Genomic DNA, 72089 nt, shown 5'->3' with positions numbered 1-72089 from the left:
ATGTGAAGAGGGAAAACAACAGCAACAAAATTTCTTTGGATAAGATATGGGTCGAATGAAATTATTGGACAAAATTTTGTCTTTTCATTAGCATTCCTATATGTAGTAAGTACAATAGCAGAAAAAAGCTAGATAGCAAATATATTTTGAGTTCAGAAGGCTTGTATTTCATAAAATTGCTTTTAAGGGTCATTTTACTTGCAAATATTTTTGGAAGGCATTTAGTAGCCACTTACTCACAAGGAAGTTCCTCGCTCTCTCATCTCAACCAACCAGAAGAGACCTGAGGACCAGTAAATAAACAAACTGGTACCTGCACAACTGAAGCTGTTGACTTAAGATTTCAAGGCCAAAGCCATACATGATCTTTAGGAGAGGCGCTCCACTTTTGATCAGAGACTCTTTTCTCCTACTTAGCATACCGTTCTTACAAACAAACAAGCAAACAAACAAATAAACAGACCCAGGCAAACAAATAGCTTTATTTCCTAATATAGGGGCAATTAGAAACATCAAAGGAGAATAGACTAGGTAGAAGAAGAAAGATTTGTTTTGGTTACTTTTGGACTCAACTCGTATTTCAACTGCTGCCTATAGACTTCCTAAATCTCCAGTGTTGGAGTGAATCACCTCATCCCCTGGGCTTCCAGAATGCTTTTTAAAAATAAATTGACGTCATGGTCAGGGTTGATATTAGAAATACTTTACAGCTGGAGCAGATGCTGGCCCAATACAGAAGCTAGAGCTGGGAACACAGCTGTGCTGCACATTAACCCATTAGTTGCTGGATCCTGAGGCATTACAGGGCGTCCCAACACCTTGGCAGCTGCGATGACTAGGAAGCACTCATGGAATAATGGCGGTGGTCATTGGCCATCAGTTTTACTTCAACAACCAATGAGGATGTATGAGTTCAGGGCCTATTTTTTATTCATCTTAACATCCCCAGCTGGCAGAGAACAGGACAAGATATTAGTAACTCAAACAAGTAGTCTTTGCGTTTAATGTGTTTTTTAACACCAAACTGAGAAACGATATTAGTGTATATTTTACTTAACGTTCTGTCCGTATAATTTCCCTAAAGTAGGAGATAATGAATGTTTACAACATAAATAGAGTGGAGAGAAGAGGACGTTGCAGCCAGAGGACTTGGCTTGGCCAAGCAAACTTTGGATTACAAATTCGATTTACCAGGAATTGCTCTTGTGGTTAAACAGAGATGCCAAAGTGGAAGTGAGCTGATAAAAGTAAAAACAAAACAAAACAAAACATTATTTTAACAGATGTGGTGTCTTGTCAGAAATTAAATAAAACAAGGACATTTTGGAATGTTTGGGTTTTATTCTTTGTTCTTCGGATAATGCTTTATTTTTTTTTACTCAAAATGTAGTTTTCATTTACCTCGTTTTCCTGCCTGTTTTATTTAGCAGAAATGGATGAAATCATGTGGAAGAAATTAAGAATTGAGTAAGAAAAAAATTCCAATTACAAAAAAGCCTATAGAATACCAAAAGTTATCAGTGTATTTTTACCTATAAATTATGATCAGTACAGATAATAGCCTCCAAATAATAACAGGCCACAGCTAATATCATACAACAAGGATTATATTGCATAATTTTGCCAGAAGCTGAATTATACCGTGAGACATGTCTTAGATACTTAGAGTTGAAGGTGAGATGGATGTACTGAATATTTACATTTTAATTATAAACATGGTAGATAAGATTCTTTTCACTGTATATTAAGTTAATGAACATGGTGAGCAGAACTTGAACAAATCATCAGTTTCACCCCAATTCATTATAAAATGTAGGCTCATTAACGTGGATTTCTATTCCACTTTACTTAAAGGAAGGGCAAACAAAGCTTACTTCTACTGTCAGCCCAACTTGCTTCTCCACCATGTAAATGGTCATCTCTGCATCTCACACTACAGTGAGCCTGCAGTTTGGCCTTTTATTGTTTTCATTCCTAATCAATTCAGACCTGATCACCATTTAGGAAATTATGAAAGTTTTCTTACTTTTCCTTTTTCTCTTCCTCCTTCCTTTTCTCCCCTCCTCCCTTGCTCTTTTCCTTCCTTTCTCCCACTTTCCCTCCCTCCCTCCCTCCCTCCCTTCCATCTTTTCTTTTTCTTTTTTTCTATAGTCTTTTGAGTCATAATTGACACACAATGAATTGCACATACTTAATGTATACAATTTGATTATTTGACACATATATACCCCCATGGAATGATCAGCAAAATCAAGATAGTGAACAAATTCATCACTTACAGAGTTGTTTTGTATTCCTCTGTAATCCTTTCCTCACACCCCTCCCCAAGATTCATCCCCAAGCAACCACTGATCTGTTATAAAAGTTGTCTTATTTTGAGAGCTTACTGTTGTCGATTGTGATTTTTATAAATAAATTGATAGTCAATTTTAACATGCACAGTGTGCAGAAGGATTGGCTTCATGCAGTAAGCAGACCTGCCTGAGTGCACTTCAACCAAATGCGTGTAAGCTAAACAAGGTCCTGTGGGGGCAGAGCCCCAGAAAGTAGTTTCCAGGCTCTCAGCCTCACATAGACAGGTGCTGGCTCAGGTAGTAAATGGCCAACTGTGATTGCATGGCCATCAGCTGTGGCTAGTTGGCCGTCAGCTGTAACCAGTGAGCCATTGGCCACAATATAACTGCTGTGGCTACGAGGAGGAGAAGGAAGAGAGAAAGAATGGGGGCTAGCAAGAAGATGGCGGCTGGGCTGGCAAGCATGGATGGCGGTTTGCAGACAGTGTGGATCCAGCCTCCATTGAGAGTATAGTGCCGCCAGAGAGAATATAGTGGTATGACTCCCCTACCTATGGCTCCGTGGGTGTTCCTTTTTGGCCTCACCATATCCTGCGTTCTTGTATGGGGAGCGGGAGCAGAGACCCCGCCGGACGCCCTGCACGACAGGTCCAAATAAAATGAAATAAATATGCTCCTTTCATAAAAGCAGTGGCCATTTTACAACTGCAGACAAAATGAATGGTTTATATTAAATGTTTTAAAGTAACTACTCAGAAACACAGATTCTGACACTTGATATTTTTCCTGGGTAAATGGGTTATTCAGAAAGCCAAACTTTCCAGCCTTACATTAAGACATGGATTTGTATATCAAGGCATAATGGATAGAAAAACTACAGTAAATACTGACCCTCTGAAATCTGGGTCTAAAATTTATTGTTATTAAATATTAAAGAATTCCTATTGGGTGGTATAAACTACCCTTTATTGTTAAATATTATTTTTTTTCTCTCTCTTCTTCTGCATACTCTTATTTTCATGCAAAGGTGAAAAGTGAATACTTTATAATGTGTATTATAGTCACTGCATTAAATGTTGCATGCTTTCTGGTGAAAAGACAAAGTGTCGACTGGCCTGTTTCTGTCCTAGTGAGGAATACTATTTGTGTGTGTCTCTGTGTGCATGTGTTTGTGAAGAAATATAATTAGAATAGAATTCCAGTGCTGGCAGTCTTCTGTTTCTATATCTGTAAAATAAGAATAATAGTTACAGAGGTGTATTAAGGATGAAGGGCATGTGTAGAAGAAACCTGGTGTGTGATATATAGTACTCAAAGAACATTAGTTATTAAAGAAAAACATTTATATTTTAACGCTATTTCAATCAAAATGTACATGTCTTCCATCCCTTACCTACTTGCCCTTTAGAAAATGGTTATCGATTTTTTTGGACTCTGGAAGCTATAGCTGTATCTGGTCAAGAAAACCTCCTGGATTGGCAGGGTATTGAGTTAGCTACTTGGAAACAGCCATGAGAGGGTCACTTGTGATTAGAACTGACATCTAAGATTTTTTAAAATGAGTTCCTTCCCAGCCTGCTCATGTACTCCACTTTATTGTTTATAGAATTGCAAAGCCTGTTACTTAAAATAGCACAGACACTCCATTTACTTTCTGCTGACAATTAATGCAATTAAGAATAATTAAAAGTTCAGGCACTATTAATTCCTTCATAAAGTGTCCTCGAAGCTGACACAGCTACAAGGATTTAAAAATATGCTAATCCCACATGGTGTGGAGACCTGTGCCCTGTCCTTGAATTGTTTCTTTCTGTTCTATGAGGAAATAAGTACAGGAATTGAAAGTGCCAGCAGAGGCCTGTGCATGATTTAGTATCTAACAAAAGTATTGCTCTGGTGAGAGTTGGGAGAGGAAAGAAACCCCGGGTCCTTCGCTTCAGCAATTCACAAAGCAGTGGTTTAAGATGGAATCTTTGTGCAGAAGCAGGTGACAATTTGTGTGGTTTAATATGTAGAGATCTGGGCTGTCCCCAAAGACCTGTCATAAAATCTGGTTTTATAATAAGAATTCCATTTGCTAGGATCATAGACTTAAAGATCAGAGTTTAAGATTCTATTATCATATTTCTGAAAAGAGAGGTGGGGACTAACATTTATTGAACAACTATTATCTGCTTAACTTTTACATTTATAATTACAATTTCGCAAATTGCTGACATGATGCCCTAAAAGAGTTTAATTACCAAGAAGGCCACTTAGCAGTATGGTGAGCAAATGTTAGCAGAGAACAGAAATGTGTGTGTGTGTGTGTGTGTGTGTGTGTGTGTGTGGTCTTTAAATAATTCAATATCTAAATTAGAGTGGATTTCTGGTTTCGCCCTTTCTGTAATTCCTCAGATGCTCTGTTTGTGTGGCCACTTTGAGGTCTCATGGAGAGCATAACGTTGGCTATATTCCTGCTGCTAGTGAGCAGTCCATGGCCCAGTAGGGAAGGTGAGGATGAAGGGAAAGCTGTGGATCTAATCTGATGCTTATGCAGAGGGAGTTGAACTTCTCCCCACTGATCTTCACCAGTCTTTCATTCTGTAAAGCTTCCCATCATGCTTCACTCTGTGATGCTCTCATTTCCTGGATGTTTTAGGGAGTGAGTTCTGCATGGAAATGTACTGAGCTATCAGAATGGCAAAGGACGCCATGTATTCTAGGTTAGCTATTTTAGTTCAACTATTATACATTTCCCATTTTCTCTTGAGAATGTTTTCTTGATGCTTCAGGCAGAATTTTAAGATGAATAGAGAAAACAAACAAATCCTCAAGAATTCCTAAACAAAGATTTCTGCTAGAATGATTTAAAAATATTTTCAACTTTCTTCTCATTTATTTTATGAATTTAGGCTTCCTAGCTAGGTCAGAATATTCTTTTAAATGTTTAAGATAACTAGGTTGCAAAAGGCATAACAGCTTTTTTTAAAACAGCTTTCTCCTGAAAGTAATTTGGTCGCGGTACTGATATTTGTGTTAGTGCATCCTGACCTCATTCCCATCTGGAAATGAGGAAACAAGCACTCTTTAGGGTACAGGACTTTTGGTCACAGACTCTTGAGCTCTGAAGTCATATATAACTTCTAAACTGGAGAAACTAAAACTGCACTGAGCTGACGTGGAATTTTCTCTCATTAAAATGCTAATAGGCTTTAATGACACAGAGTAACTTAAGAAGGAAAAACCTTAAAGAGTTCAAAATTAAAATAACGTGATTGATTTTTTAAACATTCTAATAAACAATAAAATCTCCAAAATTGTTTTTGCTTTAAGTTCTTGAACTCAGACACTATTTGCTTTACTTCCATTTCCTTTTCCTACTTCCAGTCCTTTTATTCCTTTTGGAGCTATCATGTATAAAATGTGTTAACACATTTACTATGTAGATAGGAAGTAAAATAAAATACTTGTGTTCTCATTTAATCCTCACAATATTCCTGTGAAGTATGAGAGAGCTTTCCTTCTCATTTTACTGTTTTACTGGATGAAGAATTTTAAGCATAGTATTCTGATTTACCTCCACAAATGAGGCAAAAAAAAATTACATCGTCATATCTAAATTTGTCATTTACCTGTGTCGTGCGGGGCATCGGGCGGCTCCCGCTCCCCACACCAGAACGCAGGATATGGTGAGGCCAAAAAGGAACACCCATGGAGCCATAGATAAGGGAGCCATACCACTATATTCTCACTGGCCGCTGGGCCAGAGACACAGGAAGCAGGAGCCACACTGTTTGCAACCCTCACTGCATCGCTTGCTATCTCAGCCACCATCTCCTTGCTAGCCCCCATTTTTTTGCTAGCGTAGCCACAGCAGTTACATTAGTGGACGATGGCTCACTGGCTACAGCTGACGGCCAACTAGCCACAGCTGATGGCCATGCAATCACAGTTGATGGCCATTTACTACCTGAGCCAGCACCTTTCTATGTGAGGCCGAGAGCCTGGAAACTGCTTTCTGGGGCTCTGTCCCCACAACCTGTCACCTGTCAGACCGTCCATTTGGCATTAGGTAGTGAACGTAGTGTGGCCAGTTGTAATGAGGGCACAGTGGCAGGTGGTGACTCGTTGACTGAGCTCTGATGGAGGGAGTATGAGAGAATGGTGAGGTGCCGAGTCTAGGGGAAGGCATTTAGGAAGTGGATGTGCCTACTCCACGTTCTTTTCCACTTTTTCCAACAGGCTGATGATTAAAACAAGGCCTTTGGAAATACTGGAGCCGCAGTACAGAAGGAGCCTTCGTTGCCAAGGAAAAAATCTGCCCATGAACCAGGCGCCTGCAGTGGATGATTATAAAAGCTAGAAATACACTTCCTATTGTGTTTGGGCTATTGTACTAGTTTACATTTATTTGCTAAAGCAGCTAGTATTATATTAATGCAAGCTTATTTTCTTTGTTTCCTTCCCCAAATTCCATAACATACTCTGTTAGGGGCACTTAACTCTCTTCATGTTGATGTAACTTAGAAGATACAGGTTTCTATTTGCTTTTATAGTACAGATTGCTCTTATTATTGTCCTTCCACTAACCTTTTCATAGTTTTTGACACAAACTCAGTAGACAGATTATGAAATAATACTAATTTATGATACCACTATCTTAAAATAAAAGATATGAGAAGCTTGCTATTTCTTAATAATTTTCTTGAAAGGTTGGTGATACCCTTTTCAGTGTATATCATTTAAAATGCAAAATGAAGATTCAGGCTAAGACATATATATTGTAAAAATACTGTATATGTATGTAGTTAGTCTACTACTTGGTCATTTAGAGAAAAATATGGTGATTTTCAACAATTCCCAGCTGTGAAATAAACAGCATGTATCAGTAAGGAAAACTGGGGTTTTTATCCCTTAAGTGGCACTAGTTGTATGACTGTGACCAGGTCATTTACTTTCAATAAAACTTTCAAATATATAGTAACAATTGATAACATTCACTGAGTGTTGTCTCTGTACCCACAAATGGCTTAGGTGCTCTCCAAGTATTCATTTAATCTTCACTACAATACTATGAGATAAAACTACTTTTGCCCTATTTTACAAGAGGGAAACAGAAGAGCAATATATTCGAGTTGTTTGATGAAAGTTACTCAGCTAATTGGCAGCAAATTTGACATTTGCACTGTCAGCCTGGCTACAGAGTAAACATTAGTAATCAGTTTACTAGTGTTTTCTCACACTAGAGTGTCCCAATCACTGGGGGAGCTATAAAAACACAAATGGTTGGGCCCCACTCCAGAGGTATTTGTTTTTTTAAAATTAATTTTTATGAAATTTATTGGGGTGACATTGGTTAGTAAAATCATATGTTTCAAGTGTACAATTCTGTAATCCATCATTTATGTCATAGGTCTGGAGTAGTGCCTGGGAATTTGCACTTCTAACCAGTTCCCCAGGGATGGTGATGCTACTGGCCCAGGGACCACATCGTGAGAAGCACTGTGGAATATTCTACTGCCTTCCTTCTTCAGAATTTTGGTCATCTATGATTTCTTTTACAAGAGTGCTCATTCAAAAATAGTTAAATCACATTATAAGAAAATGTTTTCAGTACTAAGATTTCATATTTCAAAAACATAGTTTAAGCTCTACCAAAATGAATTTTTCTTGTCTTTTTCTTTAGATTCTTGAAACACTTTAAATGAAAGAAGAATTCTCTTATTTGAGTCAAAAGGTACAGTAATGGTGTGATAAGTTATTTTCTCCACTGCCTGTTTACTGTTATTTGAATCACACTTGAACTTTTAATGTTCATCTTTGGAAACATTTTAATTTCAGTTTATGGTGGGTTTTTAATACTTGCCACCTTTTTCTATTTTTGTAAAGTTTTCTTCAGAAAACAAGTAATTTTTTCACCAACAGCTTATTCCATACAGCTAGTTTACAAGAATTTCTATGTATAGTTTTTGAATTACATTTTGAATATTGTGTTTAATTTTCCTTGGGTGTTCATTATAAAATCAGAGATATAGTTTTAGATAGTGTGAAGCAAGGAGATAGAAAATAGAGATATAAAGTGATACCACAAAAGTGTGAGAAAAAGTAGAAATATAAATTAAGAGTCTATAAGGTATAGAGGAAAATATTTTTAAAAAATACAAATTTATTATAAATTTAAGAATTCTTTCTGTCATAAATGTATATATCATATATATCTATATACTATACACACATATACAGTGATTTAGGACACAATGTGCTTTCATGTCTTCAAGCTGTCATAAATTTTAAAACATTTTCTATTGAGTCTTTTTCATTAATTCCATTATAAATTTTAGTTTATTTTCAACTGAGAAAGTTTGATACTCATAGCCTTAGATTATAAATAAAATAAATAACTCTGAATAGAAATTGATGACATAGGGATAATACGCATGTTGATTTTTCTGATGTTAAGGGTTTCTGGCCTTAGGGTCCAGGAAGAATGTCTTCCTCATGATTATTTGCCTTCTAAAGCATCTGGGGTTTGGAATCATGAGCAGGGAGAGAGTCTGAAATAGGAGAAGGATGTGGGTTGGATGGTCAAGAGAAAAGAATTAAAAAGTAAAATAAGTGAAGAGAACATGTCCTAATTAAAACCACTTTTCTGTCTTTTAGAAGCCCCAAAATGCACATAGATGAAAGCAGGGCTGCTTGTTTTATTAGTTGCCTAACCAGTCAATACCATCCTGGAAGCAACAACTGTGTAAACACAAGCCTGCAGCAAATGCTTTGTAGAGACACCTGCACTCTGATCTAAACTGAACCGCACTGACATTTCAAACATTCTCATGAGAAGTTTTCTACTTTCTCAGGATACAACATTCCACATAACCCGTAGATTACTGGAATATGTTCAGCAACATTTTCCTATTCCAGTAGGTGCAATACAGATTTTCAAATCGTAGCTGGAAAACACGATCATCCTTGGTTGTGAAGATATAAAGCTCAGATAACAATGCTGTTACTATTTTAAAAGAACACGTAAGAATTGCAATCTGTTCCTGATAATTACTATTTCATGTCTTCCTGATTTGTATTAATATTTCCTTATTTCTTTAGTGTTTTTCCAAGTTAGAATGATGACTAACAAAGTTGTATTTTGTTATAAAGTTCATCTTCTTGTGGACTCTCATATCAGAATCTTATAAAATAGTCAGGTCTTTGCATAAAGCCAGACCAAAATGTCCTTTTAATAATTAGTCCAAACTTTTAAATAGAGTTTTTCCTTTGAATAAAACATAGGAATTATCTATTTGTTACTGCCAAAAAGCTTAGCCTGATTGGAACTATGAGTTAAAATTTATTTAGCTTTAAAAATAATAAGAGCTAACAATTAACGAGCACTTTGTCTTAGCTAAGTATCATGGTAGGGTTTTTTTCATTGCTTTATTTAATGTTTACCAACAGCAACGTGAGGTAAGTATTGTCACGATTTTATGAGGACACTACAAGTTAGAAAAAAATAAGCAACCAACTTTATTCAAATCCTCAAACTACCAGGTGTCTGAACTAAAACTTGAACCCACTTCTAACTGAATTGCAGCAAGAGTTTGAAGAATATTTTCTACTCATTGTTATTCTCAATAGCTACACACCAACAGTTGAATTGATGGCCTATTTATTGAATTTGGCCTTTTTTGCATAAGATGAATTGTGTGGTAATTGTCTCTCTAGTAATAAAAAACACACACCCACTAATTAAAATAAAATCCACATATGAGGTCAGATAATTAAGTTCGTGAACTCATCCTAGAAAAAGTGCTACATACCTCATTGCTGAATATCACTACAGTCACCTTCGAAGTACTCCCCTTGGGAAGCTATGCACGGATGCCAGCACCTAGTCTACCCTTCAAAGCAATTTTGGAACTCTTTCTGGAATGGCCATCAGAGCTGTGATTGGATTACCGTTGATATCCTGAATGTCATCAAAACGTCTTCCTTTCAGTATTTCCTTTATCTTCAGGTGAAGAAAAAAGTCATTAGGGACCAGATCAGGTAAGTAGGGAGGGTGTTCCAATACAGTTATTTGTTTACCGGCTTAAAACTCCCTCACAGACAGTGCTGTGTGAACTGGCACGTTGTCGTAATGCAAGAGCCATAAATTGTTGGCGAAAAGTTCAGGTTGTCTTAACTTATTTATGCAGCCTTTTCAGCACTTCCAAATAGTAAACTTGGTTAACTGTTTGTCCAGGTGATACAAATTCATAATGAATAATCCCTCTGATATCAACAAAAGGTTAGCAACATCATTGAAACAAGTTCGCAAACCTAATTGTCAGACCTTATATATCCACAAATGAAATAATAAGGAGGAATTAGTCAGTAAAGGAAGAAGCATAAGACAGAGCAGAAAAAAGTTTTATCCTATTTAATTCTCTTCACAAACAAATGCTTTTATTATTAACATCACGGGTGGACAAGTTTTATAGGAGAGACATGAAGCTCATAAACTTTGGGGGAGCTCTTTAAGAAAAAGACAAAGATATCTTACTTTTACAAAGTCTTACAGAAATAAAAGAACTTATGAACACATTATGGGGTCCTCCTCCTTAGGGCCCCAAAAGTAGTCCATTTGTGATGAGTCCTAAATCTTAAGCTTCATTATCCACATTATGCTTGCCTCAGGTATTTGTCCTGATATTATAGATGAGGAAACTTAAGGCAGTAAGTGATGAAATCAGTATTCAAATACAGGTCTCTCTGATTCTAAAATCAACTTTTCTAACAACTCTGTCATACATTTTAAGCACTTCCCTAGGAAAACTGCAAAACCAGAAGTTATATGAGAATATAATATGGTAGTGGCCATATTTTACTTATATCTATGTTCACCTCAGCACAGCTCAAATAATTGAAGTGGTATACGTGTGTTAAACGCAATACATTTCTAAAACTATGTGTCACAAAATATAACATATTTTATCTAATAATTAGTGAAAAGCAGAAAAAAAGGGCTTAGGGTAAAGGATGCATTGGGGAAGAAACAAGGATTCAGGGAGGCTTTGGAGAGAGGAATCCTGCTAGATAACAAGCCCTCCCACAGAGCATGTTGTATAAACCCCTGTGAATTCACAGTGTCTGTGAATTCATAGAAACCTAGAAACACTTTCTTCTGTCTTTAACAATTCATTGGTAATTCTTCCAGGAAGAATAGCTGAAAAAGTATCTACACATCTTTCTTTGGGAAGCTAGTTATGATCAGAAATAAGACAGATCACGGATCATGTTGTGTAAACACACTTGACTGTTACTAGCCTACCTTAAAAAGACTAGATAAAAATCACCTCACATTTATACATGTGTATGGTTAGTGATACACCTTTTACACAAGGAGATTTCAGGAAGTTCCTTTAGACCTCAATTCAGTGTAATTTTCACTTCTTCCATTCAGTCCCCAGTTCTCTTTACCTGTTTGCTGATGACAGAAATTCTTTTAAATAGTTGGAAAAATTTTCATCCCACTGATTGAGAGAAAGAATCAAAATGTAAATGCTAGATCATGAAATATCTTACCTGAAAGTCATTTACCCTAACCAGAAATAGTTGGTTCTTTCCAGATTTAATCAACCCAGTAGAATGCTGCAAGGAAAAGGACCAAAGTTGGCTGACCCTTAAGTTTGAGGCAAGACCAGGGCTCAGAAATGATGAATGTTATATAAACAAATCTCTCATTCCATGATTCACAACAGTACCTGGTGTTTTTCATGTTAACTTACATATGTGTATACACAAACAAGCTATATAGAGAGATATTTTCGGCAAACATGATAATAATAGATATGAGTTATTAGGTGGAAATGGTTTTGAGTCTCATGAACATGGCTAGGGTGCTTCCAGTTCCTTATGGAGTCTCCCCTCCCCCCCCTTTTAAAGCGGTCAACCATGTTTAGAGGAAAATGTATCCTGAGAAGACATATTTGAAAAACATCAATTTTCAGATTCAATACAACTGATAAATCCAATGTGAGATGAATGTAAATGAATCCATACTTACACACATGCCAATAAATTTATAGAACACCAAGATAAAGAGAATATCTAAAAACAAAACAAAACAAAATGCCAGAGAGAAAAAGAGAATGTACAAAGGAATAGCAATTAGAATGACGAATGATTTATCAATAGCAATTCTGGAAGTTACATGACAAAAGAATATCTTCAAAGAGCTGACAGAAAATAATTGTCAACCTAGATTTTCAGCAAAAATATCCTTCATGATTAAGAACAAAATCAAGATATTTTCAGGAAAAAAATGAGTTTACTACCAATAGATTCTCATTTTCAAGAATCCTAAAACATATAGGAAGAAAAGATTGAGTTTAGATGTAAAAAGGAATAGTGAATAAAGATAACTATGATCTACTGATAAAACAATAATGATTTTATATTCTATATATATATAATTAATATCCTGTTTCCAACAAATTTTTCTGTCCCATCGAAACTTTGAACCCGTTGATCATGATACTTTTCACTGACTTCTTCTCCTTACTTCCACAGCTTACACATTACAAATATGACTATGTATCTACGCTCCTCTCTTGACTTCATTGACTTCTTTACATTTTCATGGCAAAACCAGTATATAATTTAAATCTAACTCACCAGGATTTTAATACCTATTTTCTCTGCAGCTGAATTGTAAGAGAAAAACAATCATCCTGATTAATTTTGCTTTCATTTTTATTTTTTTATAAAGATTAATTAAAAAAATATTGGGGAATATTGGGGAACAGTGTGTTTTTCCATCAGCTCAAGTCGTTGTCCTTCAGTCTAGTTATGGAGGGCGCAGCTCAGCTCCAAGTCCAGTTGCCATTTTCAATCTTAGTTGCAGGGGGCACAGCCCACCATTCCATGCGGGAATTGAACTGGCAACCTTGTTGTTAAGAGTGTGCGCTCTACGCAACTGAGCCATCTGGCTGCCCTAATTTTGTTTTTAAATTAATGACTACTAAACATAAGCAAGACTTAGAAATTACCTGACAATCACATTTCTATCTATATTTTACTCTCTCTACCACTGTCTTAGCTGACTATTGCTTACTTTTCTCTACCTCTTCACATCTTCATTATTTCCTCACTAGCCTCTTTTTCTGTTGTTGACATTGCTTCCTATTTCACTAGGAAAATCAAAGAGTTTTAAAGAAAATTTTGTATACATCTGTCATCCACAAACTGCCTTCTCACTTATTACAGTGATGAACTATCCATGCTCCTATCTGAAACCACCGTCTTCTCTTGTGTGCGAGATCCCATCTTCTCTCATCTACACAGGGACATCGACTAAATCTTCTTTCTCTCCTACATGATCAATTTTTCTCTTCCTAACTGTACTGTCCCGGTTGCATAGAACCAGACTCTTTCTCCCACCAAACAGAAAAGAAAACAACAAACACAAATCTGGAGTTCATTTCCTCTACCAGCTACCCGTTCATTTCTTTGCTTCCATTCACAGCTAGTTTCTCTAAAGAGATTCTATATTTCTATTTCCAGTGCACACATTTTCTTTGTTTTGAAAACAGAAAAATGTACATATTATAAGTGTATAACTTGATTCTTTTTTACAAATTGAACAAACTCATCAAAATGCACCCCGGACATAACATTATCAGCACCTTAGAGGCCTCCTTTATTCTCCCCTCCAGAAACAACTCCCCAAAACTATCAAATTTCCTGAATTTTAACACCATAGATTGGTTATGTTTGTTTTTGTTTTTATAAATGGAGTTATAGATCATGTACTCCTTTGTATCTGCCTTCTCTTCCTTAAAATTACATTTGTGTGTGTGTGTGTGTGTGCGTGTGTGTATACTTTCTCTTTTAAATATGCTCCAGTTAGGCCTCTGTCTCCAGCACTCCACCATACTATTCTCGAGTCACAAACAACGTCATATTCCTCAAATCACTAGTCAAATATCATCTTACTTGACCCACTTGATTTCTCTTTTTTATTTTATACATATTCTTCATTTCACTGCTAGAACACTTTAGTGTGTGGTTTTCTACTTTTCTTACTTATCAGTCTTTCTCTGTCTCTTTGGCTGGTTCCTTCTTTTCTCAGTTTTCTCTTAATGTTGAACTGTTCCAGGGATTAATTCTAGGTCCTCTTTTTTTTTTCTCTACATCACTCACTTCTTGGTTGATTCATTGTTCTGAATAACATTAGAATGTCATAAGTCCCAAATTTCTACCTCAGGCCCAGATCTGTTCCTGGAAACCCATTGATATGCAATGATGTACTCAACAGCTCTTCTTGGATGCCAAAACCCAAGAGCTACAAAATTGAGTTCTGGATTTCATTCTTTCTATTTTTATTTTTTTACCTTTTCCAAAATTTTTAGTTGTAGTAGAAATCACATAACAAATTTTACCACCTTTATTTATATCTTTACAAATCTTTAAGCATACTGTTCAGTAGTGTTATGTATATTCACAGTTATCTGGAACTTTTTCAACCTACAAAACTGAAGCTCTGTACCCATTGAACAACAGCTCTCCGTTTCTCCCTCCATCCCCAGCCCCTGGTAACAACATTTTACTTTCTGTTTTTATGAGTTTGACTACTTTAGATGCCTCAGATAAATGCAATAATGGAGTATTTGTCTCTTTGTGACTCGCCTATTTCACTTTGCTTAATTCAAGATTAGCAAAGTGAATTCACCCATGTGTAGCATGTGACAGTATTTTCCCTGATCCACCTAAAGTCTTTTCCATCTCATTTGTTTGCAACTTCATTCTTCCAGGTGCTTAAAGAATTATCCTCGAATCTCCCCTTCTCTGACAGCACATCCAACTTATCAGCAAATCTGTTCACTCTGTTTTTAAAACATATGGTGTAACACAGACTATTTCTTATCATCCCCTCTCCTGCCATGTAGGAGTCAGCATCATTCAGTGCTTGGCTTACTGCAATAGCCTGCTTTCTCATCTCCTTCCTTCTACCCTGGACTTCATTCCCAGTGTATTCTCAGTACACTTAAAGAAACACGTCCATGTGACATCTCCAGGAAAAAAGAGGTAGATTAATGTGAGATTCCTCCATGTAATCGCAAAGTTCATCTTATTACAAAACAGTATTCCATTATGTGAATATAGCCAATTTGTTAGTCAATTCTATTATCAATATGTATGATTATTATTTTCAGATTTTGATTGTTATGAGTAATGCTGCTAAAAAATTCTTGAACATTTTTTGGACACATACATATTCATTTCTCATAGACATATAATTACAAATGAATCTGCTAAATATTAGGTCACAGAGTATTTATGTTCAATTTTAGTACATAATGCCAAAACCTTTTCAAAGTGGCTTTACAAATTTACATTTACACCAGAATGTGTGAAAGTTCCAACACTCTCTTGCCAGGACTGGGTATTGTCAAACATTTTTATTTTAGCCATCCAGAGTGTTCATGTTCATTTTTATATTTTCATGTTTATTAGTCATATAATATCTACTCTTATAGAGTACCTATTCAAATATTTTACCCATTGTTTTATTATGTTGTCTGTCTTTCTCTTACTGATTTGGAGGATCTTTTTTGATAAACACTTTTTTATTTTACTTTTTTATAATAAACATGATTTTATGTTAATTTCAGGTGTACAGCACAGGGATACTTATAGAATTTATGAAGTGTTTCCCCAATTAGTCTAGTACCCACCTGGCAATATTAATATTTATTACAATATTATTGACAATATTCTATGAGCTGTACTTTACATCCCTGTGACTATTTTATAACTACCCATTTGAACTTCTTAATCTCTGTACCCTTTTCACTCAGCCTTCCAAAACTCCTTTCATCTGGCAACCATCAGTTTGTTCTCTGTATGTCTGAGTCTGTTTCTATTTTGTTTGTACATTTATTTTGTTCTTTAAATTTCACATATAAGTGAGATCATACGATATTTTTTTCCCCTCTGTCTGACTTCTTTTACTTAGCATAAAACTGCCACGTTCATCCATGTTGTTGCAAATGGCCAAGTAATATTCCATTGTAAAAATGTACCACGTCTTTTGTATTCAATTGTCTATTGATGGGCCCTACATCTTCCATATCATGGCTGTTGTAAATAATGCTGCAGTGAACATAAGAGTGCATATATCTTTCCGAATTAGTGTTTCAGATTTCTTTGGATCAATAACCAGCAGTGTGATTGCTGCATCATAAGGTAGTTCTGTTGTTAATTTTTTGAGGAAACTCCGTATTGTTTTCCATAGTAGCTGTAATAGTTTGCATTCCCACCAATAGTGTACGAGGGTTCCCTTTTCTCCACATCATCGTGAACACTTGCTGTTTGTTGATTTATTGATGATAGCCTTTCTGACAGGTGTGAGATGACATTTCACTGTGGTTTTAATTTGCATTTCCTTGATCAGTGATGTTGATCATCTTTTCATATGTCTATTGGCCATTTGTATGACCTCTTTGGAGAAATATCTATTCAGTTCCTCTGCTTATTTTTTAATTGGATTGTTTGTTTTTTTGTTGTTGAGTTGTATGAGTTCTTCATAAATTTTACATATTAATCCCTAATCAGATGTATTATTGCCAAGTATCTTCTTCAATTCAGTAGGTTGTCTTTTCATTTCATTGATGATTTCCTTTGCTGTGCAAAACCTTGTTAGTTTGATGTAGTTCCATTTGTTTGTTTTTTTCTTCTGTTTCCCTTAATGGAGGCAACATATAAGAAAAATTATTACTAAGAGTAATGTCAGAGAGTTTACCGCCTATGTTTTTTTCTGGGTTTTATGGTTTGGGGTCTTAAATTTAAGTCTTTAATCTATTTGGAATTTATTCTAGCATATGGAGTAAGAGGTGGACCAGTTTCATTGTTTTACATGTAGGTATGTGTCTAGTTTTCCCAACACCATTTATTGAAAAGACTGTCTTTATCCCACTGTATATTTTTGCTTCCTTTGCCATAGATTAAATGACCATATAGACATGGATTTCTTTCTGGGCTCTCTATTCTGTTCCATTGACCTATGTGTCAACTTTTATGCCAGTACCATGCTGTTTTGATTACTATCACCTTGCAGTATAATTTGATGTCAGGTAGCATGATACCTTCAACTTTGTTCTTCTTTCTCAAGATTTTCATGGCAAGATTTTCATGGTCATTTATGGTCCCATATAAATTTTAGGATTATTTGTTCTAGTTCTGTGAAAAAAAAATGCCATTGATATTTTGATAGGGTTTGCATTGAACCTATAGATTGCTTTGGGTAGTATGGACATTTTAATGATGTTAATTTGTCCTATCCATCAGCATGGCATATGCTTCCATTCATTTATGTCTTCTTCTATTTCTTCCTTCAATGTCTTATAATTTTCTGACTATAGGTCTTTTACCTCCTTGGTTAAATTGATTCCTAGGTATTTCATTTTATTTTTTGGATGCAGTTATAAATAGTATTGTTTTCTTAATTTCTGTTTGTGATAGTTCATTATTGGTGTATAAAAAGGCAACTGATTTTTGAATATTAATTTTGTATCCTGCTACTTTACTGAATTCATTTTTCAGTTCTAATAGGTATTTTTTTTCTGATGGACTTTTTAGGGTTTTCTCTGTATAGTGTCATGTCATCTGTGAATAATGAGTTTTACTTCTTTCTTTTCAATTTGGATGCCTTTTATTTCTTTTTCTTGTCTTTTCACTGTGGCTAGGACTTCCAATACTATGTTGAATAAAAGTGGTGAAAGTGGACATCTTTGTTTTCCTTCTGGTCTTAAGGAAAATATTTTTAGCTTTTCACTTTTGAGTATCACGGTAGCTATGAGTTTACCATATATGGCCTTTATGTTGAGGTATTTTCTCTCTAGTTCCATCTTGTTGAGAGTTTTTATCATAAATGGATACTGGATTTTCTCAAAAGCTTTTTCTGCATCCATCACCATATATTTGATCCCCCTTACCCTCATCTCCCACCCCCCACATCTATTGATATGATCATATAATTTTTATCCTTCATTTTGTTTATGTGGTGTATCACATTAATTGATTTGAGAATATTGAAACAACTTTGCATCCCAGGAATAAATCTCACTTGATCATGGTGTATGATATTTCTAATGTACTGCTGAATTTGTTTTACTAATATTTTGTTAAGGATTCTTGTATCTGTTTCATCAGCAATATCTAATTTTCTTTTTTGTAATGTCTTTGGTTTTGGAATAATAGTAATGCTGCCGTTGTAAAATGGGTTTGGGAGCCGTCCCTCATTTTGAATTTTTTGGAATAGTTTGAGAAGGACAGGTACTAATTCTTCTTGAATGCTTTGTGAAATTCACCTGTGATGCCATCCATTTCAGAACTTTTGTTTATTGGGAGTTTTTGATGACTGATTTGACTGTGTTAATAGTAATCAGTCTGTTCAGATTTTCCGTTTCTTCTTGATTCAGTCTTGGAGACTGTATGTTTTTAGGAGTTTATCCATTTCTTCCAGGTTGTTCATTTTGTTGGCGTATAATTGTTTGTAGTATTTTCTTATAATACTTTGTATTTCTGTGGTATCGTTTGTCACTTCTCTTCTCATATCCGATTTTATTTATTTGGGTCCTCTCTTTTTTCTCGATCAGTCTGGTTAAAAGTTATCAATTTTGTTCATTTTTTTCAACGAACTTGTTTTTGGTTTCACTGATCTTTTGTATTGTGTTTTTAGACTCTATTTTGTTTAGGTCTACTCTGGTTTTTATTATTTCTTGCCTTCTACTACTTTGGTCTTTGTTTGCTGTTCTTTTTTAGTTCCCTTAAGAGTAAGATTAGATTATTTCAGATTTTTCTTGTTTTTGCTATAGAGCTGTATTGCTATTAAATTCCATCTTAGGACTGCTTTTGCTGTGTCCCATAGAATTTTTTTTTTCTTCATTTTCATTTGTCTGAAGGTATCTTTTGATTTCTTCCTTCATCTCATGTTAACACATTTGTTATTTAGTAGAATGTTATTTAGCCTCTATGTGTTTGTATGTATTTCAATCTTTTCCTTGTCATTGACTGCTAGTTTCACACCACTGTGGTTGGAGAAGATGCTTGATATGATTTCAATCTTCTTAAATTTATTGAGACTTATTTTATGTCCTAACATGTCCTATCTCAGAAAATGTTCCATGAGCACTTGAGAAGAATGTATATTCTGCTGATTTGGGGTGAAATACTTAAAAATATCAATTAAATCCATCTAGTCTAGTGTGTCCTTTAAGATCACTGTCTCCTTGTTGATTTGCTGTCTGGAAAATCTGTCCTTTGGTGTCAATGTTGTGTTAATGTCTCCTTGTATGACTGACTGTATTACTATCGATCACTCCCTTTTTGTTGGTCAATATTTGCTTTATATATTTAGATGTTCTTATATTGGGAGCATAAATATTTACAAGGGTGATGTCCTCTTGTTGGACTGATCCCTTCATCATTATGTAATGTCTTTCTTTGTCTCATTATTATAGACTCTTTTTTAATGTCTATTCTGTCTGATACCAGTATTGCTACCCCAGTTTCTTTGTTTGTTTCCATTTACATGAAATGCTTTTTTCCATCCCTTTACTTTCAGTCTATGTGTGTCTTTCAATCTGAAGTTGGTCTCTTGTAGACAGCATATGGATGGGTCTTGTTTTCTCATCCATTCAGCTATCATATTTCTTTTGATTGGAGCATTTAACCCATTTACTTTTAAAGTAATTATTGCTAGGTACATAGTGGTTGCCATTTTATTCTTCATACTTATGTTCTTTCCCCCTCCACCCACCCCAATTCTTCTTCTTCAAGAAGTCCCTTGAACGTTTCTTGTAGTACTGGCTTGTTGGAGATGAATTCCTATAGCTTTTTCTTGTCTGGGAAGTTCTTTTTCTTTCATTCTATTTTAAATGATAGAATACTCTTGATTGTACATCCTTACTTTTCATAACTGAATATTTCATGCCAATCACTTCTGGCCTGCAAAGTTTCTGTTGATAAATCAGCCGACAATCTTAGGGGAGCTCCCTGGTAAGTAACTAGCTGCCTTTGTGTTTATGCTTTTAGGAATCTCTCTTTTTTACCTTCGCCATTTTAATTATGATGTGTCTTGGTGTGTGTCTTTGGGTTTCTCTTGTTTGGGACTCTATAGGCTTCTTGGACTTGTATGTCTATTTCCTTCACCAGGTTAGGGAAGTAATCCATCATTATTTCTCCAAGTAGGTTTTCAATTCCTTGCTCTCTCTCTTCTCTTTCTGGTACCTCTATAGTGTGAATGTTGGTACACTTGATGTAGTCCCAGAGATCCCTTAATGTATTTATTTTTTGCTTTGTTTTGTTGCTGTTCTGATTGGGTATTTTCTTCTACTTTAGCTTCCAAATCACTGATTTGATTCTCTGCTTTATTTAATCTCCTATTGACTTCTTCTAATGTATTATTCATTTCAGTTATTATATTCTTCATTTCTGACTGGTTCTTCTTTATGGTTTCCATGCCCTTTTTTGTGTTCACTATCTCTTTGCTGAAGTTCTCACTAAGTTCCTCAAGCATCCTTATAGCTAGTGTTTTGAACTCTGTATCTGGTAGTTTGCTTGCTTCCATTCCATTTAGTTCTTTGTCTGGAGGTTTCTCCTTTCTTTTATTTGGGACATGTTTCTTCATTTTGGCTGCCAATCTTTGTTTGTTTTTATGTATTAGGTAGATCTGCTATGTCTCCCAGTCTTAGCCCAGTGGCCTTGTAGTAGGTGCCCTGTTAGGCCCAAAAGTACAGTCTTCCTGATCACCTGGGCTGGGTGCTCCAGGAGTAGCCCTGTGTGGCTTATGTATGCTCTCCTGCTGTTGTTGAGACTTGATTGCTGTTGGCATGTCAATGGGTAGAATTAACCTTCAGGATGATTGGTTGTGAGGATTGGCCTTGCCCACAGCATATGTGCTGCTGTGTGGGAGCTGACCCCTTGGTGTGGGGTTTGCCCAAGTCGGCTCGTGTGCCTGTCGAGATTACCCTTTTTGTGTGCCACTTGTGTAGCTAATTGGGTGATGCTCTGTTGTGGTCTGAAGCTTGTCTCCTAGTGTGTTGATTCTGGGTTTTTTTGAGTAGGGCTTCCACTCAGACCAAGGTCAACCTCAGCTTATGGCTGGCCCAGGGCTACCTGATAGGAGCTACAAAGTGGTCCATGGTCGGTTGTTATTTACCTGGACCTAGAGGTATATGGGAGAATTCAAGCTGAGAACCAAGGCCAGCTTCCACTAGTGCTGGGCCTAGGGCAGCTCAGCAAAAGGCCCAGGGCTCCCAAGGCCTGCTGTGCCTGCCTGCTGCCTGTGAGTCTCAACCTCTAAAGGAGCCTGGGGTGGTATGTGAGATGGCTGAGGCTGCGTCCCAGGGAGTCACAAGGGTGGGACATGTAGTATTCAATAGGTTAATGAAGATTCAGGTTTGGTGCCAGTGCCGATACTGGAGCCACTCTGAAAATTGCCCAGAACACACTGAAAACAGCTCCACCTGCCTTAGGTCTACAGACCCACAAGAGTTTTCCAAGAAAGACTGCAGCGCAGGTCGGGGCTGGTTGCCTGCCACCAAAAATGCCTTTGGTCACACAGGAGCTGAAGCCAGCTATTTGCTGCTGAGAGAGACTTCTGTGGTGCCAGGGGTAAGGCAGAGTTCCAGGAAGTCACTAGAGTGGAACTAGCAGATTTCGCTAGGCCAATGCAGATATAGATTTGGCCGTGTGGGTGGAGGACTCAACACAGGAAAAATGGTATTTGCCTGTTGGAAAGATGGCTGCATAGGAGGAGAGCTTAATACAGGGACAACGGTGGCTCTTCCTCCAGCCCTCACCCCAAAGCTACACAACTCAGTCTCTCCCTATATGTCTCTGGTGCCTTCTGTGTTGCCATCCCTCAGGCAGAGCCAAGGGTGAGTGCCTGGAAAAAAGTGAATCTGTGTGGGCCCTTTAAGGGGACACTTGTGTTTCTAGCAGTTTTCCATCTCACCCGGGCAGATGGAATCCCTGTTGATGTTCATAGACAGATGGTGTGGGAACTCTTCTTTCCCCCACTGGAACCCTTGGCTAGGGAGCACAGTGTGGGCCTGGAGCACTTTGCTCCTCAGAGGATCCGCCACAGCTGAGATATCCCCCTTCCGATGCTCAACCACCACATGTGGGTATAGGGAGAAACTGTTTGGCATCTCTGCCCCTTCTACCAGTCTTGACATGGCTTCTTTATATCCTTAGTTATTGGAGTTATTTACAGCTAGTCTTCAGATTGTTCTCCAGATTGATTGTTTATAATTTAGTTGTTTTTATGTGGTTGGGGAGGAGACGAGCACAGGGCTTTCCTCCTCTGCCAGAACTCTCAGACACTCTTGTAGGATCTTAATAGATTCTGAAAAAGAGCTCTTGTCATATATAAGTATTAAAAATATCTTATTCTACTCTAAAGCTCAACGCTTTATACTCAGTGGTAGCTTTGATAAATGTTTTAAGGAAGTACAATTAATCAATTTTTTCCTAATAAATTTGTATTTATTAATCTTTTTATTGGTGCTCTGTTTAAAGAAATCTTTCCCTATCCAGTGGTCATAAAGCTTTTCCCCCAAAAGTTTTTATATTTACAGACCCCTTGGGTTCCATTTTTATGGATTCCATTTGAAGTAGGAATCAGGATTCTTTTTATTTATTTATTAAATTTATTGCGGTGACATTGGTTAGTAAAATTATATAGGTTTCAAGTATATATTTCTATAATATATCCTCTATATATTGCATTGTGTGTTCACCATCCAGAGTCAGTTCTCCTTTCATCACCATATATATTTGTTTTTTTCATGCCAATAATCACTCCTTTCTCCAGTGTGCTGTAATAGAACCTGTCTCATAATTCAAGTAATATAAATTTGCGGTTCTGTTTCTGAACTCTGTTTTATTCCACTGGTTACTTTTTCAATCTTTTTGCAAATATAAAGCTTTCTTAATTTATTAGCTCATAATAAGTCTTTACCTCCAGAAGTATAAGTCTTCAATATGCTCTTCATCTTCAAGTCTGTCTTGGCTATTTTGATTCTTTCAATTTTCTTATATAATTTAGAAGCTTTTTGTCAATTTAAACAGACAGATACACACACACACACACACACACACACACACACACACACACACACAGCCCTGATGGTATTTGGCTTGGAATTTTGGTAAATATCCTATGTACACTTGAAAAGAATATGTATTTCAGTATTTACAGTGTATATAAGCCAACTAGGTCAATTTGGTTAATTTTATTTAAATCTTTTGTAATTACTTGTTCTATCAGGTACTATGAAATGTGATTGTAGTTTAGGTTATTTTTCCTTATAATTTTGTTAGTTTTGCTTCAAGTGTTTTAATGCTATGATACTAGGTATATACAAACTTAGGATTTTATACATTTTTCTTGAATTGATTCTTATGATTTTAAAACACCCTCCCTAATCTCCAATGATACTCTTTGTCTTAAAGACGTTTTTGATATTTTATAGGCTGTTTCTTGTTAGTGTATACATGGCATAGTATATATTTTTATATCCTTTATTTTCATCATTTCTGTGATTTTATAATTAAGATATATTTCTTACAAGCCAAGTATGTATTTTTCCCCCCCACTGGTCTTAGAATCATAGACTTTTGGGGAGAGGCAACTTCTCTGTTGATATTTTATATAATGTCTAATCTATTTGGATTTAAATCTACTACCTTATATTTGTTTTTGTTGTTCCATTTGTTGTTTTGTTTTTTTTTTAATCCTCCTTATTTCATTTTAGGTAAAGCATGTTTAAAAAAATTATCTCATTTTTCCCCTTCACTAGCTTGTTAGTCATAAAATCCTGTACTCTTTTGTAGTAATTTTTCTAGAACTACATTGTTTAGTACAGTAACTACTAGCTGTATGTGGCTATTTAAATTTTCAAAAGTTAAAAATTCAGTTCTTCCATCACCCTAGCAGCATTTCATGTGCTCAATAGTCCCACGTGGCTAATGGCTGTAGTGTAGGACAGCACAGATTATGGAACATGACTGTTATGCAGAAAGTTCTATTCAACAGTGCTGCAGTAAGCATACCAACATGCATTCTCGGCTTATTACAGCTTACCTTAAATTTAGTAGTATTTCTATTTCCTGGGCAATTCAAGAATATTAAAAACTTTTAACTTTATTGAACCCCTTCTTGCCTTTTGAGATGCTGCTTCATAAAATTAAATTAGTTCAATATTGTATCCCTTTGTGGCATTTTTATTATAATTTTAAAGGTTCAATGCTTATTTAGAATCTCTCAAATATTTGTCCTTTCTTACATGATTGTGCTTTTTTCTGGGAATTTTTTTTTTTCTACCTGAAGACTTTCCATTAATATTTCTTTTATAGGAGGACTGCTGGTGATGACCATTTTTAGTTTATTTTTTCCTGGCAATATCTATATGTGACATTTATTTCTGAGTGTTGGTGAGGTACAAATCCTAATTAGCAATTATTTTCTTACAGCACTTGATGTTGCTACATTGTGGTTTCTTTTTTTTTTCTGTAGAAAAGTTGGTTGTCATTGTTGTTTTATTTTTGTTGTTGTTGTGTTGTTTGTTTTGGGGAGTATCTGTTTTTACAATTCTTTTCCTTTCTCTTTAGTTTTCAACACTTCTACTATAATACCCCTAGGTGGTATGTCTTTGTAGATATTTTTCTTGGTGTGTGCAGATATCTTGAATCTCTGGCATGATATCTATTTTCTCATTTGGGAAATTCTCATCCACATTTATTTTCAAATATAGTTCTGCCCCATTTTCTCTTTCCTGTCCTTTTGTGACTTAATATAATCATATTTGTCATTTGTCATTTTTGTTTTCTTATTTAAATTTCCATCCTCTTCCTTTCTGTGCTTTATTCTACATATTTTCTACTGATCTATCTCTAACATGACTTATCTGATATTAAGTCCATTCATGTAAAATTCATGTAAAAATATAATACTCTTTTCCTGTCAGTTTCATAATTTCAATTTATTACTTTTAGTAGTAGTCTATGTTTTGATGAAATTATTATTTCCTCAGTTTTTTGAAAATGTATCATAGTTTTTAAAAGTCTGGTAATTCCAATATATGGATCATTTGGAGTCTGTTTGTAATGGCAATTTTTTTTCTCTTGATTTTCAGTTATTGTATATACTTTCTTGGCACAACTAGTAATTTTTGATCAAATGTTGGACACTGTGTATGAGAAACTACAGAAGCCCTGATTTTCCTCTTCATCAAAAGAGGATTTAATTTTCTTCTTGAAGGCTGGCAGATTCTACACAGATCATTTTGATCTCACTGAGTATCCTTCCTTTCTTTCTAGTATGCTTGGTTGATTTCAAATATCTTGGGGCATTTTAGGCTTTATTAGGCCCTGAGCATTTTCTAATTTGCGTTTAATCCTAGGGAATACCTATCACTTCTATGTTGTAGCTCTTCTTGGTCTCCATTGAAATACTCCACAGCAATCAGGTTTGTTTCACCTCATTGAGTCATATTCTCTGCTTGACTACTCATATCTTTGCTCAGTTCTTCAAGCTCCCAGCTTCAGCACTCAATTTATTTCCTGGAAATTTACACTGAACATAAGAGGAATCAGCAAATGTCTTGACAGGAAATTGTACATAAAATTTAGAGTTCACTATGCTTAAGTTTTCTTCACTTCTCAAAGACTGACCTCCTAGAAAATGCCAAATCCTGCTTTTGCCTCCTAAGAACAATACGACTTTGTGAGCTCTTGCTAGCACACAGTGCTGGGCCTCTGTTTCCCACACTGCAAATCAACAAATCCCCCAGGGAAAAGGAGTGGCATGTGTGGAGCTCATTTCACAGAGTATCTTTCCTTTCTTTCTAGTATTCTTGTTCTTGATTGATTTCAAATATCTTCAGATAGCTGCATTATATATTTTGCCTAGATTTTATAGTTGTTGTTGGCAAGAGGGTTAGTCTCATAAAGCTATTCTACCATATATAAGAGTGTCATGTAAGATTGGTGTTATTTCTTGAATGACTGATAAAATTTATGAGTGAATGCTTTTTGAGGAAGATTTTAATTAAGTCTATTTTGGGGAGAATGTTTTAATTAATTTAATTTATTTAACAGATATAGGACTTTTCATATAGTCTATCTTTTCTTGAAGCTCTTTTTGTAAATGGTATTTTCTGGTAACTTATCCATTTTTGTGGAAATACTTAAATTTGTTGGCATAAATTTCCATATCAGTAATCTATTAATGCATAACAAATGGCCTGAAATCCTAGTGGACCTGTTACATTAAAAGAACAACAAATTCTTGTCATACTTATTGGTCTGCAATTTGGGCTAGACTCATTAAGCCAGCTTGTTTCTATACATGTCAATAGCTGGAGTGGATCTATTGGGCTTGAGGATTAAGTTTCATGAAGACTCATTCAAATTGGTACTTGCTGGGAGCTCAACCAGAACCGCAGGCGAAGGAACCCTGGTTTCTCTCTGTGCAGTCCTCTAAGTCTACTTAGACTTACCCTGACATAGTGGTTGGATTACATGTTATGACTTTGTTAAATTAACATCTGTTAAGTGAAACATAGGGTGCTGGATAATGAGCTATGCGTTCACCAAAAGACTACAGGAGAAATTGAAATAGAGAAATTGTTATTCATAAGTCCTAGAGGAAGTACATGGAACACCATGAGGGGCCACATTGGGAGGTCAAGGCATGTTGCGGGCAGAAAGTCAGGACCTGGGACACTGTCATCATTAGGACCTGCAGATAGAATGCCTTGGAGTTCCTGGGCTAAGGCCAGATCGGTCTATTCAAACTGAAAGAGTGGGGTTTTGGTAAACTACCAGGGTATCTTATCTGACAGATGCACAAGGAAAAGGCCTGGGAACAGAGGTGAGGTGGGGAGACTGTTGATCACAAGGGCTATTAGGGAAGTTATAACGAAAAGTTACATTTGCTTGTGACCCTGCAGCCTGTCATCTAGGGCATGCGTTTACCTGTGGGAGTGACTGTCAGCTTAAGGCCCCTGCAGGTCGCTGGGCCTAACAAAGTGGATAACAAGGCAGCAATATCATGGAGTAGCTTAGTGAAACTCTCACCTTTACAACAGCTATCTCAAGAGAAGAAGCCAGAAACTTTTGATCTTCTGTGACCTAGTCTTAGAAGTCACATAAAATCATATTTTCTGTAGTCACAAATCCACCCACACTCCAGGGAGAGAACACAAACCATACCCCTGAATGTGAAGAATGTCAGAATTATATTGGAAAAAAGGGCATGTGGAATGAAGATATTTGAGCCATTTATAGAAAATATAATCTTCCCCTTCACCCTCTTATTAGTTTTTTAATTAAATGAGGGTTTCTCTCTTAAAATTTCTGACATTAGTAATTTGTACCATCTAAACATATTTTTTGCCCCATCTTCTCAGAGGTTTACCAATTTCACTAGATTTTTAAAGAAACATCTTTTAAATTTTTAAAATCTTTCTACATTGAATGTTCCCCATTAATTTCTATATTTTTTTATTTCTACAAAGTTTATTGGAGTGACAATTGTTAGTAAAGTTACAGATTTCAGATGTACAATTCTGTGATACATTATATATCATATTTTGTGCTCGCCACCCAGAGTCAGTTCTCTTTCCATCACCACATATTTGATCCCCCTTACCCTCATCTACCACCCTCCTCCCCCCTTACCACTAAACTATTGTCTGTGTCTATGAGTTTTGTTTTTTCATTTGTTTGTCTTGTTTTTTTTTTTGTTTTCAGTTTTATATACCACATACCAATGAAATCATATGGTTCTCTACTTTTTCTGTCTGATTTATTTCACTGAGCATAATAATCTCAAGATCTATCCATGTTGTCTCAAATGGTACTATTTCATCTTTTCTTATAGCAGAACAGTATTCCATTGTGTATATATACCACATCTTCATTATCCAATCTTGTTTCGAAGGACGCTGATTTTTTCCATGTCTTGGCCACCATAAGTAAAGCTGCAATGAACATCGGAGCACATAAATAGTTACAGATAAATGTTTTCAGATTTTTTTGGTAGATACCCAGGAGACGGATTGCTGGGTCATATGGTAATTCTGTTCTTAATTTTTTGAGGAATCTCTACACTGCCTTCCATAGCAGCTGCACCAATCTGCATTCCCACGAACAGTGTATGAGGGTTCCTTTCTCTCCACAGCCTCTCCAACACTTGTTATTACTTGTCTTGTTGATGATAGCCATTCTAACTGGTGTGAGGTGATATCTCATTGTGGTTTCTATTTGCATTTCTCTGATGATTAATGATGTTGAACATTTTTTAATATGTCTATTGACCATTTATATGTCCACTTTGAAGAAATGTCTATTCAGGTCCTCTGCTCATTTTTTAAATGGATTGTTTTTTTCTTTTGTTGTTGAGTTGTATGAGTTCCTTGTATATTTTGGATATTAGCCCCTTATCGGAAGTGTTGTTTGCAAAAATCTTCTCCCATTAAGTCGGTTGTCTCTTTATTTTGTCGATGATTTCCTTTGCTGTGCAGAAGCTTTTATTTTGATATAATCCCATTCATTTATTTTAGCTTTTATTTCCCTTGCCTTTGAAATCAAATTTATAAAATCCTCTTTGAACTCAAGGTCCCTAAGTTTAGTACCTATGTTTTCTTCTATGCAGATTATTGTTTCAGGTCTTCTGTTTAGATCTTTTATCCATTTTGAGTTAATTTTAGTACACGGTGACAGACAGTAGTCTACTTTCATTCTTTTGCATGTGGCTTTCCAATTCTCCCAGCACCATTTATTGAAGAGACTGTCTTTTTTCCATTGTATGTTTATGGCTTCTTTGTTGAAAATTATCTGTTCATACATATATTTTGGTTTATTTCTAGGTTCTCAGTTCTATTCCACTGGTCTGTGTGTCTGTTTTTCTGCTAGTACCATACTGTTTTGATTATTATTGCCCTGTAGTACAAGCTGAAGTCAGGGAGTGTGATACCTCCAGCATTGTTCTTTTTTCTTAGGATTGCTTTGGCTATTTGGGGTTTTCTGTGGTTCCATACAAATCTGATGATTTTTTGTTCTGTTTCTTTAAGAAATGCCATTGGGATTTTGATGGGGTTACATTAAATCTGTATATTGCTTTAGATAATATGGCCATTTTAACTATGTTTATTCTTCCAATCCATGAGCATGGAATGTCTTTCCATTTCTTTGAGTCTTCTTCAATTTCTTTGAAAAATGTCGTATAGATTTTAGTGTATAAGTCTTTCACATCCTTGTTTAAGTTTATTTGTAGGTATTTTATTCTTTTTGTTGCAATTGTAAAAGGAACTTTTTTATTATTATTTCTTTTTCTGATATTTCATTGTTGGTATTTAGGAATGCAGTGGACTTTTGTATGTTGATTTTGTAGCCAGCAACTAGATTGTATTCGTTGATTGTTTCTAATAGCTTTCTGGTGGAGACTTTAGGGTTTTCTATATATAGCATCATGTCATCTGCAAAAAAATGACAATTTAACTTCTTTATTCCCAATTTGGATGCCTTTTATTTCTTTCTCTTCTTGTCTGATTGCTCTGGCTAGGACATCCAACAATATGTTGAAAAGCAAAGGTGATAAGGCACAGCCCTTTTGTGTTGCTGACTATAGAGCAAAGGGCTTCAGTTTTTCAGCATTAATTATACTAGCTGAGGGTTTGTCATATATGGCCTTTATTATGTTAAGGCATTTTCCTTCTTTACCTATTTTATTAAATGTTTTAATCATCAATGGATGTTGTATATTGTCACACTCTTTTACTGCATCTATTGATATAATTATAAGGTCTTTGTCCTTAATTTTTTTATGTGGTGTATCACATTGGTGGATTTGTGTATGCTGAACAATAGTTGTGCCCCTGGGATGAACCCCACTTGATCGTGATGAATAATTTTTTTAATGCATTGTTGCATTCGATTTGCTAGAATTTTGTTTAAGATTTTTGCATCTGTATTCATCAGAGATGTTGGTTTCTAATTTTCTCTTTTTGTGTTATCCTTACCAGGTTTTGGTGTCAGGGTAATGTTGGCCTCATAAAATGAGTTAGGGAGTATTGTCTCTTCTTCAATTTTTTGAAAGAGTTTGAGTAGAATTGGTATTAGATCCTCTTTGAATGTTTGGTAGAATTCACTAGTGAAGCTATCAGGTCCTGGACTTTTGCTTTTGGGAAGGTTTTGGATGACTGATTCAATTTCCTAACTGGTCTGTTAGATTTTCCAATTCTTCGTGATTCAGCCTAGGAAGGCTGTGTGTTTCTAAGAACACGTCCATTTCTTCTCGGTTATTGAATTTGGTGGCATATAATCCTTTATAGTATTCTTGGATGAGCCTTTGTATTTCTGTGGTGTCTGTGATAACATACTCTTTTTCGTTTCTGATTTTATTTGTGTTTTTTCTGTTTTTATCTTAGTGAATATAGCCAAGGGTTTGTCAATTTTATTAATCTTTTCAAAGAACCAGCTCTTTGTTGCATTAATTTTTTTCTATTGTCTTTTTGTTCTCTATTTCATTTAGTTCTACTCTGATTTTTATTCCTTCTGCTGACTTTGGGTTTCATTTGTTCTTTTTCTAGTTCTTTAAAGTGTATTGTGAGGTTATCTTTCTGAGATTTTTCTTCTTTCTTGAGATAGGCCTGTAACGATGTATACATTTTCCTCTTAAAACTGCTTTTACTACATCTCCAACATTTTGGTAGGATGTATTTTCATTCTCATTTGTTTCTATGTACCTTTTGATCTCTTCTCTTATGTCATCTTTTTTTTTAAAATTTATTGGGGGACAATTGTTAGTAAAATTACATGGATTTCAGGTGTACAATTCTGTATTACATCATCTATAAATCCCATTGTTTGTTCACCACCCAGAGTCAGTTCTCCTTCCATCACCATATATTTGATCCCCCTTACCCTCATCTCCCACCCCCCACCCCCCTTACCCTCTGGTAACCACTAAAATATTGTCTGTGTCTATGAGTTTCTGTTTCTCATTTGTTTGTCTTGTTCTTTTGTTGTTTTTGGTTTATATACCACATATCAGTGAAATCACATGGTTCTCTGCTTTTTCTGTCTGACTTATTTCGCTCAGCATTACACTATCAAGATCCATCCATGTTGTCACAAATGTTCCTATATCATCTTTTCTTACCGCCGAATGGTATTCCATTGTGTATATATACCACAACTTCTTTATCCATTCATCTATCGGACATTTTGGTTGTTTCCATGTCTTGGCCACCGTAAACAAAGCTGCAATGAACATTGGAGCACACGTGTCTTTATCTCTAAATGTTTTCAGATTTTTTGGGTAGATACCCAGGAGAGGGATTGCTGGGTCATATGGCAATTCTATTCGTAATTCTTTGAGGAACCTCCACACTGCCTTCCATAACGGCTGCACCAGTCTGCATTCCCACCAACAGTGTATGAGGGTTCCTTTTTCTCCACAGCCTCTCCAACATTTGTTACTATTTGTCTTGTTGATGATAGCCATTCTGACTGGGGTGAGGTGATATCTCATTGTGGTTTTTATATGCCTTTCTCTGATGATTAGTGATGTTGAGCATTTTTTCATATGTCTATTTGCCATTTGTATGTCCTCTTTGGAGAATGTCTCTTCAGGTCCTCTGCCCATTTTTCAATTGGGTTGTTTGTTTTGTTGTTGTTGAGTTGCATGAGTACCTTGTATATTCTGGATATTAGCCCCTTATCGGAGGCACTGTTTGCAAAAATCTTCTCCCATTCAGTTGGTGGCCTCTTTATTTTGTTGATGGTTTCTTTTGCTGTGCAGAAGCTTTTAAGTTTCATATAGTCCCATTCGTTTATTTTTGCTTTTACTTCCATTGCCTTTGGAGTCAAATTCATAAAATGCTCTTTGAACCCAAGGTCCATAAGTTTAGTACCTATGTTTTCTTCTATGCAGTTTATAGTGTCAGGTCTTATGCTTAAGTCTTTGATCCATTTTGAATTAACTTTGGTACATGGTTACAAATAGCAGTCCAGTTTCATTCTTTTGCACGTGGTTATCCAATTCTCCCAGCACCATTTATTGAAGAGGGTGTCTTTCCTCCATTGTATGTTTTCAGCTTCTTTGTCAAAATTATCTGTCCATATTTATGTGGTTTTATTTCTGGGTTCTCAATTCTATTCCATTGGTCTATGTGTCTGTTTTTCTGCCAATACCATGCTGTTTTGATTATTGTAGCCTTGTAGTACAAGCCAAAGTCAGGAAGTGTGATACCTCCATTATTGTTCTTTTTTCTTAAGTTTGCTTTGGCTATTCAGGGTCCTTTGTGGTTCCAAACAAATCTGATGATTTTTTGTTCTATTTCTTTAAAATATGCCATTGGGATTTTGATGGGGATTGCATTGAATCTGTATATTGCTTTGGGTAATATGGCCATTTTAACTATGTTGATTCTTCCAATCCATGAGCACGGAATGTCTTTCCATTTCTTTGTGTCTTCTTCAATTTCTTTCAAAAATGTCTTATAGTTTTCAGCATATAGGTCTTTCACATCCTTGGTTAAGTTTATTCCTAGGTATTTTATTCTTTTTGATGCAATTGCAAAAGGAATTGTTTTTTGTATTTCTTTTTCTGAGATTTCATTGTTAGTATGTAGGAAACCAATGGACTTTTGTACGTTGATTTTGTAGCCAGCAAGTTCACTGTATTCATTGATTGTTTCTAATAGCTTTTTGGTGGAGTCTTTAGGGTTTTCTATATATAGCATCATGTCATCTGCAAAGAGTGATAATTTAACTTCTTCATTCCCAATATGGATGCCTTTTATTTCTTTGTCTTTCCTGATTGCTCTGGCAAGGACTTCCAACACTATGTTGAAAAGCAGAGGTGATAGGGGACAGCCCTGTCGTGTTTCTGAACGTAGAGCAAAGGGCTTCAGTTTTTCACCATTAATTGTGAGATTAGCAGAGGGCTTGTCATATATGGCCTTTATTATGTTAAGGTATTTTCTTCTATACCTATTTTATTGTTTTAATCATAAATGGATGTTGTATCTTGTCAAATGCTTTTTCTGCATCAATTGATATAATCATATGATTTTTGTCCTTTATTTTGTTTATGTGATGTATCACATTGATGGATTTGCGGATGTTGAACCATCCTTGTGCCCCGGGGATGAACCCCACTTGGTCGTGATGAATAATCTTTTTAATGCATTGTTGTATTCGATTTGCTAGAATTTTATTTAGGATTTTTGTATCGGTATTCATCAGAGATATTGGTCTGTAGTTTTCTTTTTTTGTGTTGTCCTTACCAGTTTTTGGTATCAGGGTAATGTTGGTCTCATAAAATGAGTTAGGGAGTACTGTCTCTTCTTCAATTTTTTGGAAGAGTTTGAGCAGGATTGGTATTAGATCCTCTTTGAAGGTTTGGTAGAATTCATTAGTGAAGCCATCTGGTCCCGGACTTTTGCTTTTGGGAAGGTTTTGGATGACTGATTCAATTTCGTTACTGGTGATCGGTCTGTTTAGATTTTCCAGTTCTTCATGGTTCAGCCTTGGAAGTCTATATGTTTCTATGAATTTGTCCATTTCTTCTAGGTTATTGAATTTGGTGGAATATAGTCCTTCATATTATTCTTGGATGGTCCTTTATATTTCTGTGGTGTCTGTGATAACGTTCCCCTTTTTTGTTTCTGATTTTGTTAATTAGTGTCCTCTCTCTTTTTATCTTAGTGAGTCTAGCCAAGGGTTTGTCAATTTTGTTAATCTTTTCAAAGAACCAGCTCTTTGTCACATTAATTTTTTCTATTGTCTTTTTGTTCTCTATTTCATTTAGTTCTTCTCTGATTTTTGTTATTTCCTTTCTTCTGCTGACTTTGGGTTTCACTTGTTCTTCTTTTTCTAGTTCTTTAAGGTGTAACATGAGACTATTTATTTGGAGTTTTCTTGTTTCTTGGGATAGGCCTGTAATGAGATAAATTTCCTTCTTAAAACTGCTGTCGCTGCATCCCAAAAATTTTGGTAGGATGTATTTTAATTGTGATTTGTTTCTATGTATCTTTTTATCTCTTCTCTAACTTCTTCTTTGACCCAGTCGTTCTTTAAAAGTATGTTGTTTAATCTCCATGTATTTGTGTTTTTTCCCCGCTTTCTTTTTGCAGTTGATATCCAATTTCAAAGCCTTGTGATCAGAGAATATGCTTGGTATGATTTCAATCTTCTTAAATTTGCTGAGGCTAGTTTTATGTCCCAATATATGATCCATCCTCGAGAATGTTCCATGTACACTAGAAAAGAATGTATAGTCTGATGCTCTAGGATGAAGTGCTTTATAAATGTCAATTATCTCCATTTCATCTAATGTGTCATTTAGGGCTAATATTTCTTTATTTTCTGTTTGGATGATCCATCCATAGCTGTCAATGGTGTATTTAGGTCCCCTACTATAATTGTGTTTCAGTCAATTTCTCCCTTTAGTTCTGTTAGTAGTTGCTTGGTATATGTCAGTGCTCACTGATTGGGGGCATAAATATTGGTGACTGTTATGACTTCTTGTTGTATAACCCCTTCTATCATTATGAAATGTCCATATTTGTCTTTTGTTACCTTTTTTATGCTGAAGCCTGTTTCATTTGATACTAGTGTGCTACACCTGCTTTTCTCTGAATACCTTTTGCTTGGAATGTCAATGTCCACGCTTTCACTTTAAGTCTGTATTTGTCCTCGTAGCTGCGATGTGTCTCTTGAAGGCAGCTTATGGCTGGGTTTAGTTTTTTGATCCAATTTGCTACCCTGTGCCTTTTTATTGGTGAGTTCAGTCCATTTACATTTAGGGAGAATATTTATATATGAGCATTCCTGTCATCCTATCTTTGGTTTTCTGGTAGGACTGTGTCTCCATTGTTTCTTTGCCTTTTTCTTGCTGTCTATTATTTCAGTGTGGTGGTAGTCTATGCTTTTTCCTTCTATTTCTTCTTTTTGTATGTTATATATTTCAGTTCTGGATTTTTTTTTTTTTTTTGAGTGGTTACCCTTACATTTATGTAAAAGAAAGTTTCATGTTTAGAGTGTTCCGTTTTCTTCAGCATGCTTACTTTCTCCATTCCTTTGTGACAGTTCAGACATTTACTCTCTCCCCTTTTATGTTTTTGTTGTCACAAATTATCCCTATTTATGCTGTGAGTTGATTTTTTGCACTGCAGTAGTAAGTTGTCTTTTCTCTCTCTCTCTCTCTCTCTCTCTCTCTCTCTCTCTCTCTCTCTCTTTAAGTGATTTCTTTTTCTTCTTTACTCTATGTGTTATGTTAAGTGTATAGTGTCCTATTTGGTGTAGAGGTTGCCATTTCCTCTTTCTCTCTGTCTGTCTGTAAGACTATTTGTGTTTTGTATTCTTTTGTTTTTTTGTTTCAGGTCAAATAGCCTCCTTCAGTATTTCTTGCAGTGTAGATCATGTGTTAGAAAATCATCTCAGCTTCTGTATATCTGGAAATGTCTTTATTCCTCCTTCATATCTGAAGGATATCATTGCTGGATATATTATTGTTGGCTAATAATTTCTCTCTTTCAATAGTTTGAATATTTGATTCCACTCCCTTCTGGCTTGTAGAGTTTTTGCTGAATAATCTGATGATAATCTAATGGGCTTTTCTTTGTAGGTTACCATCTTCTTTTCCCTGGTTGCCTTGAGAATTCTTTCTTTGTAATTAATTTTCAACAGCTTCTGCAATGTGCCTTGGAGAAGGCCTGTTGGGATTGAGGTGTTCTATTTGTTTCTTGGATTCAAAGATCCAGTTCTTTCCGCAAGTTTGGGAAGTTCTCACTAACTATTTGTTTGAATATACTCTCTGTTTTCTTTTCCCTTTCTTCTGCTTCTGGTATGCCCATTGTTCTTATATTGCTCTTCTGATGGAGTCAGAAAGTTCTTGTAGAGTTCTTTCATTTCTTTTAAGTCTCAAATCTCTCTCTTTTTCCAACTGTGTCATTTCCAGATTACTATATTCGATGTCACTGATTCTTTCCTCCATCTTGTCAGCTCTATTACCTAAGCTGGCTATTTCATTCTTCGTTTCTTTTATTGAGTTCTTAATCTTCAGAAATTCTATTTGGTTCTTTTTAAGATTTCAATATATTTGGTAAATGTTGATTTTGTTCTTTGATTGTGTTTCTGAGTTCATTAAACTGCCTGTCTATGTTTTCTTGCCTCTCATTGAGTTTTTTTTTTTTTTTGTGAACTGCAGTCTTGAATTCTCTGTCATTTAAGTCACATATTTCTATGTCTTTAAGTTAATTTTCTGGAGACGTTTCATTTTCTTTTTGAGCTGCCTTGTTACCTTGGTTATTCATGGCAATTAATAAATTATTATTTTTTTCCTAGGCATCTACAGGAATGGTCTCTGCAACAGGTTGATAGGAAGAGGTCTTCTTTTGCTTTCCAGTAAGTGTTGGTAAAATGTTTTATTTTCTCTCTGACTGCAGCCTTTTATTCTCTGTCAAGCTGTAGTGTTATATTTACTGCACTGTTCTGGCTTCTCACACAATGGATGGATTCCCTGGAAGGCAGGCTTCTCTTCTGAGAGCAGGTCACCTGGGTATCAGGGCACTGTCTCAGTGGGGGAATTTGGAGAGCTTCTAAAATTCCAAAGTTCTTCCTGCACCAGTTCCAGAGCCTCTGTGTTTCAGAAGCTCTGTTTATTGCTGCAGGGATCCACACAGATAAGTGGGTGCAGGGGCGGGGTGGGTTGTGAGAGGTGGCTCTAAGCAATGGTGGTGACCACCAGCCCAGCCAGTCCTGCACCCAAGACTCCTTCCCCTTCACCAGAACTAGTTGGGCTGTGAGTCCATGGCTGTGAGTTGAAGTTCTCAGAACTGCAAATATTCTGTTCTTTTGATCTGACACTGGTACTTTTCCACTTCTAGCACTGGGTGTGGCGAGCTCTGGGAGGATAGATTGGGGTCAGATAGGGTCCGTGCAACTCATCGTCTTTCAATCTAGTTGTGGAGGGCGCGGCTCACTGGCCCATGTGGGAATTGAACCGGCAACCCTGTTGTTCAGAGCTCACGCTCTAACCAACTGAGCCATCTGGCCGCCCGCCCCTCTTAGTCTTGCCTGTGTTCTGTTCAGGGAGTCCTTTGTGGAATTATAGCTGTTCAATTTGTTATAAGGTGCAGGGGAGATTTCAAGGGGCTCACTTCACATTTCCATTTTTATGACATCATCAATTTCTACATTTTTAGGCATTATCTATCCTTACTATACTTTTGCTCTATATTATTAAGATTGGGTAATTTTTACCAACCTCTCTCAGCTCACTAATGCTTTTTCTAGTCATACTCGCCTCCTGATCATACCTCATAGATATCAGACGTGTTCCCATTTAGTGCTGTGTCCAGGTTCTTCACTTGCTTTGTGTGATATTTTCTAAATATCAACATAACTTACCCTCTGACCTAAAATCTGATCAAATGTCACCTTTCAAAGAGGGCTACACTGATTACTCTGAGATTGCAATGTACCCTTCAGTTCCTGTGTTCTCAGTCCTCCTTTCTCTGCTCTACTTATTCTTTTCCTCATGGTATTTTGTATTTTCTATCATCTCATGTAATGTAATTGTTTATTATTTTATTGCTTTTTTTTCCTAATGATTCTTTGCTCGAGCCTAAACCCTTTATATGAGGGAAACTTTGCACGTTTGGTCACTCAAGTAGCCCAAGTACTTAGAACAGTGCCTATCACAAAGTAACTGCTCAATAAATACTTACTTGTTGAATAGCTGAATAAAGACCCTCTTGTACATCCTTGAAACTTTTTTCTTTTCAATTTATTTTTTAAATTTATTGGGGTGACAATTGTTAGTAAAATTACATAGATTTCAGGTGTACAATTCTGTATTACATCATCTATAAATCCCATTGTGTGTTCACCACCCAGAGTCAGTTCTCCTTCCATCCCCATATATTTGATCCCCCTTACCATCATCTCCCACCCCCCAACCCCCGTACCCTCTGGTAACCACTAAACTGTTGTCTGTGTCTATGAGTTTCTGTTTCTCATTTGTTTGTCTTGTTCTTTTGTTGTTTTTGGTTTATATACCACATATCAGTGAAATCACATGGTTCTCTGCTTTTTCTGTCTGACTTGTTTCGCTCAGCATTACACTCTTAAGATCCATCCTTGAAACGTTTGAGTTTTAGACATGGCAAACATCTTCTCTCCACACTACAGCATGAATAGAAGCTCTGGGAGCTGCTGACTCAGGGAGAGAGAGGGGCAATACAAGGAAGCCTGATGTACCCATTCAATGTAACTCCACAATGACTACACATTACCCAAGGCTGAAATTTCCTCTTTCTCTTCTGAATCTCTGCAGCATTCATGGTCTTAAGTGACTCCATTTAACACTGATGTTTTTACAGTTTTTTACTGCATGATATTTATGTCAATAGGAGTTTAATCAGGGATACAGAAGTCACTGTAGTTTGGACAGAAAGCCTTTTAATGCAATAAATTAAAAGCTTATAGAATTTTTTGAAAACTCTTTCAGCATGCAGCACTGAAGTGAACAGCTACGTGGGCTCTCAAAGCTCTCTGGGTAGTTCCCATAGACCAGTTCAGCCAGCAGGATCTATGTGGGTTATTCTTAAGATGCTCATCTGGAACCTGCTTTGACACTCACATCTGCTCAGGGGAATGAACACATCTTCATCCAAGGAGTAATGGCTTTCTTGTCTTTTCCTCTTTCCAAATCTCATGTGAATGCCACTCAATAGAGGCCTCTAACTCAGAACTATGTGTGCAAGGAGATTCTGGAAATGTAGTTTCTAGCTTGTTCTCTGCTGAGGTATTTTTACAGTAAGAAATGATGATACCTAGCTAACCATATATAATCCAGTACATATTTTTTCTTGTGTCTGTATATAAAAATTATTTAGGAAACAGTATATTTTTGAAGAACAAATCATAATATTCAGATCATATTAATTTATTGGAGATGTAATGCCATGTGATAAATGGATTGCAATGAATATATATCTGAAAGTGTTTCGCAAAAATATTACAAAATTATTTTATAATAATAGAGTTGACTAAATCTGTTTATCTATAAATAGTAAACTGACCTGTTTGGAGGATATTCAACTGATTTACAAATCAGGGAAAAAGAAATAATAAATCAGGGAGAGATTAGTTAAAGACACTAGCTATTAATAATAATAGAAAACTAACAATAAATTCCTGGCTGTATAATGAATAATTTAAATGATAACAAATTTATCTATTACTTCTAAAGGCTTAGAAGAAAATTGTGTGGGTAACTAACATCCCTTCAAGCAGAACTAATTAATTCTGTTTAAAGTTCAGCCCAGAATTTTAGGGAATAATCTCTGTCATTGCATTTTACAAAGTATTGATTTGAATCACATTCAAACCCATTGAAGAACAAATTGTCTTCTATTTTTAAAAAAGCACCTAATTGTGATGTAATAAAGTAAAATATAGAATTTACTTTTAATTTTTCCATTCTATATACAAGATAGATTAGAAAGACAATCACTGTGGCACAAAACTTTATACCTCTGATAATTAAGGTTGCAAAGTCCATGAAGGCAAGAATAGCATCTCATATTCATCAGTTTATCTCCAGCACCTAGAATAATGCCTTAGAAGAAGCATACGCTAACCATTTTCTATTTAGTGAATGGATTATATTCATCATGCTTGATTGCAAATTTGTTGGAAAATAAATTTTCCTTCTGTGGAGTTTGCATTTATGGATATGTATCTTTCCAATTGCTGAAAATTGTCCATTTGTCCTTATGTCATTAAACTAAACAATTGAGAATTTTAATGTTTTACATTTATGTCTCATTTCTGGATATAATCCAAATTGGGTAATAACCAAAAATTCTCTTTGAGAGTGATGTTAGAAATATGGCAGCATAAGAGGTCTCTTTGGTCTCTCCCCTTGAATGGACAAGTTCTTACAAATGTATAACCTTCATAGACTGAATCACAAAGTACTGGGAAATCTAAATAGACTGACCAACAGTAAGGAAATTGAAACAATCATCAAAAACCTCCCCAAAAGTAAAAATCCAGGAGCAATTACTTCACTAATGAATTCTACCAACATTAAAAGATGAAAGATTAATTAATACCTGTCCTTCTCAAACTCTTCCAAAAATTAGAGAAATGACAATACTTCCTAACTTATTTTATGAGGCCAACATTATCTTAATACCAAAACCTGGTAAGGATAACACACAAAAATACCCCTACAGACAAAAAAAACAAAGCAAAACAAAACAACAAAACAAAAACAAAAAAACCAGAAACAAAAAAACAAACAAAAAACCCCTCCAGACCAATATCTCTGATGAATACAGATGCAAAAATCTTAACCAAAATACTAGAAAATAAAATACAACAATACATTAAAAAGGTTATATATACATCACGATCAAGTGGGATTTATTCCAAGGGCACAAGGATGATTCAACATATGCAAATCAATTAATGTGATACACCACGTTAAAAAATACAGGGTAAAAATCATATGAATATATCAGATGCAGTAAAAGCATTTGACAAAATACAACTTCCATTTATGATCAAAACACTCAATAAAATGGGTACAGAAGGAAAGTACCTCAACATAATAAAGGCCATATGTGACGAACCCTCAGTTAATATACTCAATGTAGAAAAACTGAAATATTGTCTTTTAAGATCAAGAACAAGACAAAGATGCCCACAATCACCACTGTTATTCAATATAGTACTGGAAGTCCTAAGCAAAGCAATCAGGCAAGAGAAATAAATAAAGGCATCAAATTGGGAATGAAGAAGCAAAATTGTCACTTTTTACAGATGACATGATTTTTTACTAAAAAATAACTATTAAAAACCATAAACAGCTACAGTCAAGTTCTCTGATACAAAATCAGTGTAGAAAAATCCATTGTGTTCCTATAAAGTAACAATGCAATTTCTAAAAAAAGAAAAAATGAATTGCTTTTGCAATTGAAACAAAAAGAATAAAATATCTAGGAATAAACTTAAAGGATTTAAGTTTATACAATTAAAAAACTACAGATATTATTAAAAGAAATTGAAGAAGAAGCAATTGAAGAAGAAATGAAAAGATGTTCCATGTTCATGAATTGGAAGAAGCAATATAGTTAAAATGGCCATATTATCAAAGCAACAAACAGATTTAATGCAATCCCCATCAAAATCCCTATTTAAAGAAATAGAATAAAAATTATTTACATTTGTACAGAATCACAAAAGATTCTGAACAGCTAAAGTAATCCTAAGGAAAAAAGAGCAAGTCTGGGGGTATTACAATCCTTGTCTTCAATTTATACCAGAAAGTGACAAGAATCAAAATAGCATCCAGAAAAACAGACACACAAATGAATGGAAGAGAATTGAGAACTGAGAAATAAACCCACATATACATGGGCAAGTAATTTTTGACAAAGGAGCCAAAAACATGCAATGGAGAAAAGAACACCTCTTCAATAAATGGTGCTGGGGAAATTGGAAAGCCACATGCAAAAGAATGAAACTGGACTGCGGTCACCATAAACCAAAATTAACTCAAAATAGATCAAAGACCTAAATAGAAGAACTGAACAATACATTGCATAGAAGAAAGCATAGGTACTAAATTTATAGACCTTGGGCTCAAAGAGGATTTTATAAATTTGACCTCAAAGGCAAGGGAAGTAAAAGCAAATATATTTATATTTGCTTTTGGGACTCTATCAAACTAAAAAGCTTTTGCACAGCAAAAGAAACCATCAACAAACAAAGAGGCAACGAAGCAGATGTGAGAAGGTATTTGCAAACAACACCTTTGATAAGGGACTGATATCCAAAATACGTAAAGAACTCATACAACTCAGCAACAAAAACCCAAACAATCCAATTATAAAGTGGGCAGAGGACCTGAACAGACACTTCTCTCAAGAAGACATACTAACAACCAACAGATATCTGAAAAGATGCTCAACTTTACTAGCTATTAGGGGATGCAAATCAAAACCACAATGAGATATCACCTCATAGTTTTAGAATGGCTATTATCAACAAGGTAACGAGTAATAGCAAGTTTTGAGAGATTGTGGAGAAAAAGGAACCCTACTATGGAAAACAGTATGGACGTTCCTCAAAAAATTAAGAATAGAATTACCATATGACACAGCAATCCTTCTTCAGGATATCTACATAAAAATTTGAAAACATTTATCCGTAAAGATATATGTACCCTTATGTTCATTGCAGCATTATATATGGCTGCCAAGACATGGAAAGAATTGAAGTGTCCTTCAATAGATGATTAGATAAAGAAGATGTAGTACATATATACAATGGAATATCACTCAGCCATAAGAAATGATGAAATACTGCCATTTGCCACAATGTGAATGGATTTGAGAATACCATGCTAGGTAAAATAAGTCAGATGGAAAAAGTCCAGAACCATATATGGGATGTAGAATTAAAAGCAACAAACAAACAAGAAAAAAACAAAAATTCATACATATGTGGATGGAAGGAGATTTGACTTTGGGTGGTCAACACACAGTGTAATACACAGATGATGTGTTATAGAATTGTACAGTTGAAACCCATATAATTTTATTAATCAATGTCACCACAATAAAGTTAATAAACTTAAAATATTAAATAGAGATAAGATTTCTGGCAAAAAAAAACATTAACAATGAATGACTTCTAAAGAAGTTAAGACTGTTGCTAACAGTGTCAACAAGTCAACAATATGGGCAGTGATGACATCAACAACATCAACACTAGCGCCACAGTAGCAACAACGTGTACAACAATGTCAACAACTCAACAACAGCTTTGACAAGTCGACTATTAGCAGGTGAATAACAACAGCATCAACAACCATATCAACAATAACAATTGTTAAAGATTCTCTCTTGTAATTCTCACAATAACCTTCTGTGGCAACTACAATTATTATTACCATGATATAGGTGAGGAAAACAAGATCCAGGGAGGGCAGAATGCAGGCAGTCTGACTCCAGGTCTGTATTGTCACCCACAATGTTTTTCTGCCCTTGTTCTCAATAAGTACTTATTGCCTAACTAGTCAACAATGAATTTTAGGGGATCGTTTAATTAACACAGAAAGGAGGACACCATCCTTTGTAGCTTACCTGATCTTCTTTCTACTTACGAAATGTAGGAAGAAATATCATGACCAGGAATCTCTTGTAGACTTAACTGCTGGTCTTACACAAGTCAGTAGTCCTTGGTGAAACAGGGTGTCTGCAGTATAACAAACCTCGATTTAAATATTTACCTTGTCACCAACTTGCTCAGGAAGCTCCAAGAATCTTCTCACTCAACTTTAGCTTCTTGGTCTGCAAGAAGCAGGTATTGTGGATCCATAGACGAGGATTAAATGAGATTGTGCATATAAAGCACCAAGCAGAAACCTGGAGCGCAGGAGAGAGCTTGCTGCTGCTCAGCTCCCTTTCCTTTTTATCTTCTGAAGATGATTACGCTTACTTTGGATGAATTTCATACCCAAATATGTCTCAGGAAGTGAAACTTCTGAATGCTTCCCATGTCCCAAACATTAGTCCTTAACTCCAACAGTAAACTGTGATCCCTTCCAAAAGGCAGGAATGCTTCCCTTCTAAACTAGTCATTGTCTGCAGGGTGTCAATGGAATATTAGTCAACCCTCAGAAACAATCACTGTAACCGCGTCATAACATGGAAAAGTGTTAACAACACGTCAAGTAAAAAAATGGGCACTAGAATAATTATGATGTGTTAATGTAGCTTCATTGATTGTCACAAATGTGCCACACTGGGGTGGGATGTTGATAATGGGGGAGACTGTGCATGTGTGGGGTAGCAGGTAGATGAAAAAATTTCTACTTCCCATTCAATTTTGCTGTGAACTTAAAACTACTCTAAAAAAAATAAAGTCTATTTTTTAAAAAAGGAGCTGAAAAAATTTTCTGGGTTGGTCTTTATTTTCTATGCTTAAATTCTTTTCCTTAAGGTTACTGGAACATAGTGGCAATTCTATCATATCTGAGAGGCGACATTTAATTTCTATATTTAGACAATGTAATCTATTCACTGCTGTAAAAATAAGACCTGCCTCTAGCTGCCATGTAACAAAAGGATGCGGATTATTTCCTGGCCATTAGCAGTGCGGTTAATAATGTCACCGTGTCTAAGGGCTAAAGTGGGAGGCAAGTGAAGAAAAGAGGAAGGAGTTAGTGTGCCGAACAGAATTGGATTTTCTGCCATTTTCCCCTTTTCCTGTTGAAGATGATAATCTATATCTCTGGTGAAATGTGTTAACTAATATATTGTAGTTTTGCTTTTGCTTAATGCTATGTGAGGGAAACATTAAGATAGCAGTGAGTATTTTTAATCTGCTTTCAGTCTTTCTAGCCTTCAACATTGGGAGCTGTATTACTACAGGCTATTACTAGAAAAAGGCTGCTAACTGCCCAGTTCTAAAGATCTGACTGTCATTTCTGCTAGTTTGGCCAGACTAAATGACCCCAATTCAGAACATCCTGGTAATATCTTGACATTGCTAAACCTAGAGAATTTTTGTTTTGTTTTGCTTTAAGTAAGATTTATTGGGGTATAATTTACATACCGTGTAATTCACTCATTTTTGTGCATAGCTCTGTGAGTTTTGATAAATGTACATCATTGTGTAACTGTCACTAAAATCAATTTGTGATGTGCTAGGTCCATCACATCAAAAAATTACTTGTGCTTATCTGTAGTCAACTTTTTCTTCCACCTCCAGCTCCTGATAACCCTTAATCTGCTTTTTTGTCCCTATATTTTTGCCTTTTAGATAATAATATAAATGGAATCATACATTATGTAGCTTCTTTCATTTCATACAATGCATTCAATATTTGTCTATGTTATTGGGATATCAGTAGTTTGTTCCTTTTATCCCAGAGTTTAAATGATAGAATCAACAACAGTCTCTTGTTCGAATTCTTTGAAAGTTGATTTATAAATTGGGAGTATATACACATACCAACTCTCGAATCCTTGAGCAAAACATCTGTCTGTTTCATTGGAAATTCACAATGAGAATACAAATTTAGGGGAAGCAATACCATTAAACTAATTAAACTAAATTAGAAAACTCTAAATATATACATTCTATACTTTTTTCAGGTTAAAAATAATGCTTTATCGTTTTAGACTGGCGAATATACAATCTATGAAAGGCATCTGAGTCTGCCAGAAATTGTTGTATTCTCTACTATGCCTTTAGAAAAAGTTTAGGTTGGGTGATTGAAATTAATATTTATCAGAGTAGTTGTTGCTCTAATAAATATCAAAGGGATTAATTCACCATTCTTTACAAAGTGTTGCCCTAATTTTACTTCTCAATCCCATATCATCTGGTTATAATAAATTATAATCCCAGTCATATGACAATATTTAATTAAACATAAATTTGACTTTACCTTTTAGAGTAACAAATAGACAGCAGAGTTTCAACTGTAAGACCAGGCATGTCTTTTTTCCAATTGTGTTTTGTTTTGATTAATCCCATCAAGTATGTGATATTGAAGTATATTCTATTTCTGCTCATTGTAATGGGGTTATTCAAATGCATTAACCAGAATGTTCTTGCACATTATATTTGAACCAAGAAGGTGCATTGTCTTACATTTTAATCAAATTTTAGAATTTTTAATGCTCTCTGGGTTGTGGGTTTAATTATGGGATTATAATTTTTTTTTCGCCTCAGAAGCAAGATCTTACAATTTAATTGAAGAGCTCACAGAGATCAAGTAAGGAAAAATAGGATATTAAAAAAAATCTCTATATAAGGATTTTTCTACCATGATGAGATAGAATGAAAAACAAAACCCTTTGAGAGGGCCTACCCCACTTGGCATCAAATCATTTTGCAAAAACATCTTTCCCTTTTTGTTCCCTTGCCTGACAGCCTTGTGTATTTTATTTGTATGCAAGTGAATGGCAGTTTATTGTGTCCCAGAGGACAGGGTATTAATGATCATTTGCTTCCTGCTGTGGGGCCTGTCATAATTTTGTAGTCAGAAGAGTGACAGAAGTAACGGCCAATCAGTATGTTAATACTGCCTGAGAGTGGATAGTTAGTCTATTTTAACCAAGGTGTTTTGTTGTGTTTTTTTGCCAAATCCTTAGGTAATTTTCATTAAAAATGCAATTTTTGATAGCACTGCAAATTGCTAGATGGAACCAGTTGAAAAAAACCATATATTTCTTTTGTGTGGCAGTCAGACTTCTGTCTCAGCAGGTGTCTTTTAAGGAAAAAAAGAAAGATGTAATCTAAAAGCCCATTTTGGTCAGCAAGAATCAATCACTAAAACATTCACCAATTTGTTATATCAATATCTTAACATGTAGAATTCTATGCAGCTTACAAAAATTAAATCCAGTCTCTGACAAGTAGATGGAAGGCAGAATCTTTAAAGGCGATAGTTGAAAGCCAAATATGAAAAATCCTGCAGATTTATACAATGTGATGTCATTTATTTTCCCTTGGTGTCCTATTTATTGCTTCAATTTTCATGGCATTTTGAAAAGAAAAGATATGCCCCAAAACGATAGCTTTCAATGTTAATATTGATAAATAGAAATAATATAAATATATGCAAAGATTTTACAGCTACTTTATAACGTACAGCCTGTAGAGTGTACTATTGACTAGGGGAAGAAAGAGTTTTTAAAAATGATTTCTGAGTATTTGCACAGCACGTGAACACATGATTACAGAGGGGATTAGTGGATTAAGGTATCGACAGTTGGAGGCCTTAAGGCTACGGACAAAAAGAGCTCCACTTTCTCTCCATAGAATCACGTTTTATTCTAACACACATACAAACAATGCCAGCTATGTAAACTATAAACAGAATTATTTTGAGAACACTATTGTCACTTAAATATTCTCATCATAGAAAGCAAAACAATAACAAAAACAATAACAACAATTTCACATATGTATACATCTACATGAAATACAAGGTAATATCGTTTAACATCACAAGTATGTTTGAGGAGCTCTGATTCACCCCTGAGGCTGGAGAAAGAGTTCTTTTCTGTATATCAAGATTTGAGTTTAGTTATTTCAAAATGTGAGTTTGGTAGACTATAGTGATGATCAATGTTATTGCCAGAAAAATATTTAATGTACTTTAATAAAAATTGAGTAGATATATCAAATGCAATTTTACTTTTTGGAAATCAGAGAAACAAACCTTGTTTGCTGCCTGCTGTTTCTTTTTTTATATATGCAAATCTTTTTACATTACAGAACAACCTAGCTGCCTTCCACAACCCCATAAATGTTTGCTGTTTTATGAGATGTTTGTAATAAATGTGATTGATGATTTTTTTATAATTGCATATTAGAAATACACTATTTTCCGATTAAATACTGAGGGATAACTCAATTCCAAGTCACAAGATTACAAGCCAAGAATTGATATAAATGCCAAAATACATGTTTAATCTACCTCTTAAATTTACTTCTATATTTATTTTACATAGTAGTTTTCCTAGGTTATAGGGATTTTGCATTTCAGTCAATTGCAAACCTATCTAAAAATACTGCTAGTGTGGCTTGGGGCAGGAAAATAGCTTTAAGCTGCACACACATATAGTCACAAGGGTGAATAGCTATAATTATATTGGAGTGCATCCAAGAAATCAGCAATTCTGTTTACACTTACTGCCTCTTCAAATTTATGTGCACTTCAAGCGAACATACTGTAAATTGATTTTAATACTAGAAATCGTTGACCTTGATAGTACAGTTTGTTGACTGTTTTTAATGTTGTTGTTATCTTCTAAAAATTTAAAATTAAGTTAAACATTGATAACAATTTACTGTAATTTCAAACCATAGCTTTTCTCTTAATATTTAAAAAGCCTATTGACTTAATGGAATAAAAGATAATTCATGAAAATATAAAAATAAAGTCTTATCCTATGGTCCTTTAAAATTGGAATGGTCTACCACAGACTATAATTAGAATAGACTGCTGAGGTATCCTTTGAATTAGCCTGGAAACAGTTTGATTTATGTTGAAGCATACACACTCGGTTGAATTTAACAAGAGAATAAATGAAAGCAAATTTTGAACTACTGTAGTTTTAGGTGATGGAGAAAGGAATGCCATATTTATTCAAGTATTTGCTAAAGTCTAATTTTGCCATTTAGGTCTATGAGGTATTTCAAAGTTTTCTTTTCCTTCAGTTTACCTTTAAAAAGAGACATACTTATCTGGGCCATGGTTAAAACCCAACATCAACTTTTGGATTTTCCTTCAAGTTATGCCCCTTTGGAATTTCATATGCTTGTCATAATAAGGCAGGTCTAGAATTGCCCTCCGTTTTAGGTTTATGTTCCAACTCAGAATCCAAATTGAAAGCCTGAGGAAAGGAAGCATGAAGCAAGAAGCTGGCCAGGTGATAGAGATGGTCTGTGCGGGAAGCCTTCTGGGGCTAATTCTGATTCACCCTTTCAACCAGTGTGGCCACTGGGTTTGGAGTCCATAGCCACAGGCAGTAATATTTTTTTTCCACTTTATTGAGATATAATCGACATACAACATTTTGTAAGTTTAAAGTGTACAATGTGATGATTAGATACACGTGCATATTGCAGAACATTTTTACCACAGTGGGGTTAGTTAACACATCCTCTACCTCATAATTACCATTTTGTAGTTGTTATGGTGAGAACAGTAAAGCTCTACTTTCATAGCAACTTTCAAGTATACAATACAGTATAGCAGTAATAAGTTTATTTCCCTGTGGTTTCAGCTGTTTTGCATAAATCTTTTAAGTTCCTAAGCAGGACAATCAGCAGCAACAGCACATATTCTAAAGAACGTTCATGTTAAATCCCTCTCCATTTCTTTTAAAGTAACACAAGATTACTCACTTTGTGTCTATATTTACTAGAAGGATGCCCTTACATGTTATCATAAAAAAAGAACTACCAATCAGTTAATAGATCCTTTACCCACCATAATGATTTATTCAAGGTAATGTAAGGGTAAAAAGCATTGATTTTGCTTGGATTTGAAGCCTGTTCTACCATTAACTAGCTGAGTGACTAGGACCAGTTACTTCACCTATCCAGGTATCTTCATTTATAATTCAGTAAAATATAAACTCTATATTATAGGGTTGTTTTTAAGATTAAAGTAGCAATGCATGCCTAGATTTTAAAACGATACCTCTGACATAGTATGTGCTATGTAGGCATTTGCTATTAATAATACTATAATTTATTTGGTCACCCATTCATTCACTGACTCTAACTTTCTATCATTTTGTTCATCAATTTATTCTGGCACTAAGCTAAGCACTGTGGAGAATTCTGCAATGTATATACAGATGGTTCATGTCACTGAAGAATCCATTGTCTGGTATGAGAATCAATACAGATGCCAATCTGCGACACAGATACTTAGACAATATTGTGTGAGTTCAGAGGTATAAAAATAAAACAGAATAGGTGCAATTTATTATGTCAAGCACCATGCTAGACACTCCACATAAGTTATCTCATTAATCCAGCTTATAGATGAGAGGAAAAAGATAGATTCTGTGCAGTAAACAATGAGTGAGGTAAATAATAAAGGACTTAATTTGGGTTTGCATTTATAAATCACTAGTAAAATAGGCATATAAGGCAACTAGTTAAATATTATAGAGAATACCAAAATCACCAATAAGCATCATTTTAAATGGTGGATCATTAAACCCATCTCTACTGAAAACAAGGTCAATGCATAACTGGCTGCTTTCTCTTTTATTATTCAACATTGTTTAGAGGTTGAATGGTATATTGTTTATATATAATAAAACAAAAAAAAAATCATTGTAAATATTGGATCTCAAAATAGATACATGGAAACTTGATATATGATAAAATAGATATTTCAATATGGTAGGATACAGATGATTTATTTACTCAATGGTAATGATACAATCATCCATCGGGAATGAAAAATAAGTCTAAATAGACTAAAATTTAACTACATAAATACAACAAATATTTTAGAAAAAAGTAGTAGATATCAAGAGCATGAAACAATTCTCTACCTGTATGGTACCTGTGGGGGCAGAGCCCCAGAAAGTAGTTTCCAGGCTCTCAGCCTCACATAGAGAGGTGCTGGCTCAGGTAGTAAATGGCCATCAACTGTGATTGGATGGCCATCAGCTGTGGCTAGTTGGCCGTCAGCTGTAACCAGTGAGCCATTGGCCACTAATATAACTGCTGTGGCTATGCTAGGAGAGAGAGAAAATGGGGGCTGGCAAGAAGATGGTGGCTGGGCTGGCAAGCGTGGATGGCAGTTTGCGGAGAGTGTGGATCCAGCCTCCAGTGAGAGTATAGTGCCACCAGAGAGAATATAGTGGTATGACTCCCCTACCTATGGCTCCGTGGGTGTTCCTTTTTGGCCTCACCATATCCTGCATTCTTGTATGGGGAGCGGGACCAGAGACCCTGCAGGCCGCCCTGCACAACAAATGGCGCAGCGAGCAGGGTCTCCCACATGACAGTACCAAGAAACTCTAAATTATAGTAATAAAGTTGTATCACTTTATGTACTTCATATTGGGAAAATTAAATCAAGTGATGTGGGGACAGAGACCCAGAAAGCAGTTTCCAGGCTCTCGGCCTCACATAGACAGGTGCTGGCTCAGGTAGTAAATGGCCATCAACTGTGATTGGATGGCCATCAGCTGTGGCTAGTTGGCCGTCAGCTGTAACCAGTGAGCCATTGGCCACTAATATAACTGCTGTGGCTACGCTAGCAGGAAAAATGGGGGCTGGCAGGAAAATGGTGGCTGAGCCTGCGAGCGGCGCAATAAGGGTTGAGAATTGTGTGGCTCCTGTTTCCTGTTTCTCCAAGCCAGTCGCCAGCGAGAATATAGTGGTATGACTCTCCTATCTATGGCTCCGTGGGTGTTCCTTTTTGGCCTCACCATGTCCTGCGTTCTTATGTGGGGAGCGGGACCAGAGACCCCGCATGACTCCCTGCACGACAAATGATAACACCTGCTGCTTACAGTGATGTAGTATTCTCATACCTTGCTGATGAAAACGTGAATATGTTTTTTCTTTTGTTTCTTTGTTTTTAATAATCAGGAGAATTTTCAGCTTTTTCAATTATGGGGAAGGGAAAGTACACAAGCTTTAGTAAAAATCCTGTTTGAGAAAAGTTTAGAAACAAAAAATTGTGTTAGCATGGGGAATAGAAACTGAAAATGTGAAGAACCAGAACTGGCGAATCCTCTCTAAACAATGACTGGTGAAAAGGGGCCAAGTTCCAAAGATTCAGGAACAGGGAACTAGGTATTTCCAGGAAAAAGGTGAAAGATTATCAAATCTTGATGCCATTAACCTTTGTATAACTAATATCTGATCATTAAGCATCATTTGTAGCTAAACTTCACATCTACATCTTTCTGCAGTAAAGAATAGACTGATTATGTCCACATGAGCCTGCAATTCAATAGAAGTTGTCTTTTTCCTTTGTTTCTTTTTTGTGTTTTTTTTTTAATTTATTGGGGTGACAATTGTTGGTAAATTACATAGATTTCAGGTGTACAATTCTGTATTACATCATCTATAAATCCCATTTTGTGTTCACCACCCAGAGTCAGTTCTCCTTCCATCACCATATATTTGATCCCCCTTACCCTCATCTCCCACTCCCCACCCCCCTTACTCTAGCATTTTAGTAGTAATTAAATGTCTTATGATCTAGATCAAGGAGAAACAAACAAACCAACAAAAAGTCCTGATTCTTAGATCATAGAGCGGAAGTCCTGATGTGCTGAAATCTCAAAGATAAATTGTATATTTTGAGGTTCTTAGCTGTGCAGATTCTTCAGTAACATTTCAATCTCTGAATTCATCTTCTAAACTAAACACACCCATCTTTTTCTTCTTTTTTCTTGTTTATTCTTCAAGTAAACCTTGGATAAAGCTTCTCTCCTTAATTAAATCTCTAGTCTAGATATCTCCTCTGAGCTCTATAAATTTTATCTAAAATTTTATGTGACATCTCTTCTTGGATGCATCAAAATCCAGTACACCAAAAACCCAAACAATGATCTACTCCATCATCCACTCCCAAATTTTATCTTCTTCTAGGTTTCCCAGTTTCAGTAGGTGACATCACCAGTTAATCAAGCTGGAAAATACCCAGTTACCTTTGACTCTCCCCCCACATTGGACAGTTCTTTTGACTTTTTCACTTAGACAGCTCTCAAATTAATCAATTTCCAGTCCATCTGCACTTCCAGCACAGCATGTCAATCCATGTTACCACAACCACATGACTGAGCTATTGTAATAGCCACCTAGCTGGTCCCCCCTTCATTTCAGAATCCCTCCACTAAATCTCCACTCTACAGCTTGAATAATCTTTTACAATGAATCACCTCTGCATAAAATGTGTCAGTAATTTTCTCTTATAATTAGAATAAAGATCCAAATGCTTCAATGGCCAAAAGGACTCTGCATATACTGATTCTCAACTACCTGTTCTCAGCTTTGATGTTCTCTGCCCCCTTTTAACATTTCAGACATGTTTCTGTCTCTTCTCCAGTTGTGCTTTGCTGCTTCCTGCTTCAGAACATCTTTCCATGCCATTGTCCCCTTTCCTGGAAACATTTCCTAACCTCATCCTCTACCAAATGTACCCAGTATCTTCTGTTCACACTTAGATCTCAGCTGAGCTTAGATTTCTCTGTGCTTGCAACCCAACATTTTTCACAGTTAGTATCCCTGTCTGGAATGAGTAGTTAGTTAATATTGTCTCCCTCACTGCCGGCAGCTCTTAGTTCTACCACAGCAGAATCTGCCTCACTTTTCTACCACTTGTCTCCCAAAAAGGACCCAACACAAGGTCGGTGCTCAGTACCTACCTGCTACACAAACATTTGGCTGTGGTCTAAGTGGGACATCCCCAAATTCTCTTTTACTTACACCCTTGGGTACATAATCTTGGGCCTGTTCATCTTGATAATTCTGTTGCCACACCATTATCAGTAAGTACACTATGATCTTTATGCATTAATTCTCTGTTTTGTTGTTTTATAATTTTGTGTATTACATGTTAAGATTCTAAATTATGGTTCTTTTTTTATAAATATGGATAGTATGTAAATATTCTATAAATGTGGGTTGTATATAGTCTCTATCATGAAATAAATATGAAAGTTAAGCAAATGTGATATCATATACAGAAACCATGAAATAATAGTAACTTACATTGAAGAAATATATGCAAATTAATAGAAGCTATCTTCATGGATTTGAAGATCCTGGGGAAAGTTTTTGATTTTTTGTTTTTAGCTGTAAATAGGAAAATTTTATGCTGGGTTATAGATAGGTCCCAGTCCTCTCCCCCTTACTCATCTTCTGGAATTTTAAAGGAAGGAGACCAATATTTTTACCTTCGCTCTCTTCACCTTCTACAGTTCATTTCTTCCAGGGAAGCATATGGAAGCTAGTGTGTTGGGAGTAAAGTATAGGAAGGAGAGATAACTCATTTGTTGTGTTTTTTTTTAATGTTAAATACTATTTTATATTAATTTCAGGTGTATAACATAGTGCTTAGACATTTATCTAACGTAAGAAGTGAGATAGGAAAAATGTTGGATCATCCCGATTAGTCTAGTACCCACCTGGCGCTATACATAGTTATTACCATGTTGTTGACTGTATTTCCTATGCTTTACTTTACATCCCCATGCCTATTTTGTAGCTACCAATTTGTACTTAATCCCTTCACCTTTTTCACCCTGCTCTCAACCCACTCCCATCTAGCACCCCAACAAATCTCATACCCATCTGACACCATAATTATTAAAATATTATTGACTATATTCCTTATGCTATACCCCATATCCCCATGACTAGTTTGTAACAACCAATCTGTACTTCTTAATTCTTTCCCTTTTTTCACCCAACACACCATCCCATGTGCAACCACCAAAATGTTTTTTGTATCTATGAGTTTGTTTCTGTTTTGTTTGTTTATTTTGTTCCTGTCGTGCGCGGAGGCCTTCTCACAGCGCCATCTTTCATGCGGGGCGGCCTGCGGGGTCTCTGCTCCTGCTCCCCACACAAGAATGCAGGATATGGTGAGGCCGAAAAGGAACACCCTCGGAGCCATAGGTAGGGGAGTCATACCACTATGGTCTCACTGGAGGCTGGGCCCACCGGACGCGTGACCTGCCCTCCGCCTTTCCGCCAACCGACCGACCAACGACTCTCCTCCACTCTCTCGACTCTGTTCCTCTCTCTCCGCTCTCCTCTTCCGCTCTCTTCGGCTCTGCTCGGCTCTGCTCAGCAATCCTTCGTAGCCGCAGCAGTTATACCAGCGGCCAATTGGCTAACCGGCCACAGCCGACGGCCAATCAGCCACAGCCGACGGCCATTCACCACCCGAGCCAGTACCCCTTCACGTGAGGCCGAGAGCCTATAAACTACTTTCTGGGGCTCTGTCCCCACAGTTCCTTAGATTCCTTAGAAGCCATGCTGTGAACTGAGAACAGCTGCCAACAGTACCAGGCCTATGGTAACTCTGCAGAAAGCCTAGAGGTCTGCTGCCACCTCCTAGTTCCCTTAAGATTCAGCCACTAATAAAGCCTCATGTGGTGTGTGAGTTGGGTAAGGCAAGGTCTCAGGGGGTTACTAGAGTGGGAAGAGTTATGGTCACCAGGTTAAAGAAGACTCTGGTTTAGTGCCAGTGCTGAGCCAGGAATGACTCAGCAAACATTTCCAAGCACACGAGGGCAGTTGCTGCCCACTTGGGGCCCGTAGACTCTTACAGTTTTTCAAGAAAGAATACAATATGGGAGGAGCTGGCTGCTTGGGGAGAAAGTGCCTCTGGCGATGCAAGACATGAATGGGGTAGGTTCCCAGCTGAGTCAGCAGGGCGGAGCAGCAGAGCTCATCAGGCCAATGAGATTCAGATTTGGCCTGTGAGGGTGGGCCCAACATAGGAAAGATGGCACCTGCCTGCCAGCTGCACAAGAGGAAGACCCATCACTGGAAAAATGCCGATTGTCCTCCAGTACTCCCCCTGAAGTCACAGACCTCAGTCTGCCCCCCATGTGTCTCCAAGGCCCCCCAAGTCACTGTTCCTGCTCTGGAGCCCAAGGTGAGTGTCTGGGAGTGAGTGAGTCTGTGTATGAGCCATTTAAGAGGATTTGTGGGTTTCCTGCAGCCTTCCTTTCCACCCAAACAGTCAGAATTCTCACAGTTTTTCACAGCCAAATGTGGGAACTCCTCTTCCTGGCACTAGTACTCTGGGTTGGGGAACCTGATGTGGGGGGCTGGCGTCCCTCACTCTTTGTGGGGTAACACCTGTGGCTGAGATATCCCTCCTGATTCTCAACTGCCACAGGTAGGTTTGGGGCCCATTCCACATCTCTGCTCTTCCTACCAGTCTCAATGTGGCTTCTTTATATTTTTAGTTCTGTTCGCCTAGACTTCAGATGGTTCTTCAGGTTGATTGTTCTATAATTTAGTTGCAATTTTAATGTCTCCATGGAAGGATACAGGCACAGTGTTTATCTACACCACCATCTTGGATCTCTTGCCTGAAAGTTTTGTATCCTAGCTATGGCCGTATATTTTATAACACCTAGAATAGGGGCTTGCACTTAGTGGGCAGTCAGACTCGCACATGATGATTTGCAGGTTGCATCCTAAAAAACTTTTGCAAGAAATTAGCATTTGCTATACAAGCATTACATACTGAACTAATTCTTGTTCTTTTTTAAATCATCAAACAAAGGAAGTCAAATAAGGACCCTCATATATAAGAACTACAAATAACATATTTCTGTAATAATACATGTTTTCTTCAAGATTCATTTAAATGTGAACAAATTTGTCCCTATAAAAAAATAAGTCAATTTAGATTTAACATATTAACTTGGGAAGACATCAGATCAAACTTACTGGGTTCATTAAGCTTAGGGAATTAAATTTCAGAAATCCGTATTTCTTACTAATAGATTCCAAGAGTAATATTTAGCAGTCTGTCAAATATGTGTTAATTTATCATGTAAATTGGCATTAGAGATTGAAACAAGCAGCTAGTTTTAAGTAGTTTTTTTTTTTTGCAGACTCACCAAGTGTTTATAATCTTAAATTTTAATAAAGTAGTACACTACTTAGCATAAGTCCTCTCTAGCTTCAACTATATAAAAATCTCAGACTACCACTGAGTTACTCTATTACCATTCTTGATTTACCAGCTATATCTTGGTTGGGTGGCTTGCTATTGGATGGTATTACTTAGAGTGAGGCTGAAAATACTTATTAATATTCATTTTTCACATAAGATCACACAGTGAGTTTTTCTTTAATTGCCTGAATTTTGTGACATATGCAATAAATGCGGAATAAATTATTGGTATATTTTCTAGGAGTATCTTGATGGGTATTAAAGTAACTCTGAGATTGCAAGGAATTAAAGTAGCATGCAGATGAAAACTACAGAGGGTGCTGAAAAAATGTATGTACATTTTAAGAAAGGAAAAAAAAACTATTAAAATTGTAATATTCAATATACACCAATAACAAAAGATAAATAGAAATCATGTGTATACATTTTTTTGGCAGCCCCAGTATATTTATGTTTTAAAATAAAGAGACACAGATTATAAAGTGCTAAAATCTCTACTGTCTGTCATAACTAAAGAGCACAGGTAGATAATAGGTTTCAATCACAATACTCAGATTTTTAGTGCCACCTCTTTATGTTGTCATTTCCTTTATATGAAGCTGGGGACTATATTGTGAAATGCTGCTGTGACTTCTCTGTCTTCATAAGAAGCAGTTGTTTTGACTTAACACTAACATCTCCTTTTCATTCATTTTCTCTTTCCTTCTTTGATTAGTCATTGCCTCTATCTAAAATAATCAGTATTTAATGCCTACTAAATATAGGTACTTTTTCATTTACAATGTTTGAATTAATGCATTTGAAATAGTCTAAAGACAACATAAGTTTTAAGAACAGCAATGGATTTTATAAAGATCTGTTTAATCAGTCTACATAATTCGGGACAGGTAAACTGCATCTCAAAATAACAAAAAACTTTCAGTCATCGGTCATTTCAAACATCCATTCTCATCCACGATTTTGTGATTTCAGAGAGAATCTGATTATTAGTTTTCATCATTCACTATTTAGATTAAACCATGAACACAGGGGAGTGAATTGGTATAGAAAGTTTAGGAAATGAAATGCATATGAAATGAAATAAAATGACAGACCCTTTCATTAATTAACACATTCAGCTGTACTAGAACTTTACATTTTCTTTTTTTAAATTTTTATTAAATTTATTGGGGTGACATTGGTTAATAAAATTATATAGATTTCAAGTGTACATTTCTATAATATATCATCTGTATTCTGCACTGTATGTTCACTACCCATAGTCAAATCTTCCATCATCATATTTTTGACCCCTTTTCCCCTCTTCTATTACTCCCCCGCCCCCCTTCCCCTCTGGTCACACTAAACCATTGTCTGTGTCTATGACTTTTTGGTTTCTTTATTTGTTTGTCTTGTTCATTTGTTGCTTTCAGTTTATATCCCACATACGTGTATTGTTCTGGACTTTTTCCATCTGACATATTTTGCTTAGCATAATATTCTTAAGACCCACCCATGTTGTTGCAAATGGCAGTATTTCATCTTTTCTTATGGCTGAGTAGTATTCCATTATACATATGTACCACGTTTTTTTACCCAATCATCTATTGAAGGACACTTCGGTTCTTTCCATGTCCTGGCAACCATAAGTAATGTTGCAATGAACATAAAAGTATATGCATACTTATAGATAAATGTTTTCAAATTTTTGTGTAGATACCCAAAAGAGGGATTGCTGGGTTATATGGTAATTCTATTCCTAATTTTTTGAGGAATTTCCATTCTGTTTTCCATAATGGCTCTACCAATTTACATTCCCACCAGCAGTGTATGAGGGTTTGTTTTTCTCCACAACCTCTCAAAACTTGTTTTTACTTGTCTTGTTAATAATAGCCATTCTGTCATGTATGAGGTGGTATCTCAGTGTGGTTTTGATCTGCATTTCCCTAATAACTAGTGAAACTGAGCATTTTTTCATATAGCTGTTGGCCATTTGTTTGTCTTCTTGGAGAAGTGTCCGTTCAGGTCCTCTACCCATTTTTTATTGGATGTTTTTGTTGTTGTTGTTGTTGTTGAGTTATGTGAGTTCTTTATATATTTAGGGTATTAGCCTATTATCAAAGGTCTTCTTTTTTGCAAATACTTTGTCATATTTAGTTCATTGCCTCTTTGTTTTGCTGATGGTTTCTTTTGCTATGCAGAAGCTTTTCAGTTTGATAGAGTCCCATTCACTTATTTTTGCTTTTACTTTCCTTGCCTTTGAGGTCAAATTCATAAAATCCTCTCTCAACCCAAGTTTCATAAATTTAGTACCTATGCTTTCTTTTATGCGATTTATTGTTTCAGGTCTTATTTTTAGGTCTGTGATCCATTTTGAGTTAATTTTCATATATGGTGACAGTTAGTCCAGTTTCGTTCTTTTGCATGTGGCTTTCCAATTTTCCCAGCACCATTTATTGAAGAGGCTTTCTTTTCTCCATTGCTCATTTTTGGCTCCTTTTTCAAAAATTATTTGCCCATATATATGTGAATTTATTTCTGGGTTCTCAATTCTGTTCCATTGGTTTGTGTGTTTGTTTTTCTACCATGCTGTTTTGATTATTGTCACTTTTTAGTATAAATTGAAGACAGGGAGTATAATACCCCAAGACTTGCTCCTTTTTTCTTAGGATTGCTTTAGTTGTTCAGGATCTTTTGTGATTCTGTACAAATGTGAAGATTTTTTATTCTATTTTTTTAAATAATGCCATAGGGATTTTGATGGGGATTGCATTAAATCTGTTTGTTGCTTTGGTAATAAAGCCTTTTTAACTATATTGCTTCTTCCAATTCATGAACATGGAATATCTTTTAATTCCTTTGTGTCTTCTTCAATTTTTAAAAATAAAATCTTAGTTTTCAGTGTATAGGTCCTTCACTTCCTTTTTAATTTATTCCTAGGTATTTTATTCTTTTTGTTGCAATTGCAAAAAGAATTGTTTTTGTTTTTGTTTTAATTTCTTTTTCAGAAGTTTCATTTTTAGTATATAGGAAGCAATGAATTTTTGTACATTGACTTTGTACCTTGCACTTTACTGTATTTGTTTATTGTTTCTAATAGTTTTTTGGTGGAGTCTTTAGAGCTTTATACAGAGGGTGCCAAAAAAAATGTATACACATTTTAGGAAAGGAAAAAACTGTATTAAAATTGTAATACTCAATATATACCAATAACAAAAGATGAATGCAAGTCATGTGTATGCATTTTTTGGCACCCCAGGTATATAAAGAATAATGCCATCTGCAAAAAGTGACAATTTAACTTCATCATTCCTAGTTTGGATGCCTTTTATTGCTTTCTCTTGCCTGATTGTTCTGGTTAGGACTTCCAGTTCTATGTTGAATAACAGTGGTGACAAGGCATCTCTGTGTTGTTCCTGATCTTAGAGAAAATGCTTTTACTTTTTCACCATTAAGTATATTAGCTGAGGTTGTCATCTGTGGTCTTTATTTGTTGAAGTACTTTCCTTCTGTACCCATTTTATTAAATGTTTTAATCATAAATAAATTTTGTCTTGTCAAAAGCATTTTCTGCATCTATTGATATGATGATATGATTTTTATTCTTTGAAATCATTTTTTAGAAATTACTCTTCCCTATAGCACATAGTTAAACATTACTGACTTCAAAAGCAAGAAAAGAATGAGATTCAGTGGAGAATGTTCAATTTAAGTGGGTGTGTAGATTGTCAGTGGTCAACATATCTTTTCTTACTGTTTTGATAGATTCTCAAGATTGCTGCAAGATAGGCTGCTCCCAACCCTTGGTTACTACCCATAAATGTATGTATCTGTGGGGAAGGGGTGTTCTTAAAAGTTTGGGAATATGTACTTTCTGGTTTCTTTGTAATATGTCTTTATATATCGCTCAGTAAAAATTTTGTATAGTAGGAAAAAATTCAGAATTTAGGTGTCATTTAAATGTTTATTCATGTTGACTTGTTCTTTACAGTTATCAGAATACTGTAGGACATTCCTTGTATACAGTTTTGGTCAAATACATACACAGGCACCCTATCATGAATCAGTTTTGTATACACAATCATCACTAGAACATGAAATTATTTTAGAGGTTTTTCTGGACATAATATAGCATAAAGCACAACACTGGACTAAGAAAGACCAAAGTTTGTGTCCAAAATCTGCCACTGAGTAGTTGTATGAATTTAGATTCATCATGTATCTCCCTGAGACAAAGTGCCTAATCTATAAAATGTGGATTAATGATACTTCTCTTCAGTCCCATAATAAGGTTTAGTAATAATACATATAAAGAACCAAGCATATAGTGAGGAATCAATTGTTTAACTTACATTTATCATTTGAAAACAAAGGCCAATTATTTTTGGTGTGAATGTTGAATGATAGTCACATTGATTACAGGAGTATTCTTACATATCATTACAACTTTCTCCTCATGAACTACTAGGAATCTTTACTTATTTGTGCCAATCTATTACCACTTTGGATTTTATTTGTATCTATAGGTATATGAGTATTTATGAGGTGTTATCAAACAATACGATGAATATTTAAATTAAAAAATTATTACAGTAAAAAATGCACTGCCATTAATCCTACTCAAAATACTCCCCCTCACTTCAAACACACTTACCCCATCATTCTTGCACTTTCTGAAGCAGTTCTGGAAGTCCTCTGTCATGAGTGTTATAAGTGGAGCTGTCATGGCTGCCTCAACGTCCTGAATAATTTTGACTTTAGGGAAGAGCCAGAAGTTTCACGGTGCCAGATCTGGTGAATAAGGTGGATGAGGCCACCTTAAAAAACCATAGTGGTGCAGCCGTTATGGAAGGCAGTGTGGAGGTTCCTCAAAGAATTACGAATAGAATTGCCATATGACCCAGCAATCCCTCTCCTGGGTATCTACCCAAAAAATCTGAAAACATTTAGAGATAAAGACACGTGTGCTCCAATGTTCATTGCAGCTTTGTTTACTGTGGCCAAGACATGGAAACAACCAAAATGTCCTTCGATAGATGAATGGATGAAGAAGTTGTGGTATATATACATAATGGAATACTATTCGGCAGTAAGAAAAGATGAGATAGGAACATTTGTGACAACATGGATGGATCTTGAGAGAGTAATGCTGAGCGAAACAAGTCAGACAGAAAAAGCAGAGAACCATGTGATTTCACTGATATGTGGTATATAAACCAAAAACAACACAAGAACAAGACAAACAAATGAGAAACAGAAACTCATAGACACAGACAATGGTTTGGTGGTTGCCAGAGGGTAAGGGGGGCGGGGGGTGGGGTTGGGAGATGAGGGTAAGGGGGATCGAATATATGGTGATGGAAGGAGAACTGACTCTGGGTGATGAACACACAATGGGATTTATAGATGATGTAATACAGAATTGTACACCTGAAATCTATGTAATTTTACTAACAATCGTCACCCCAATAAATTTAATTTAAAAAAAAACACACAAAAATACCATAGTGTTTTTATTTAACAGAAATTGCTGCACCAGAAGCGATGTGTGACATGGAGCTTTGTCAAGATGCAGGATGATTCACAGCACGCTTAAAAACACACCTTCTCTCAACCATATCTCACACCCAACTGATAGCACAAAACAAGTTGAAACTTTTCACACACTGTTACTGAGGTTTGAAGTGCCACTTCCCATATTGAAGATCCCTGCCTTGGCAGCAGCATTCACAGTATTTATTGATCACAATGGAAAGGCTCCATGTCATACATCACTTCTAGTATGGCAATTTCTGTCAAATAAAAATACTGTGGTGTGTCCTCATCCACCTTATTCATAGGATCTGGCACTGTACGACTTCTGGCTCTTGCCCAAAGTGAAAATGACCACGAAATGAAAATGTTTTGAATCGATTCAGGACATCGAGGCAGCCACGACAGTGCAACTAAAGACACTCATGAAAGAGAACTCCCAAAACTGCTTTAGAAAGTAGCAAAAACAATGGGATAAGTGTGTTTGAAGCAAGGGGAGTATTTTGAGGGGGATTAATGGCAATGTGGCTTTTACTATAATAATTTTTATTTAAACATTCACTATATTATTTGATCATACCTCATATGTATATTTAACAACCATCAATCTCTTGTTTTTTATTCAGGTAGAGAAAGAAAGATACAGCTACTTTAAATAGTACAAAAACTTGGCCACATATTGATATAATAGCTTTTTTAAAAATTGGTGAAATGACCTATAAGACTGTAAAATGAGCCTATCGTAGAACTCAGCATTTAAAGTTTGATAATATTTTCAAATTCTGATATAACTTTTGGGCCACATCAAATACATCTTTTAAATCAGCTATTCTCAAACATTTTCTTGTTTTGGATCCCACATATTATTCCTACTGCCCTACAATTACCTCAAAATATTACTATCATTTAGGTAAAATATATTTTAATTAACATAAACAATTGTTCGGATGCTTGCTATGCTGAGTTTCCACCTATCATGATAGAAACTTCACAAAATTTTAGAAGTCAGGAGTTTATTGGAAGTAACAAAGGTCAGTCGATTCTAGTCACATGCATATGAATTAACTCCTAGGGAAAAATTCACTCCCAGTGAATTAATCTTTTGGTGAGTTCATTAGAGTATTATGGACTTATAACCAAGCCTTGTGATATGTGGAATTTAAAAACCAACTAAACACTTCCTCTGTCTTCCACAGCATGAAACATGGGACCCTCCAACTCAATCTAGTGCCTTACGCTGCTATACTTCATTAAGAAAATCTGATAGCGTTTAATCAATGTTATGGAAATAACCTGATATAACAACTTCCATCAAAACCTGCATGTAAACCAACATTCTCAGCCTTCTGTCAGATTCTGATAGAATATGTGGGCTTCCATTTCTATCACTTCACTGAAACTGCTTTTGTTAAGGTGACCAGTAACCACCATATTGCTAAATTCAGTGGTTATTTCTTTGTCCTCATTTTATTTGACCTTTCATAACCTTTGACGTAGTTTCTTCTCTTAACTTCTTCTGAGTCTCTTAAAAAAAAAAAAAAAGTCCTTTTTTATTTAGTCTCTAAATATTGATGTACCCTAAATGCTCCATCCTGGGCATTCCTCTTTTTTCTAAATACCGCCTTTCTTAAGAGATATTATGCAGTTCTATGAGTTTAAAATATTATCCATACTCTGATCATTTCAAATATGTGTTTTTGGTGCTGATATCACTCCTGAACTCTAGACTAATATATATAACGGTCCACTTGATATGTTCACTGGAATGTCAAATGGGAACCCTAAAATTAACAGGTCCACAGAAGAAACTTTGATTTGGATTCCTCACCTGATCTTCCTGAAAGCAGCTGAGGGAAACACATCCACCAGTAGTTCATGGCAAACTCCTGAGTCAGTGTTCACTCCCCTCTTCATTTTCACCTCACACAAACAAAAGTCTAGCAGGACACCTTGTCTTGTTTCCAAATATATCACAATCTCTATCTCTACTTTCTGTTTCCAATGATAAAAAAAGATCACTATTCCCCACATCCCTACTTCCACTCTCTTCCACCCCAAATTTATTGTCTACAGAGCATCCAGAGTAATCTTTTTAAAACATGAAGCAGATCATAATGCCTTTCAGTGGCTTCCCATTTCACTAAAACAAAAACAAAAAACACACAAACAAACAAACAAACAAAACAAACAAAAAACAAAACAAAACAAAACAAAAAAACAACAAAAAATATCCCAAAAACCCTTTATTATTCCCTACCTTTCTTTACTGTCTTATAGATAAAACAAGTACCTTGCTTTTCTTTCTGTTCCTAGAAAAAGGCAATAGAATCTAATATCAAATCACTTGGCCCAGAGAACCTATCTTTCCAAGCTTTGTGTGACTGATTCATCTCATCACTGAAATCTCAAAAATCACTTCCTTTCATAGAGAGAACATATATGACCATTCATTTAAAGTATGTTCCCACGTATAAGCATCACTATCACATAGTCCTTGTTTATTTTTCTGAGTAAATTTTAGTAACAACTGAAATTAATTTGTTAATTTTTGGGGGGTATATTTGAGAAATATGTTGAGGGAAATGGTGAAGACATGGCTTAATTAAGGTTTAGGCCTCAGCAGGAGGCACCAGTATCTATCTTGTAAACCACACTATTTCTCAGGAAGCCCATAAGGCCCATGAGAACGAAAATGGCCTCTCTCCCCTGATAACCCTTATAGCTTGTTTAAGAACAAACAGACAGCTTGGTAACTTTCAGCCAAGTAGCTTGTCCAAGGTGTAGAAAAACAAACAAGACTCTTCTACACACTGTCTAATTTTTATTTTATAAATGTTGTCTTTACATTTGTTAAGAGAGACTATCTATATACAATTGATCTCCCTCAGATACAAGTGTGGCTGACTATACTGTAACTAAATGTCTCTGAATTATTCTTTGACACTTTTTCCTGGAGGCCCTACCAAACTTTGGATGCCTAAGTCCATTCTTTGGAACTGACCAAAAGATGTAGCTCGAGAGGTGCTCCATTGGTGATTCTCCTGAATAGTGATCAAACTCTTTAGGTTTTATGAATCTGGATCTTGGTCAAATCTGGTTTTTGTTTTTTTGACACATCCTTGTTAGTAGCAATAATCTTGGGAAATTTAATGTATGCCTTTTGACCACCAGGTCACTGTCATTAAGAAAATCTGACCTCTGCTGAAACAACTTTTTATTGTCTGTATTTGCTTCTGAATGACACGTATGAAGATAGGAAGAAAGAAATGGGGTTTGGTCAGAAGACTCTGAGACTGCAGTGTAATTCTAGGAAAGCTGAGTCATCAATTAGAAGAGTCATGCATCTGTAGTAATGGATCAGCACTAATAGCCCTGCTGTGCTCAGACAAGCTGGAAGCAGCCTGTGGAAAGCGTGGTCTCTATAAATGCTGCAGTACATCCAAAGTGGCACGCAGATGCTATTGAGAAATTCTCAGTAAGCTGGGTTATCACCTATAGAATTATTTTACTGTCTGCTTCCTACATAAATAATAAAAAAGAGCTACATTATTTCCTATTGAAAGTTAAACTTTTGATGACTTAATATCTGCATGATGTTCATTCTGACTTGTCTGATCTTTCTCTAGTCAAACCTGATATGGAATTATTTGTTGATATAGCTAGGAGTGGACTTACTGGGTCATGAGAAAGGTACATGTTTAGTTTTCATATATAATGCTAAATAGTTTTCTGAAGTAGGTGAACCAATTTCACTCTCACCAGCAATGTATGAAACTTCCATTTAACTCACAGCTCTAACAAATCTTGGTGTATGCTGTCTTTGAAGTTTAATATAATATACAGAAGGTGCAGTGATATTTCACAGGCATTTTAAGAATTGTTCATTTCCCTAATGACTAATAAATTTGGTTACCTTTTCATACATATATTGGTCATTTGAATATCTTATTTTGTGAAATGACTATTCAACTATTTTGGGAATTGTTTTCAATTGAGTTGTCTTTTTCCTATTGATATGTATGAGTTCTTTATATATTCTGGCTATATATTATTTGTTGGGTCTATGTGTTGGGAATTGCTTTCATTCTGTGTAGCTTGCCTTTTTTAAAAAAATTAAGACTTTTTAGAGCAAATTTAGGTTCACAACAAAGTTGAGGGGAAAGTACAAAGATTTTGCACATATCCCCAATCCCCACACATACCTAGACAGCCTCTCCCATTATCAACATCCCACACCACAGTGGTACATTTGTTACCATTGACAGATAATAATCACCCAAAGTGCACAGTTTGCATTATTGTCCACTCTTGATACTATAAATTCCATGAGTTTTCACAAATGTACGAGTATAATGACATGTTTCCCTCACTAAAGTATCATACAGAGTATTTTCACTGCCCTAAAAACATCTGTGCTCCACTTATTCATCCCATTTCTCTCCCCCAACTCCTGGTAACCACTGATCTTATTGTCTCCATAGTTTTGCCTTTTCCAGAATGTCATATAGTTGAAACCATGCAATATGTAACCTTTTCAGATTGGCTTCTTTGACTTAGTAAGATGCATTTAGTGTTCCTCCATGTCTTACCATGGCTGATAGCTCATTTCTTTTTAGATGTGAATAATATTCCATTGTCTGGATGTCCATGGTTTATTTATCCCATTCCTATTGAAAGACATATTGATTGCTTCGAAGTTCTGGCAATTATGACTAAAGTTTCTGTAAACATTCATGTACATTCATGAACACTTTTGTAAAGTTTTCACCACCATTGGGGAAAATATCAAGAAGTATAATTGCTAGATTGTATAGGTGAGAGTATGTTTGATTTATAAGAAACCATCAAAATATCTTCTAAAATGTGTGTACTATTTTGCTTTCTCACCAGCAATGAATGAGAATTCCTGTTGCTCCACAACCTTGCAACCATTTTGTATTTTCAATGTTCTGGATTTTGATCATTCTAATAGGAGTGTAGTGGTACTTCATTGTTGTTTCAATTTGCATTTCCCTGTTGACATAGGATGTAGAGTACCTTTTTATATGCTTATCTGCCATCTGCATATCTTTTTTGGTGAGGTATCTGTTAAGGTCTATTTGTCAATCGGGTCGTTTGTTTTCTTATTGTTGAGCTATAAGAGGTCTTTGTATATTTTGGGTAACAATCTTTTATCAGATGTATCTTTTTATTTTATTTTATTGGGGAAGGGGAACAGGACTTTATTGGGGGAACAGTGTGTACTTCAGGACTTTTTTTTTTCCCAAGTCAAGTTGTTGTCCTTTCAATCTTAGTTGTGGAGGGTGCCATTCAGCTTCAAGTTGTTGTCCTTTCAGTCTTAGTTGTGGAGGGCGCAGCTCAGCTCTAGGTCCAGTTGCCATTACTAGGTGTAGGGGGCACAGCCCACCATCCCTTGTGGGACTCAAGGAATCGAACTAGCAACCTTGTGGTTGAGAGCTTGTGCTCCAACCAACTGAGCCATCTGGGAGCTCAGCGGCAGCTCAGCTCAAGGTGCTGTGTTCAATCTTAGTTGCAGGGGGCGCTGCCCACCATCCCTTGCGGGACTCGAGGAATCGAACTGGCAACCTTCTAGTTGAGAGCCCACTGGCCCATGTGGGAATTGAACTGGCAGCCTTTGGAGTTAGGAGCATGGAGCTCTAACCGCCTGATCCACTGGGCCGGCCCCCAGATGTGTCTTTTGCAAATATATTCTCCCAGTCTGTGCTAGCCTCATTCTCTTGACATCATCTTTCACAGAGGAGAAGTTTTTAATTTTAAGTAAGTCAAAATTATAATTCTTTCTTTGTGTCTTTGGTGTTACATCTAAAAGGCAGCATCATACCTAAGGTCATCTCAGTTTTTGCCTATTTATCTCCTATGAGTTTTATAATTTTGTGTTTCACATTAGATTTATGAAATAGTTTTTCCTCTTCATCTTTTCCCCCTTTTTAAATTTTTTCAAATATAGATGACATCCAATATTATTTGATATGAATTTCAGGTATATAACATATTGGTTAGATAGTTATACAATTTAAGAAGTGATCCCTCTGACTAGTCTAGTACCTACCTGGCACTACATATAGTTATTACCATATTATTGACTATGTTCCCTATGCTTTACTTTACATCCACATGACTATTATGTAGCTACCCATTTGTACATCTTAATGCCTTCAATTTTCTCACCCTGACTCTCAAACCCCCTCCCATCTAACAACCATCAAAATGTTCGCTGTGTCTTAGTTTGTTTCTGTTTTGTTAGTTTACTTATTTTGTTTTTTAAGATTTCACATATAAGTAAAATCGTATTGCATCTGTATTTCGCTGTCTGACATACTTTACTCAGCACAATACCCTCCAGGTCCATCCATGCCACCGCAGATGGCAAGAAACCATTCCCTTCCATGGCTGAGCAATATTACATTGTATATATGTAATATTACTCTTTATCCATTCTTTATCCATTCATCCATTGACAGACACCCAGGCTGCCTCCACGTCTTGGCCACTATAAACAATGCTGCAATGAACATATGAATATATATGTCCCCTTGAAGTAGCATTTTGGGTTTCTTTGGATACTCAGAAGTGGGATGACTTGGTCTTTCTTTGTCACTTGTCATAACCTTTGTTTTAACATCTATTTTGTCAGTTATAAATATTGCTACCCCAGCTTTTTTTGTTTGTTTGTTTCCATTTTTATGCAAGAATGTTTTCCCATCTCTTTACTTTCAGTCTTTGCGTGTCTTTTGATCTGAAGTGAGTCTCTTGTAGGCAGCTTATGTATGGGTCTTTGTTTCTTTTCCATTCAGCCACCCTATCTTTTGATTGGAGCATTTAATCCATTTACATTTAAAGTGATTATTGATAGATATGTGGTTATTGACATTATACTACTCATATTTTTCATCTTTTTTTTTTTTTTTTATCTTAAAGAAGTCCCTCTAAGATTTCTTGTAATACTGGTTTGGTGGTGATGAACATTAACAATTTAATTAAACTCTGCAATGCATTCCCCAATCTTATGCAGCGAAGAGATTTGAACTTCCTGAAGAGGATGATATATTAGTATAAGTCTAGGTTTTCAGTTCTATGTGAAAAAACATTTATAGTCAACTAATTTTTCCACACATTCTTAGCTGTTATCTAGTAAAAAAATACGAGGTGATTAAAAGAACATGATGAATGTTTAAGTATATATAATAAAACAGTTTAGTTTTGTATGTTAACTTTGTATCCTGCAACCTTGGTATAATCACTAATTCCAAGAGTTTTTTTATATCAATTCTTTCAGATTTACACTATTATGTCATCTGTGAACAAAGGTAGTTTTATTTCTGTCTTCTCAATTATTTCCTTTTCTTGTTTTATTGTATTAGCTATAAATTCCAGTATGATGTTGAAAGAAGTGTTAAGAGGGGGAGACAACCTTGACTTGTACCTGAACTTAGTGGAAAAGCTTTGAGTTTCTCATTATTAAGTATGATTATAGAATGTTAGCTGTAAGATTTTTAAAAATAAAATTGTTACAAAATATTTCTCATGTGGGAAATGGCAGAGATCTGGGCTGAAAAGGTCGGCGTATAAAAGGAAGGCAACAGCAGCCATCACATTGAGAAGAGGGCATCACTTTAATTTCATAGGCAAAACTGCAAGGTTTCTTGAGAAACCCACAAATGACTATAAGTGTTTTTTCTGATAACTTAGCTTCTTCAAGGACAATGTGTCTTTCCCAGTAGCTTTCAGTCAATCAGTATAATCAAGAGGTGTTGCGACCCAAGCGACGAGGGTTGTGGGGAACGAGGGGGATGAGGGCCACGCAGGGTTAAGAAAAGACAGTAGCCATGAATAGAGTGTAAGCAGGGCCAAGGGGCCTCCAGCCTCAAGGACTGAGCCCCAAATTGGGCCTACGCATATTTTTTATTACTTAGGTGGGGAAGTAAAGGAGATAAAGCCTGTCAATCGCAAGATCTGTGAATTCCATATACTATAATAGGAAACTGATTCAAGCCAATCACCCTTGCCTGCAGGCAGCTGAACCGTAAGTCTCAGGATGTATGTACTTCCCCAAGGGACAAAAACCTTTATGCATATGAATAGGTTCTCCTGTTGGTCCCCACTCGACTGCACCTAACTTGAGTTGTCCCCACTGTGGGGAATCTTACTTGTCATTGGCTGATCAGCCATCTTTCTGGGGCTAAACAGGGAGACATAAGGTGCGAGTACAAAGGTGAAGCAATGTCCCTGAAGGGATCTGTCTCACAGACTCTCCTTTCTTTAGGGGCAGGTCCAAGGAGACAGATGGGTAGGCTGTTGCATGGCAACAAAGAGGGAAAAAGACTATAGAATATCTGTGGATTTAGCTTTTATAAACACTGACTTTGTTTTTGTTTGGAGACACAATCATTACATGATTGAGATCCTTCAGATATGAGTAAACTTTGGTTGTATTCTAACTACCGTCTTAAAATTATTCTTTAAAATTTGTTTAATTTTTACCCTCTCTTTGTAGAATATAAACTGAGAGAACAGGGGACAAAACTATCTTGTTAACTGCTTTACAGTGAATGCATAGGATGATTTCTAGTATACAATATGTGCTTGGTAAATATTTGTCAAATAAATCAATGAAATCTGAACTAACAAGCATATAACTCACTTACATTTTTTTTTATTAAAAGTTTATTGGGGTGACAATTGTTAGTAAAGTTACATAGATTTCAGGTGTACAATTCTGTATTACATCATCTATATGATGTATTACAAAAATACATCATTGTGTGTTCACCACCCAGAGTCAGTTCTCCTTCCATCACCATATATTTGATTCCCTTTACCCTCATCTCCCACCCCCCACCCCCCTTACCCTCTGGTATCCTCTCAACTATTGTCTGTGTCTATGAGTTTTTGTTTCTTCATTTGTTTGTCTTGTTCTTTTGTTTTCAGTTTTATATACCACATATCAGTGAAATCATATGGTTTTTGACTTTCTGTCTGACTTATTTCCCTCAGCATAACAATCTTAAGATCCATCCATGTTGTCGCAAATGGTACTATTTCATCTTTTTTTATGGCAGAATAATTTTCCATTGTGTATATATACCACAACTTCTTTATCCAATCAACTTAAATTTTTCTGACATGAACAATCAAACAGAGAACTGGACTTGGTATTTTGTAATTTATTTCCAATTATAAAACCATATATTATGACTTACTGCATGAAATTCCATGGCTTTTTAAAGATTTTTCAAATCCAGACTTTCCCACTCTCATATAAATATCTTTATTTCTATCTGTATCTTCATAATTTAACTTGAAAAAATTTTAATTTAAATACTTGGTGCTAACTGAGTAGTCTATAGAGATTGTACTTAAATTAAAATTTAGTTATAAACAAATTCCTAATAACCACCTGTTGGAGATCATGGCATAATGAAACTGCTAATATGAGTAGTTACATTTTTGTTGGCAACAACTAACCACCATGTGGCTCCCTGTTCCACCATGAGCTTTTGGTTACTTGAAGGCCACAATTTAACTTTTTTCTCCAGAGTAATTCATAGAGTCAAATGTACAAATATTTAAATGGAACATACACCTACAATAGTTTGCTTCTATGATTATTATTATATTCTTGTAATAGGGAAATATGTAGCACACAAAATATACTGGGTGTTCCTACATAAAATTAGTGAAAGCCATATTTATGTATCCATATAACAGACTAGATTGATAGAATTGCTTGAACATAACTAGTTTAGGAAAGAAAATCTATTGGTTCATAATTTTTTAAACATAAATACATGCAGTTAAAGAGTTGAAACCACTATGCAGTTGGGTAATACACAGCTCTCAGACTTGAAAATTTTCTGGCATTCTATGACAGATATGCAAAACCATAACAATATAAACACAGCTTCAGTGAAGAGAACAAAAGAAACCCTCCAGGTCGGGTTGAGTAGAGATTATACTCATACTTCTAATTAAATGCTGATAAGAATTAG

This window comes from Rhinolophus sinicus, linkage group LG01 (assembly GCF_036562045.2).
Source record: "Rhinolophus sinicus isolate RSC01 linkage group LG01, ASM3656204v1, whole genome shotgun sequence".
Taxonomy (NCBI): domain Eukaryota; kingdom Metazoa; phylum Chordata; class Mammalia; order Chiroptera; family Rhinolophidae; genus Rhinolophus; species Rhinolophus sinicus.
Note: the sequence above shows the minus strand (reverse complement) of the source record.